The sequence below is a fragment of the Solanum pennellii genome, chromosome 5 (assembly GCF_001406875.1).
Source record: "Solanum pennellii chromosome 5, SPENNV200".
Lineage (NCBI taxonomy): Eukaryota > Viridiplantae > Streptophyta > Magnoliopsida > Solanales > Solanaceae > Solanum > Solanum pennellii.
In genome coordinates this window covers 50,979,029-51,051,117 of record NC_028641.1, presented here as the reverse complement: position 1 = coordinate 51,051,117, position 72,089 = coordinate 50,979,029, and the positions used below count along the sequence as shown (strand labels likewise).

General features: G+C 38.5%; 2 pseudogenes; both read left to right on the top strand.

The window, feature by feature from the left end:
• Positions 1 to 23,563: 23,563 nt before the first annotated feature.
• On the top strand, positions 23,564 to 61,859 carry LOC107019569 (annotated as a pseudogene).
• A 1,108-nt stretch (positions 61,860 to 62,967) lies between these two features.
• On the top strand, positions 62,968 to 70,941 carry LOC107019568 (annotated as a pseudogene).
• The last annotated feature ends 1,148 nt before the right edge of the window (positions 70,942 to 72,089 follow it).

Sequence of the window (72,089 nt, the reverse complement as noted above, 5' to 3'; positions counted from 1 at the left end):
TTCATCATACAAGTCATAACATCAACATGCTTCTTTGACGTTAAACATAAAGTCACATTACTTTCATTTACCTCATAAAATGACTTATTCATGTATTTCATATAACGATTCACCAAGACTACTCCAAATGTCTACTTGTGCAATGGATAGGTAACGTCCCATTCCACGACAAAACCTAAGTAGTACACCTTTAAGAAGACACAGTTCATTTACATTACATTTGTGGGGTCTAACTTTAACTGACGTAGACCATGAGAGCTACACATGGAATCCTGGTACTACCCTTACCGGATGAGGGATCCCTACTTGCCTAAGGTAGGGTCATATTCTTTAGCCTTTAAAGGGATTCTCCAATAGATACACCTACGCGGGCACATAATTAATGGATAAGGAGAGTGCTACTAAGTAACTCATTCTCTACTAACGAGGAGCACCCATGTCAACAGGCACATTAGATACAACATCTCTACTCACGAAGTGTACCCACCTCTTTTTCAATTCCTCTCGGTGCTAAGCATAACTCCACCATGGAGTCTAAAACATCCATTGACTATAGGTTTAAAGATAACTATTGAACGCCCCATCTCAACTCACGAAGGGTACCCAACCTCCAATCTATCTTTGGAAAGCTCATCAGGTATAGTGAGGTTGCTACTAAACACTTCATCGCAACTCACGAAGAGGGTTCACCCCAAAATCCTCATTTTCATACTTTGGAATAGTAGGGATGGTCAAGACACATCATCTCTACTCGCGAAGAGTGTCCACCCTACAATCCCCCAATTTCATTCATTGACATCATTCATGAATTCAAGTGTGTGTGAGTATATGTGTGCACGCCTTTCACATGATAACATTTATTCATATCATTTACTTCTAGACATGATCGAACCCGCATTCATCACAATTCACACATTATCACATTTCACACATCAAATACATTCTTCATTTAGATATAAACCCTTCAAGATACTCTTTTGAACCTCCTAATACATATCATACATATACATATCAAACTCATCACTTCAGTTCACATATCATGCCTTCAAGGCCAACCTCAAAATACATATAACTTCATATACTTCAAGTAAACCCCACCACCAAATGTGGACCATGCCATTGAAGAGTTACTTCAATAAAACATAACCAAGATACAACAACTTGCCCTTGATCAAATTCTTTACAATCTTTCCTATATATTTCACCAAAAACATCATTATAAAGCATAAAAAGGTAGCAGCTAATCACAAAACAATATAGAGAAAACGATAATTCTTACACTATCAAACCAAGCACCTTAAAACCACTTCATAAGCCAAAAGTTGAGAAATTGGATTGAGAATAGGTTAATTGAGTTTTTAAACCTTAAATAACCAAATAACATTGAAAAATATCATATTACATTCACTAGAACGTTTTTATGCAAGACCCATGCTTAGAGTTCAAAACGGAAGAATTTGGAGTTTGGAAAACCATTTTGAAAAGTCTTGAAATGAGCTCCTTGAATGAAAGAGACACAAGGATGAACTACCATACCTCAATATGAAGAAACCCACGAAATTTGGTGAAGAAACTTGAAGAACTTGGTCTTCTTCCGTGGAACTTGAGGAAGAGTTTTGGAGAGATTTTTTATTTGATCTTTAGGTTTTGAAATGGTGGGTCAAATGAGGATTAAAATGACCTAAATCAGTACACAAATGATCCCCAAAGTTCCCAAATGACCCCTACACTATTTGGACCCTTTTCCAAGTTCTATTTTACTTAAAAACGACGCTGCCAAATCTGGAACTTGGCTGCGTGCCGCGGAGCAAGCTCCAGATTTTGCCTCCCAACATTTTCAGGCAGTCGACGTCGTGTCACTCGCGGAATGCACAGGAAGCTTCAGTACCAGGCGCGCGACGCCAGGCCTCCTCCACATTTTGGCCTCACACGCTGCTTTGGGCAGCTTCTTGTCCAATGTTTGGGTCCTCCTTGCAGGCCCTTCGGGTGGTCCCCGAGGAGTCCTACTCGAATGTTTTGACCATTGGTACATCCCTCTAGGTACTGGGGTCAACCCACTGGTTTTAGACACTAGACACTACCTAAAAACATGCACCAAAATCAAGGACACACTAGCACATTCGAAGCCACATTTTCTGAATGTCATGGACGTTCTTGGACGTTTGACTTCCAAACATTCCCAAACTTTACCAACTGACTTCTAATGATAAACTACACTATATTAACTCATTATTAACTTATGAAACACATGTGAATCTCTAATTCAACCTAGTTAGTTTTGAGGGTGCAATAATACTCCCCAACTTGGGAACATTCATCCTCGAATGACACTTAAACACTTTCAAGGGCAAAAGGGACACGACTAGCCGCATACCAAACATATCATAAAGGTTACAACGTTCATAGATAATTCACTAAACTTAATAGGAACAATAACTTCATATCATCAAGCATTTTAAGCAATACAAGCAATTTGGAACAAATTTTCCATAATTCAAATTACACACTCACTTCATCATTTTCATTTTATTTATGGGGGAACTACATTACCCAACATTAGACATTTAAGCACACCATCATGAAGCTCAACGTGCAATAAACTTGAAATCACATATTGACACATAGCATAAAAAACTTTGAAGCAATTAAGCAATATCATTAGCTACATATTATAAAGGAAATATAGATTAACTACCAATCTATTCATATAGCTATGATAAAATTAAGAGCATTCAAAACATCACATTATCAACGAAACCCATAACATAAGGAGACATGCAACTCATACTAATGCAAGACTCAAAACAAACAAAACTACCAAGGATTTTTGCCTCAATTTTGTGTAAGAATAGAAAGAAAGATAAGTTTATCAACTACCTTCCTACTCAATCCATTTTTCCCCACTTAGGGTAAACTAATCTAAATAAAATTACAAAAATCATAAATAACTTAGGACATACCAATCCCATCACTCTGGATTAGTCGCCTCTTTAGCTCCAAGTGCATAGAAACGATTCCTTTCGGAGCATTGGGATCCGGACCACCATGAGGAGCTTGGTTGTCCTCTTTCCCTTTAGCCTTGAGGGTAGGGCAATCTATCATATTATGACACCTATTACCACATCCAAAGAAACCGTCCGTGCAGGAAACACATCTACCCAAGTGTTGCTTCCCACAACTAGTACACTTAGGCCTCTCATAAGCATAACCACCTCCTTGAGAATTTTTGTTGGAAATCCTATCCTTGTTCTCTATGAAAGAGTCTTGATTATAGAACCTCTTATTAGGTTTGGATTGACTTGGTTCATCAACCCTAGGCCTCTTCCCATCCCTATTTATCTCCTTAAGCTTAGACTCCTCAATTTGTTGAGCATACACCATGAGCCTAGAGATATCCATATCATTAACGAGCATTACTGTAGGACACTCCTGTTCAACCAAGATAGACACCCCCATCACAAATTTGTTCATCCTAGCCTTATGGTCGGCTAATAAGGTTGGGGCATACTTAGATAGTTAGGTGAATTTGAGAGAGTAGTCTTTCACACTCATTCCCCCTAGAAGAAGGTTCATGAGTTTCACAAACTTTATCTCCCTCAACTCTAAAGGGAAAAACCTATCAAGAAAAGCCACCTTGAACACTTCCTAATATACAGGACCATCCCTTATGGATCTCTCATCCGTCCATTACATAAACTACACTTGTGCTACATATTTTAGTTGATTAGCGACTAGTTTCGATATCTCCCTAGGAGTAACACCCACAACATCCACCACCTTGATTACCTCATCTATGAAGACTTGTGGATCTTTATCCACCTTAGTGCCATGAAAAGTAGGATGGTTCATTCTCATGAAATCCCGGATTCTAGAAGCGGGAGTACTTGCATTGGGTTGAGGTTCAACTCTTTAGTTAGCTTGGGAAAGCACATGATCAGTGACAACATAATCTTGAGTCATCATAAGTTGAGTCAAAACCCTAAGAGCATCCCTTATCAATGCATTACTTATATGCCTTTCACCACAGGAGGCTTGAGGACTTTGGGGCATTGGGGTCATTTGGGGCACTTGAGGTTATTGAGGTTCCCGGGTTTCTTGAAGGCGGACCTCATCATTCACCTCCTCTTGTCCAACTGTAGGGACTTTCTCACCACAGGGAGGGATCCTATCATTAGCTACTTCTCCCTCCTCCCATATAGTGGGTGTCTTCCTTGTATTTATGTCTTATAAACACAAGAGAAAAGTTTGAGAAGAGGAACTTTTAAAACTCAACTCTATGTCAGGACCCTAGAGTAATGAACAAAGTGAAACTTCTATTGCCCTATATCCTCTCATTCATGGGTATGTCGTGACTCACACCGCTGAACAAGACTCTACTAGATGTGGCTTGTGAGACTTTGGACCCTAAACTATTTCCCAAAACCTTTTTCATTGATACCATGTTTGTTACAACCCACAAGTACACCCTAGAATAAAGGAGTACTCTTGAGTCGGAACACGGCGTACTCGACCAAATAGATGTATTGTATAAGATCTTAGATATCATTCTTCATATAAGATATCAAAAGTAGTGCGTAATTTATAACTTTTCACAAAAATAATAATAAGAAACATATTTTATAGAAGCTAACGAACATGTATCATATGACAAGCCAATCTTAAAGGCACACCTTAAGCATCATAGGGACAGAGACTTTTACATTCAAAGAAATACATAAATAGTCTAATATGAGTCTTAAACAAGAACTAAAGAAACATAGACTATGCCTTCGAATATATGCGGACATACTTAGTCTTGAGATAGTCGATTTCCAAGATTGCCTTCTAACCTTCAACTTGTCTCCAACCTATACTTATAGAGTATAGAAAAGTATGGGGTTAGTACAAGCATTGTACTAAGTATGAAATTATGCAAAATCATGCTAAAGGGACAATTTAGTTGAAACATACAAGTTATGCTATTTGATAAAAGCCTTCATGAATTCAAATAAAAAACCTCATATAGTATCATTATTTAGCACATAAGGTAAAACTTCAATTTTTTCTTAACATAAGAGCATACTTACAGTAAACCCAAAATTACACATGAACTACTACTATCCTAAGTTATACTAAGTCTCCCCTAAGTAAGGCATAAAGAGGTATCCCATACAATATCCTCAATATATACCTAAAAGATACTAAGGAATAAGCATACTTCATTTCATATTTACAAGTCACCATTAAATACCAAGGATTTAATAGAAACATTCGTATACATAGAAACTTCACATAAGAGCAATCTTCCAAGGCAACCCACAATTTACATTTAGTGCAATGTGAAAGTAGCATCCATACTACCACTTCCACTAAGTGCTCCTTATAAATAACCTTAGAATAGTCACATCACATTCATCACATATTAGACATTCATCGTACAAGTCATAACATCAACATGCTTCATTGACTTTAAACATAAAGTCACATTCCTTTAATTTACATCATATAATGACCCATTCATGCATTTCATATAAGGACACACCAAGACTCCCTTCAAATTTTTACTTGTTAAATGGATAGGTAACGTCCTATTCCACAATCTACCCTATGTAGTACACCTTTAAAAAGACTTAATTCATTTACATTACATTTGTGGGGGCTAGCTTTAATAGACATAGACCTTGAGATCTAAACATGAAATCCCGGTACTACCCTTACCGGATGAGGGATCCCTACTTGCCTAAGGTAGGATCATATTATTTAGCCTTTACATGTATTCTCCAATATACACACCTACATGGACGCATAGTTAAGTGATAAGGAGATTTCAACTAAATAACTCATTCTCTATTAATGAGGAGCACCCATCTCAAGTGGCACATTAGATATAACATCTCTACTCAAGAATGTACTCACCTGTTCTTCAAATTCTACCAGTGATAAGCATAACTCCCCCACGGAGTCATAAACATTCATTGACTATAGGTGAAGAGATAACTATTTAACACTCCATCTCAACTCACGAATGGTATCCAACCTCCAACTTATCTTTGAAAATCTCATCGGGAATAGTCAGGTTGCTACTAAATACTTTATCTCAACTCATGAAGAGTGTTCACCCCAAAATCTCCCTTTTCATACTTAGGAATAATGGGGATGGTCTAGACACGTCATCTCTATTCGGGAAGAGTGTCTACCCTACAATCCCTCATTTTCATTCATGGACTTCATTCATACATTCAAGTGTGTTTGTGAGAGTATATTTGAGAATACCTTTCACATGATATCCATTATTCATTTCACTTACTTCTAGACATGATGATACCCACATTTATCACAATTCACACATTATCATACTTCATACATCAAATACATACTTCATTTAGACATTAACCCTTCAAGATACTCATTTAAACCTCCTAAAACACATCATACATATACATATCAAAATTATCACTTCATTTAAAATATCATGCCTTCAATACCATCTTCACAATAAATATATACTTCAAATAAACACCGCCACCAAAGGTGGACCTTACAACTGTAATACTCTAGAAGTCTAAAGCCTAATCTAGAGACTAACAGGAGAGTCTAAGAGTTGTAACACTTTTTATAAGTCAATTATAATGTATTTGAGTCATTTAGGATGTTTTACAATCAAAACATCAAGGAACGTCCATGCGTCCGGAAACTAATTCAAGACGTGCTAGTGTGCTTAGCCTATTTGACTAAGTTTTAAAAATCGGAAAATGATAAAATTTGGTGGTAATGTTTCTAACATTTATTAGAGTTATTTTATAGTCGAAACATTTTGGTAGGACTCCCCAAGTACAAACCAAAGGCCCTTGAGGAGGACCTTTGCAATTTGACGAAAAGCTGCCAAAAGGCAGTATCCATCGATGAGTGAAGGCGACGATCCGTTGGTGAATCGATGGGGCTTCGCTGACTCCGTTGATGAAGACTTTTCCATAATTTTGAAGGGGTAATTTTTCTATCTCTATGACTTAAACGACGGACCAACAGGACGGTTGGTCCCTTGGCCGTCATTGCCAAATGAGGTGTGGACGTGCTCTCGTCTGTCAAAAAGGTTGTTTTGCTGCACGTTTTAGGATTACTTAAATGAATTAATTAGGTGTTTAGTTAATTGTTTAGGGGTTAAGTGAGGTCTAATTAAGTTAGTTAACGACCTATATAAAGACCCTAACCTAATTAAACTAACCTAACCCTCATAATATCCCGAACCCAAATTGCTCCTCCTCTCTTTTTCTCTCTCCCAAATAAACCCCATTGAAGATTTAGAAAAGAAGGGTTCTAAGGCTTCAAATGATAAATTGTATCCATCAAACTTCATCAATTATTAAGGCACAGTATTCCTTTCACCTTTGGGATCTCTTTCCCCAAAGGGTTCCTCCAAGCTGATTTCAAAAAGTTGAGTTCTAAGTGGGTTTTTTTTTACCATACAAAATTGATCTTGTGAATTGCCTTGTTCATGATTACTTTTGGTTATTATTAGTAGATTAACTTGTGTTATGGTTACATTATACTAATTCTTGAAGCATTGACCTAGTTTGTGGAAAGATGACCTTTTCCCCTTAACCCTAGGTTGTGATCTTGAATTAAATTGTGTAGTATTGATATAGGTAGCTTGGTTAATATGTGGATTACAATTTTATATTGTTATTTTATCAATTATCAGTAGATTGTGATGTATGGAAATATAACTATGCTGGTTCTTGAGTAATTGACCTAAGTGTGTGATTCTACGCTATGAACTAGTGATGAATTGTTGTGTAGTAATTCAATTGACTTCATTATTCCATTTTTTGCTATTTTGTGATGGTATTATACCCATTGTTGGGTTGAATTAGAGGGTCGATGGTAAGACCTTGACGATGGATTTGTGAAGGAGATTGGGTAGGTCTCGTGATCTTTATTCTTTACTTCATTTATGATTACTTGTAATTAAGTGATGATGTTGTGTTGAAGTATACCTTACGTTAAGATTGATAGGGTTTGTATGATGTTTAATTGAAATGTCTTGAACTATGGATTGTAAGTTTGTAGCTAAGATGTAAATGTTATAAGGATGGTGATAACTTAACATTGTGCCTTACTATGATGTGACTATGTAAATATGCTAACCTCACATGTATGAATTGTAATGAAAGGAAAATAATCATGCAATTCTTATAGAGCTATGATGATGATTATATAAGGGATAGACCCTATGACCATCATTAAGCTATAATTATTAATAAGTGCATTAAAGACATTTCAAAAAGGGACTCTAACTTAACACCGAATGAACTAGAGTAAAGAGTACCCCTTCCCACATAGGGAAGGTAGGTTCACTATTTTAATCCTGAGATCAAAGACTATAATGCATGTAGCATAAAGAGGGTTCTAACTACATCTCCTAGTTCTTGAACTATGTTGCCCCAATAGGAATAGTACCTAGGGATTCACATTAGATGCAATGTTCATGTTATGGTACTACCTTGGCAAGTAGTCCGCCTTCTTTCGGTGTAGGGTTCCATGACACCGGATTCCATATTAGCTCATGTCTTCTAATTTGGTTAAGCCAAGATATTCACAAAATATAAAAAGAATGAACTAAAGGAATGAACTCTAACTAGGATGACCTATGGGGATTAGGTTAGTCTAGGTAGGGGTATGTGACTCTACCTACACATTGCACTAGTTAGCCTTGAAGGAAGTCTTGGAAAGATGTTATTATGTATGTATATGCATATAAATGTAAATGATATATATATGATGACCTTGCATGTTGATGATACTACATGATGTTGGTTTCACTTATGAACATGTGTTTGGTCTTTATTGCTAAAGTACGATGTTATGTACTCTTAATGATATGCTATATGAAGTTGCACATTGTTTATGGTTCTTATTGAGTATACTGGATTGAGTAACGTTATGGGACTTTGCTTAGTCATTGTATTAGTATATTTTGTGAGGGTGCATGAGTAATAATTATTGCATTGGTTATGATGTCATGAGTTTTTTTTACAGATGCTTGTTGATGTTAGAACTTTATGTTAGAGTTGTTTCGGTTATGTGTTCAATTATGTTGTTATGCATGTTGGCTTAACTAGAATAAGTATGGATGGTATTGTGATGTACATGGTCTTGACTTAACAAATATGTCTTATTGATTGGTATTTTTTTTTGAATGTGCATACGACTTTTCAAAGTAAATTGCATGCTTTATTGAAATTACCTTCTTTAGAATGACTTTATGTTGTGTGTGCATTTGGTCTCATACTTCGTACAAGTGATGTGCTAACCCCATTTTCACCCTTTCCCCCAACATTTTAGGTTCCGGTCGTTGAAGGCTTGTGACGGCTTTTGAAGGAAGACTTGGAACTCTCACTCTCCAGGAAGGGTAGGTCCTCACCACTTCGAGGACAATGCCATTTTCTAGCTTCGGATATTGATAAGTCTTATACACAATATGTTCATTTCTTTCATTTAAGTACTAAATATTGTATAGCTTATATGTAGATTTTATTGTATTGATGTATAGACTATGCCCGATCGTTATACTCTTTTTTAGATGGTTATGAGATGAGACATCCAGTTTTAAGATTATATTACATCTTTTCTATATAAAAGATATTATATATTTATATATGTGTGTGCGTATATGTATATATGCAATAAAAGTAGAAGACTATGTAATCTTCTTATATGAAGGGTCTTTGTATACTCGATATGACCATATTATGTGTATACGAGTGATCAATGTAAAACTCATGATAGATAGAAGAAAAGTTTTAAATTTTCTACTTTTAACCTATGACTGTAATTATGTGGCTAAGAGGCTAGTCTTCGTCCTCGATGAGGACGATGACGCCATTTATGTCTAGGGGGTGCTCCCCGGATGTGACAAACTTCGTATCAGAGCATGAGATTGAATATCTTTAGAGTCGATGTCTCACTTAACCACGTCTATGTAGATTCTTATTCATATTTGGGAAGCGCGCCACACTTATGAATAGGAAACTATATGATGCTTAGAAAATTCTCCTTTTCTTGGAAATCCAATGTCGTGCCTCTAGAGTCTATAATCTATGTATCCTTATCATCTAATTAATTTATTGTGATTATAGGTAATAAATACTAGAAGAATAGATGCTCGAAGACTTGATGATGAGATTCCCAAAGCAAGAGTTCCTCCCCAAGGCAATCAAGTCCCTGCTCTTGAATAAGTTGCTAATGATGGCCAAGCTCCAATCAATCCTCCCACATTGATGGATGGGGACATAAGGGAAACCTTTCTCCAAATGGCCCAAGCCATTACTACTCAAGAACAAGCTGTCACTACTCAATCCTAAGCCATGACAGCCCAAGCTAATTGGAAAGTTGTACCCCGAGCAAACCAACATGTTGGCACCATAACCTCCCATTTGAGGGATTTCACAAGGATGAATCCCCCTAATTTCTATGGGTACACGGTTGAGGAAAACCCAAAAGATTTCATTAATGAAATTTATAAGATTCTCTATGCTATGGGGTTGATTACTACTAAGAAGGCCGAGTTAACTACTTACAGACTCAAAGTGTGGTAAAAACATAGTACATCCAATGGAGAGACAATAGGCCTTTAAGAGGTTGACCAGTGACACGGGAGATCTTCAAGAAGGCTTTTCTTGATAGGTTATTTCCTAGGGATAAGAGGGAAGCCAAAGTGGAGTAATTCATCAAGATTCTTCAAGGAGGTATGAGTGTACTTAACTACTCTTTGGAATTGACTAAATTATCAAAGTATGCTCCTTCTTTGATTTCCGATCCTAGGGATGACATGAGTTGCTTTGTGACGGGGGTGTCAGATGACTTGAAGGAATAATGTCGTTCGGCTATGCGACATGATAATACGAACATTTCTTGTCTCATGGTTCATTCTCAACAAGTGGAAGAGACAAGGGTTAAGAGAAGGAGTAGGGATGCCAAGAGGGCAAGGTCTTATGATGTAGTTATTCAAAGTGTAGGCTTGACATTCAAGACAAGCCTAGGTTTAAGAAGAGGTATTCTAATCAAGTTCTTTCTAGATTTCCTAATGCTCGTGATGATAGGGTGTCTAACCCTAAGTCTTAAAAGGTAAGAAGTACTAGATCACCAAACAAGAAGACAACTTGTTGAATGTGGTATTATAGTGATTGCCTCATTGGGATGGACAATTGCTTTGAAAGTGGAAAAAGTTGCCACAAGGTTAGGGATTGCCCAAATTTGAAGGGGGAGACAAGGGTAGTGGGCAAGCACAAGCTAGTGGTTCTAATGTGGATCCTCCAAAGAAGAATCACTTTTATGCACTTCGCTCTAGGGGTGAACAAGAGAGTTCTCCCAATGTGGTGACCGATATGTTACAAGTCTTCAGTATTGATGTGTATGCTTTACTTGATCCGGGTGATATATTATATTTTTTAACTCCCTTGATAGCTAGAAAGTTTGATATTTTGCCTGATATTCTAATTGAACCTTTCATGGTAACTATCCTAGTAGAAGAGTCGGTGGTTGCAAAGAGGGTATATAGAAATTTTCCTATAATGTTCCCCAATTAAGTTACTCATGTGGAATTAGTAGAACTTGATATGGTAAATTTTGATGTCATTTTGGGGATGGATTGGTTGCATGATTATTTTCTTCCATACATAATAGAACTAGGGTGGTGAAGTTAAACTTTCCAAATGAGTTTTTTTAAGAATGGAACGGGAGAAATTATGTTCCTACAGGTCATATCATTTCTTTTATGAATGTGTGTAAGATGATCTCTAAGGGGTGTCTATACCATATTGTAAGAGTCAAAGATTTAGACTCAAAAAATTCTCCCATTGAGTTAGTCCCCATAGTAAGGGAATTTTCCAAGGTCTTTCCTAATGATCTTTCCAGAATCCCTCCGGAATGGGAAATTGATTTTGGTATTGACTTGCTACCGGATACCAATACCATTTCACTTCTTCCTTACTTGATGACTCCGATAGAATTGAAAGAGTTGAAGGCTCAACTCAAAGATTTACTACACAGAGGCTTTATTAGACTTAGTCTTTCTCCATGGGGTGCTCCGGTTTTGTTTGTAAAGAAGAAGGATGAGCCCCTTGTAATGTGCATCGATTACGCCAACTCAATAAAGTCACTATTAAGAACAAGTATCCTCTCCCTCAAATTGACGACTTGTTTGATCAACTCCAAGGTGCAGGCTACTTTTCAAAAATTGACTTAGGTCAGGGTATTACCAACTTAGTGTGAGAGGTGAGGATAAACCAAGAACAGAATTTCGAACAAGATATGATCACTTTCTGTTCTTAGTAATGTCATTTGGTCTCACTAATTCCCCAATGGAATTTATGGATCTCATGAATAAGGTGTTTTGAAGTTACCTAGATTCATTTGTCATTGTCTTCATTGACGACATCTTAGTATATTCGAAAAATGAGGGTGAACACAGGGATAACTTGAGCGTGGTGTTACAAGTGCTTAAGGAAAACCATTTATTTTCTAAGTATAACAAATGTGAGTTTCGGTTAAGGTCGGTACATTTCTTGGTTATATCATCTCTAGTGAGGGAGTTAAGGGGAATCCAGGGAAAACCGAGGCGGTGAAAAATTAGCCTAGGCCATTGAATCCAACTGACATTAGGAGTTTCTTTAGTCTAGTGGGTTATTATGGAGGTTTGTGGATGGCGTTACGTCCATTGCATCTCCCTTGACTACTTTGACCAAAAACAGTGTGATGTTTGAGTGGTAGGAGGCATGTGAAAGAAGCTTACAAATCTTGAAGGATAGTCTTACTTCTGCTCCGATTTGACTTTATCAGAGGGTACCAAGTTTTTTTTTTTGTGTATTGTGATGCATCCTGAGTGGGGTTGGGGTTTGTTCTTATGCAACATGGGAAAGTAGTGCCTATGTTTATGGGAAACATAAGGTGCATGAGAGAACCATCCAACTCATGATCTTGAGTTTGCGGCCGTGGTTTTTGCCTTGAAAATAGGGAGATATTATTTGTATAGGGTCCATGTTGATGTGTATACCAACCACAAGAGTCTTCAATATGTGTTTACTCAAAAGGAGTTAAATCTACAACAAAGAAGGTGGTTGGAATTGTTGAAAGATTACGACATGAGTGTTCTCTATGATCCCGGCAAAGCCAATTTAGTTGTGGATTCTATAAGTCGTATGACCATGAGTAGTGTGTCTCATGTAGATGAAGCCAAGAAAGACCTAGTGAAAGTGGTTCATAGGTTGTCTATATTAGGTGTAAGATTGGAAGATTCTCCGAATGGTGGTTTCGTGGTCTATCATAACTCTGAATCATCATTTGGTGGTTCAGGTGAAGTCCAAACAACACCTTGATCAACCATTGATGGAGTTTAAGAACTCGGTTATGAGTCAACTTAATGAGGCGTTCTCCTTGGGGGGATGGTGTCTTGAGGTATCAAGGAATGTTGTGTTTTCCCAATGTACATGGCTTGAGGAACCGGATTCTTGAGAAAACTCATAGGTCCCGTTACTCCATTCATCAGGGTTCTACAAAGATGTATCATAACGTCAATAAGTATTTTGGTGGGAAGGACTAAAGAAGGACATAGTGAAATTTGTTGCAAAATGTCCAAATTACCAACAATTGAAAGCCAAACACCAAAAGCCGGGTGGTTAACTTCAAGAAATCCAAGTTCCTACATAGATGTGGGAAGACATTAATAATGATTTTGTTTAGGTTTGCCTCGGACACAAAATCAATATGACTCCATATGGATTGTTGTGGATATGTTGACCAAATCTGCTCATTTTATTCCTGTCAGTCTACCTATTCGGTGGAGGATTATGCAAGGATCTTCATAGATGATATTTTGTGTTGCCATGGTATTAGATTAGCCATCAAATCAGATAGGTGTGCACCATTCACGTCTAGGTTTTGGAGGTTATTCAAAAAAGGGTTAGGTACCAAGATGAAGTTAAGCACCGCTTTTAATCCTCAAATGGGTGGTCAAGTGGAGCGTACTATTCAAACCCTTGAAGATATGCTTCCAGCTTGTATAATTGATTTCAAGGGAAATTGGGATAAACATTTGCCTTTCGTTGTGTTTGCATATATAGCAATAGTTACCATTCATCTATAGCTATGGCGCCTTATGAAGCCTTGTTTGGTTAGAGATGTAGATATCCAATTGGATGTTTTGAAGTAGGCGAGTCTTCACTTTTGGGTCCCGATTTGATTTATAAGACTTTGGAGAAGGTTCATATTACAAGTAATCTCTTGGAAATAGCTTATTGTTAGCAAAAGTCTTATGCCAACAATAGGAGAAGGGAGTTAGTGTTTGAAGAAGGTGATAAAGTGTATCTAAAAATTTTGCCTATGAAAGAATTGGTGAGATTTGGAAAGAAAGGGAAGTTTAGTCATCGTTATGTGAATCCGTATGAAATCTTGCAAAAGATTGGTAAGGTTGAACATGAGTTGAGGTTTCCTAGTTAATTGTCTTAGGTTCATCAACTTTTCCTTATTTCGATGCTTACGAAGTGTATAGGTGATCCCAAGTCCATTCTTCCTATTGAAGGTTTAGGTGTTCAGAGAACCTCTCTTATGAGGAGGTTCCGGTTCAAGTCCTTGATAGACAAGTAAAGCAGTTAAGAAATAAAGAGGTGGCTTCCGTAAAGTTGTTATGGAAGAATCACCTAGTTGAGAGTGTAACATTGTAGGCCGAGACTGATATGAAGTCCTGTTACCCTTATCTATTTGATAACTAAGGTTTTTTTAAAACTAATAATGAAAATAATGACTAAAATTGAAGTTGCTTTGGTTTTTGGTGAAGTTTTGCAAAAATGTTCATGTTATAGTGAATTACATTGAAGTTATCCCTATAAAAGTGAAAATGCTATTTCTTTGTTTTGAGTTTACGTTGTGCATTTTAAGTACATGTTACCTCCATGAATTGAATTAAGCATGTTGATATTTATTGAAGAAAGCTTTGACAGAATGAATAAACATGACAGGAATGTTGAACTATTATGAGTTTTAAAATGATGTTTTAAGTTGAATTGTGGAAAAGGCCATGTGGTTATGTTAATTTTAATTGTAACTCAGGTTTTGATATGTTGTTGTTGGTTGGGCTGCTAGTCTTGAGTCTATTCCTTTCTTTTTAAAGAATTTTAATGTCATTCGGGGACGAATGTTCCTCAGTGGGGGAAAATATAATACTCCGGAATTCTAAAGCCTAATCTAGATCCTAAAATGAGAGTCTAAGAGTTGTAACACTTTTTATAAGTCAATTATAACGTATTTGAGTCATTTAGGAAGTTTTAGAATTAAAACGTGAAGGAACGTCCATGACGTTCGAAACTAGTTCAAGAGGTGCTAGTGTGCATTAGCCTATTTGACTACGTTTTAAGAATCAGAAAGTGATGAAATTTGGTGGTATGGTGTATAACATGTACTAGAGTTAGTTTATATTCGAAACGTCTGGGTACTACTCCCCAAGGACCCAGCAAAGGTACGTCCGGGTACAACTCCCCAAGGACCAACCAAGGTCCTTTGAGGAGGACCCTTGCAATATGGCAGAAAGCTGCCAAAAGGCAATGTTCATTAATGAGTGCAGGAGACAATCCATTGGTGACTAGAAGGGGTGTAGATTCCTCCATCGATAAATACTTAGCCAAAATTTTGAAGGGGTCATTTTGGCAACACTCTGATCAAAAGGACGGACGAATAGGATGGTTGGTCCCTTGGTCGTCGATTGACAAACGAGGCGTGCACATGGTCTCGTCTGTCAAAGAGGATATTTTTATACACCTTTTTAGGATTAGTTAAATGAATTAATAAAGTGGTTAGTTAATAAGTTATGGGTTAAGGAGGTTTAATTAAGTTAGTTAATGACCTATATAAAGACCCTAACCTAATTAAACTAACCTAACCCTCAGAATTTCCAAAACTCAACTTGCTTCTCCTTCTCTCTTCTTTCTCTTTCCCAAACAAACCCCATTTAAGAATTAGCAAAGAAGGGTTATAGGTGTGCAAATGATAAAGTTTCTCCATCAAACTTAATTAAACAGTAAGGTATGAATTTCTTTAACCTTTGGGGTTTCTTTCCCCAAAAGGTTCACCAAAATTGATTTCAAAAAGTAGAGTTCTAAGTAGGTTTTCTTTCAATACGAAATTTATTTTATAAATTTTCTTGTTTATGACTCCTTTTGGTTATAATGAGTATATTACATGTATTATAAAAACAATATACTAATTCTTGATGCATTGACCTAGTTTGTGGAAAGATGACCTTTTCCCCTTAACCTTAGGTTATGATCTTGAATTGAATTGTGTATTATTGATACAATTATCTTGGTTAATGTGTAAATTACTATTGTATATTGTTATTCTGTCAATTGTTAGTAGATTGTGATGTATTGCAGTCCAATTATGCTTGTTCTTGAGTAATTAACCTAAGTCTCTAATTCTAGACTATGAACAAGTGATGAACTATTCTTTAGTGATTCAATTGACTTTATTATTATGTTGGTTACTATTGTGTGATTGTATTATATCCTTTGTTGAGTTGAATTAGAGTGTTGATGTTAAGACCTTGATGATGGAATTTGTGAAGGAGATTGGGTAGGTCTCATGATCTCTATTCTTTACTTCAATTATGATTACTTGTGATTAATTGATGATGTTGTGTTGAAGTATACCTTATGTTAAGATTCGGGGTTTGTATGATGTTGAATTGAAATGTGGATCGTTAGTTGTTGGCTAAGATGTAAATTTTAAAAGGATTGTGATAACTTACCAATGTTCCGTATTATGATGTTACTATGTAAATGTGCTAACCTCACATGTATGAATTGTAATGAAAGGAAAATACTCATGCAATTCTTATTAAGCTATGATGATGATTATAAAAGGGATAGACCCTATGGCGTACATTAAGCTATGATGATTATGAAGGTATTAAAGACATTTTAAAAAGGGACTCTAGCTTAGCACCGAGTGAACTAGAGTGAGGATGTCACTTCCCAAATTGGGAAGGTAGGTTCACTATTGTACTTATTAGATTGGATACTATGCTTCATGTAGCATAAAGAGGGTCCAACTATGTCTCCTAGTTCTTAAACTATGTTGCCCCCATAAGAATACTAGCTAGTGGATCCACAATAGATGTTATGTTAATGTTTTGGAACTACCTTGGAGAGTAGTACGCCTTCCTTTGGTGTAGTGTTCGATGACAACATGTTCCCAAGGGGTAAAAAGATTAACTAAAGGAATGAGATCTAACTAGGATGAACTAAGAAGGATTAGCTTAGTCTAGGTAGGGGTATGAGACTCTACCTATACATTGCACTAGTTATCCTTCAAGGAAGTCATAGAAGGATATTGTTATGTATGTATATGCTTATAAATGTAAATGATATATATGATGGTCTTGCATGTTTATGATACTACATGATATTCACTTATGAACATGTGTTTGGTCTTTATTGCTAAAGTATGATGTTATGTACTCTTAATGGTATGCTATGTGAAGTATGACATTGTTTATGGTTCTTATTGAGTTGACTTGATTGAGTAAGGTAACGGGGATTTGATTATTCATTGCACTAGCATACTTAGTGAGGGTTCATGAGTAATAGTCATTGCTTTGGTTATGATGTTATGAGTTCTTACAAATGCTTGTTGATGTTATAACTTGATGTTAGAGTTGTTTTGGTTATGTGTTCAATTATGTTGATATGCATGTTAGCTTGAATTGACTTAGTATGGTTGGTCTTGTGATGTACATGGTCTTGACTTAACGAATATATCTTATTGATTGGTATGGTTTCTTGAATGTGCATAAGACTTTTCAAAGTAAATTGCATACTTTATTGAAATGTCCCTCTTTAGCATGATTTTATGTTGTGTATGAATATGGTCTCATACTTAGTACAGGTGATGTGCTAACCCCATTATCTCCCCTTTTCCCCTTAGGTTCCGGTCGTTGAAGGCTTTTGACGACTTTTGAAGGAAGATTTGGAACTCTCACTCTCCAAGTAGGGTAGGTCCTCACCACTTCAAGGACAATGCCATTTTCTAGCTTCGGATATTGATATGTGGTATACACAATATGTTAAGTTTTTTCATTTGAGTACTAAAGATTGTATAGACTATATGTGGATTTTATTTTATTGATGTATGGGTTATGCCCAATTGTTATACTCTTTTTTAGATGGTTATGAGATGAGACATCTGGTTTTAAGACTATGTTATATCTTATAAATATATGTGCAATAATAGTAGACTATGTAATCTTCTTATAGGAAGTGTCTACGTATACTCGATATGACTATATTATGTGTATGCGAGAGGTCTATGTAAATCACATGATAGATAGAAGAAAAGTTTTAAATTTTCCGCATTTTAACCTATGAATGTAATGATATGAGCTAAGAGGTTAGTCTTAGTCCTCGACGAGGATGACGAATCCGGTTACATCTAGGGGGTCCTCCCTGAATGTGACAACCACTCAAGAGTTACTTCAATATAACTTATCCAAGAGAGAAAGCTTACCCTTCATCCAAGCCTTTACCACCTTTCCTCAATATTTCACTAAATATATCATAATAAAGCATAATAAGGCAGTAGCTAATCACAACATCATATATAGAAAACCATAGTTTTAACATTATCAAACCAAGCACCTTAAACCCACTCCATAAGTCAAAATTTGAGAATTGGATTGAGCATAGGGTCATTGAGTTTTTAACCTTAAATCACCAAATAACATTGAAAAATATCATGTTACATTCAATAAAACGTTTTCATGCAAGACCCATGATTAGAGTTCAAAATGGAAGAATTTGGAGTTGAAAACCCTTTTTGAAAAGTCTTGAAATGGGATCGTTGAATGAAAGATGAGTCAACGATAAACTACAATACCTCAATATGAAAGAAACCCACGAAATTTGGTGAGGAAACTTGAAGAACTTGGTCTTCTTCCTTGGATTTTGAAGCTTCTTGTCCAATGTTTGATTCCTCCTTGGGGGCCCTTTGGGTGGTCCTCGAGGAGTCGTACTCGAACCTTTTGACCCTTGGTACACCCCTATAGGTACTAAGGTATATCACACTGGCTTTAGACATCAAATACTACCTAAAAACATGCATCAAAATCAAGGACACACTAGCACATTCCAAGCCACAATTTGGGAAAGTCATGTCGTTCTTGGACTTTTAACTTCCAAACACACCCAAACTTTACCAACTGACTTCTAATGCTAAAGTACAATATTTTAACTCATTATTAACTTATGAAACACATGCGAAGCTCTAGTTCAAACTAGTTCATTTTGAGGGTGTAATAGAACATTTGTTCAAAACCATGCTAAGTTACTTTGAAAAGCCTTATGCACAACCAAGAACCCATATAATCCAATAATCACATATTCCTTAAGACAAGATCATATACAACACAAGACCAACATTATCAAGTATAATCAAGTCAACATGTATCATAGTATATTTGAGTACATAATCAATACAACTCCAACATAATGTTATAACAACATTATATATATAAGAGTTCATAACATGACAACATATACAAGACCCCTACTAATAACCCACCATCAAGTAAAACCCCATAATCTTACTCAACTACGTAAACCCATCAAAGGATCACAAGTAATGTCTATCTACACATAACATAGCATCAAGAGTAGTCATCATCACATTTTGCAATATAGACCAATAACATGTTCATTAATGAAACTAACATCATATAGAATCATCACTATGTAAAGTCAACATATACATAATCATTTACTTTATATAACATAAGAACAACCTTCTAAGATATCTCTCAAGGACAACTTGTGCAATGTATAGGTAGAGTCCCATACCCCTACCTAGACTAAGTCAAAACTGTTAGGTCACCCTAGTTAGTGTTCTCTTTATTACTTCATTTTAGTTTCGAGAACAATTGCCTTAAACGTCATAAACCATATGATCTAAACATGGAATCTGGTATCATGAAACCCTACATCAAAAAAAAATTGGACTACTTGCCAAGGTAGTAAAACATGAACATATCATTCTAGGTGGATCCACTAGCTAGTATTCCTATGAGGGAAACATAGTTAAAGAACTAGGAGATATACTTGGGACCCTTTTGATGCATAATCGCATTATTGTTCCAATTTCATGAGTATCATTTTGAACCTACCTTCTCACATAAGGATAGGACACCTCCCATATCTAGTTCGCTCGTTGCTAAGCTAATGTCCCTTTTTTAAATTTGTTTAAGACTTTATTAATCTTCATAGCTTAGTATAGGCTATATGAGACTACCCACTTGCTTATTTAAAATCATTACCTCATTAGGAATTGCATGAGAATATTCATTCAATGCAACTGTCATATGTGAGATTAACACATTATTATCATGTCATACTAAGGCACGTACAGAATTTATAACCGACCTTATAATTTCATCTTAAGCATAATCTCACATCTTCACATAATCAATAGATTTCAATTACATGATCATACCAGCACCTAATCAATATAATCACAAGAAATGCTTCAGTTGAACCTCATCACTAAGTACAAGCCATCACAATTGAAGTAAAGGTTCAAGATCACGAAGTCTTACCAATTTCTCCTTCAAAAGCCATCATCGTTGGTTTACCTAATTCAATCCCATTTCATCCATCAATAGGTGTAACAACATAATACAATAGTAAATAACAAGCAATAAGTCAATTGCATTATAACAATCCCAATTAACTTCAATTCATAACATAGGGTTAGGGGGAATTGGGTTCATCATAAACTCATCAAGATTTAGATCCAATCCCAACAATACATTACCCTAGGCAGTCCATAAATCAATTACAATATATTGAACAAGTCTAACAAATAATATATTCTCCAATTCTCATCAATTCATAAGCAAGACCCAAGATTTGGGGAAATTGGGGAAAGGGACATGATCCACACGAAAATCCCCTAATTAACATCAATTACTCAACAATATATATTTAATTAGACAAGTGTAACAACTAGACATAATCAATCATCAATTTCATGTTTAGAAGAAAACCCATTAGAATAGGGAAACCTTGGAATTGGGTTACTTAGAAATCAACTTCGAAAGGATCTCTAGAGGAAAGGATCCCAAGAGTGAAGAAATCATACCTTAATGAAGCTTAATACATGAAATTCAAGTGAAATACTTGATAAAATGGACTTTTTCTTCAAATTTCCTTCTTTCTTCATTAGAGGTTGAATATAGAGAGAAAGTAGAGAGAGGTGAGAGCTTTTGAGTTTTGATTTGGGGATTTGATTTGAGTCAGTGAATGTGAGGTAAAACTGATTTAAAATAAATATATAGACCTCCCATGAAATACAAAAAGACCACTCACTTAAGTTGACCCTTCAATGAAGTCAAACTTGAATTCCAAATTTTAGATTTTCGTCGTAGAACAAGTCCGCGACGCGGAGCTGATACCGCATCATTTTCTAAATTAATTTTTGAGAAAGTAGAGTCCACGACCTGACCGTGACAGAGACTTGATTTTGACTAAAATCCCACCAAGTCCGCGACGCGGACACATTTCTTCCATGTGTATTTTGGCTGCTACTTTGGCAGCTTGCCAAGCCCATTATGGGGTCCGTTCGTACACCCCTAGGGAGACCCTTGGGGGGTCGGACCAGGACGTTTTCACCATATATACATAGTTTACCCATTTAAAGTCACTCTAAAATTTTTAGACTTCATACAAAACCTACAAACCTTCACGACACCTAAGGACGTTTTACTAGTTCTATTAGACTAGCTTCCAGACGTCTTGGACGTTTCTTGACGTCTTGAATCTAAAATATTCTTAATGGTTTATAAACATTATTTTAGGCGTATAAACATTGTTACCAACCTTTGAACAAATTGTGAGTCTCTATATTAGGTCATGGACTTTCAGAGAGTTACAAATTTGGATCAAAAGGGAACATTTATTGAATTTGGTCAACCGCTTTTAGTCTAGATATGGGCTATTTTTAACAAGGGCCTACGATAACCTCCTAGATACTAAAGTAGATTCCCTTAGATGGACTAACCGGGAAAGTTCTAGTTAGGCACCAACTGTTGAACACTCAAATATCCTCACACTCACTTGACACATCGTTCCACTATGAGATTATCATAATTCCTAATTCATGTTTTAGTTTAAGGTCATGGAGTTGATGCCTTTTCAAGTCATGTTTAAAGATAACAAATTCAACTTATCTGAACCTATACATGCAAGCACTACAATGTACAGGGTATCATTTTTCTTTAGCCATCATGCTTCAGTCTTTCATGCTTCTATACATATACTCATACACATATACACAGGCAAGAAAACCAAAAGAGAGGATCGGGTGTTGGGATGCTCAGACTCCATCATATCACTCACATTCAATTTACCCCACCCTCAACAAAAAAATTGTAATTATCCCCAATATACAATAAATCCTACACAACAGGATGTTAGGTGAAGCAAAACATGTGGTGCATAGCGCCGAAGATCTCTCAGCAAATGGGTGGGTCCTGTTTCCCAAAGCTCTCAAGATCAAAATTTTTGTCACCATCAGAAGTGCCCACATCTCTAAGTGTGACACCATCAGTAAAGCCACCCGCCTTTCTCTTTGTATCATCAGTATTGCTCCTTTCTCTGCTCACAGGCACGGATCTGGCTGCCCCAAAATCTAACTCGTGCACCCTCCTCTGGCGCATCTTCTCATCCACTAACAAGGACAACCTAATTTTTTCCAACTATGTCTGCTACTTTTTTATTCGATGGGAATCATCATCGGCCTCGGTGGTGTGGCTAGAATGGTGTTTTTTGCCGCGAACACGGGGTTCAATTTGTAGCTCAGCGAGATAACTAGAACAATTCCTCCAAAATAGTATCTTAGATTAGCTCGGTTGGAGCATGCTCCGGCTCAGTCCCTGACATCCTTAAGATAGCATCAACATTGGCTCGTAGGCTGGACAACTTACTCTGAATGGTAGTGAGATTAATGGTGGGGGCTGGTTGTGCTATAACACGTAGGTCAAATGCATCAACGCATTTGTGAACCACCTGAATCTTCTGCTCCGTTTGATTTGCCACCCGCTTCTCTATATGGTCCTCTTCCTTTTTTGTGGACTTCTGCATCCACGTCTTCATATGATTAAGTGGGTGCTCATATGCGCCTCTAGCTTATGAATTCTAGCTAGAGCGATCACAGCTACAACTGTTGGTGTGGATATGGATGAGCAGGGGGACTTGTTGGCTGCATGTGAATTAGAGGCCAGAGTGCGGAAGGGTCAACCCCTTGGGATAGCTCCACTGTTCCATCAAAATTGTCGCCCAATGCAGGAACCTTGACCCGGGGCACTATGGGGTGCTGCGACATTAGTCTCATCCTTGATGAGACATATATGCAATGTACAGGTCGGGTAGAGAAGCGTATCACAATGCTAGATTAACACTCTAGCATCCCTGAACATCTGAAAGATCAAACACAGAAAAGGGTAATTGTTGGAGGTCTTAAAGCCCTCTCGTGAATGTCCACAAACATCATGCGGGCAAAGTCAATCTCTAGCCCAACTGCCAGCGCTGCCACCATGATTACCCTGTCCCCTGTGGGTACTTTGTCAGCCTCAGTACTTGACACTCTGTTTAAAACCAACAACCAGAAGAATTTTGCCACAAAAGTCAGTGTGGCCTTCCTGAGACCTACTCGAGGTGCTATGACTCAGTAAACTCGCTCACTATCTGCCAATGTATATTGGGTCAGCCACATTTTTACCGCCTCTCGCTTCTCCGCACTCCTTATAAAGTCACCACTCTGAACAATGTCCCACCTATAATTAAACTCTGAAGTATTACAACTCCAATCTGAACTGCGGTGGGGCTTTATTGGAATCGGCGGATGGTGGCTTCCAAGATGTCAACCCGACAGCCTCGTACTAGTTTAGAAGAATGAAGGTCCTGTTTGGCGGGTTTTGCCTGCTTTGTAATGGACCCTCGGAGAGTGGCAACTTCGAAGACCTAGAACTCCCACCCAATCTCCTCTCTATATGCGCCAAAGTCCTAAGCAATAGAGTCACACTTGTGGAGATTTAAGAGTTTTGCACCTCTTAAGATGTATGTAGATTCCCTATGAGAACTTGACGTACCTCAGTAACTAGCCGGCTTATCACCCCCTTTTAATTTATCATTTCTTCATCTCTATACACTTGAAATTTACCCTTAATGCACCACTTGTTTGGTTCATGTGAAACTAGAGCAGGGTCAATTGTTCAGGTTTCAGGTGCAACATCCAAGCTAGTGGCCTGATTAAACGAGGCATGTTGCTCATATTCCCCTGATATGGATGCTCCATGACAGGTAGAGCTGGATGCGGTGGCTGACATAGACTTGAAGACTGGGCCGCCCCTGATCTTGTGGTCATAGTGGACTCAAAGTCGGATTCTGATCCTCTTTCTGTGCTGGAAGCATCCCCGGTTGGTGTGCCGATCAGTATGCGATCCTTATCAGACAAGGAGGCAGTACTTACGTCGGGGTTCACCTTCCGGGGGAGCCTCTACTGGCTGGGGATGTTGCCACATTGTGGCAAAAACCATATTTCTCCAGCAGCCGTTTGAAAATTTTTATTACAAAAGTGGGAGCCGCTGTCGCTAATAATTGCCCTATGTGTCCCGAATCTGGAGAAGATATTTTCTTCAAAAATGTGGTGACACTCTTCCCCTCATTTTTGGGGATCACAATTGCTTTAACCCATTTCGACACATAGTCAACTTCCACTAGAATTATTTCATCCCATGATATTTCACAAATGGGCCCATGAAGTCAATGCCCCATATATCAAATAGCTCAATCACAAGAATGGGATTCATGGGAAACTCTTGTCTATTTGAAATCCCTCAATCTCGTAGGCAATAATCACATGATTTGGTGAAATCATGAGCATCTTGGTAAATGGTGGGACAATAGTGCCCACACTACAAAATCTTTTGCAAGTTCGAATTACACTATGTCCCCACCAACAGGCGATGAATGACATGACTCCAAAATACTTAACATTTCAACCTCAGGTAGATAACGACAAATAATACCGTTGGCACGATTCCGATATTAGTAAGACTCATCCCAAAAGAACTTCTTAAAATCATGCATGAACTTCTTCCTTTGTTGGAAAGTCAAATCCTACTGGACCATCACTTGCCAGATAGTTCGAAAAGTTTGTGAACCATGTGATAATGTCCTAAGAAGCAGCTAATACATGGTACTATGGGAAGGAATTATTTAGCCTTTTCCCCCATTTCCCCATAACTTCATCCTCCAATATAGACAAGTGGTCGGCCACTTGATTCTTTGTCCCCTTTCTATCCTTCACCTCAAAATCAAAATCTTGGAGAAATGATATCCATCTGATCAACTTTGATTCACATCGTTCTTTGCCATTAAATACCTTAAAGCAAAATGGTCGGTATGCACTATGACCCTCAGGCCAAAAAAATAGGAACAGAACTTCTCGAATGCAAACACTAGTGTGAGAAGTTCCTGTTTAGTTAAAGTGTAGTTCTTTTTGGATTCATTCAGGGCTTTACTCGCATAATTGATAGGGTGAAGGATTTATCTCTTCTCTGTCCCAATACCATACCAAGTGCTATCCCTCTTGCATCACACATTACCTCAAATGGCTCACCCCAATTTTGAGAAATAATAAGGCGGCATACATAAACTTCCCTTTAAACTCACCAAATGCTTCATACATGATTCATCGAAATAGAACTTACAGTCCTTCTCGAGCAGTTTGAATAATGGATGTGTGATTTTTGATAAATTCTTGTTAAACCTTCGGTAAAAACAACCATTCCCAAGAAAACATCTCACACACTTGACGGAGATGGATGATGGAAGCTTCTATATCACCTCAACTTGGGCCCGGTCAACCACTATCCTCTTTTATGGTATTCGATGGCCCAACACTATCCTTCCTTCACCATAAAGTGGCACTTCTCCTAATTTAGAACAAAATTTCATTCTTCACATCTCTTGGGCACCTCGTCCATATTATTCAAACACCCATCAAAGGACTCGCTAACCATAAAAAAATCATCCATGAACACTCAATAGTGTCCTCCCCTATATCAGAAAATATCGACATCATACAATGATGGAAGGTTGCTTGTGCATTACCCAACCCAAATAGCATCCGTTTGAATGCAAAAGTTCCATAAGGGCACATAAAGGTGATCATTTCTTGGTCTTTCGGAGCAATAGTATCAACCCTTTCCTGCATGTCTGTCCAAGATCTGGTCCATGAAGGGCATGTGAAAATTGTCCTTCTCTATCCATGCATTCAACTTCCGGTAGTCCATGCAAACTCTTCATCCGATAACAAGACGCATCGTAACAAGCTCGTTCCTTTTATTAGGTACTACACTCATCTAACCCTTTTTAGGCACGCAAAGAATAGGACACACCCAACTGCTCTCCGCTATAAAATAAATTACCCCAACATCCAATCACTTGATGATATCCTTTTTAACTACTTCTTGCATAGGCAGATTCAACCTTTTTGGTGCTCAAAACTAGGTTTGTGATATGGCATGAGTTGATTTTGTTAGAACAAATACCGGGTGGAATCTTAATAATAACTACAATAGTCCATCCAATGGTCCCCTTAATCCTCTTCAACACCGTCACTATGCACTCTACTTGTTACCTTGTCACATCCAAGGATCAATCCCTAGATGTAACCGGCATCGCTATCGTTAGAGATGAATAAGACTAACCTCTTAGCATTTGTAATTACATATCATAGGTTAAATTGTGTAAAATTAAAAAAAATTCATACACTTCTATCATAAGAGGTTTACATATACCTCTCGCTTACACATCATATATACATAGGGAGTTTACATAGGCTTCTACTTTTGTTTCATATACATAATGCATACAAACATTCTAATAGGGAATGTCTCACATTTAAACAATCTAGAATGAATACAACATTTTGGCATAATCCATACATTATTACAACAAAAGCCACATATAGGTTTACACAATAATAGTCTCCAAATGAAATAGAAATATGGGTTAGTACACCACTTTTACTAAGTATGGAAACATGCACATAAAAGATTTGAAATCATGCTAAAGGGGACATTTGTTCAAAACCATGACAAGTTACTTTGAAGAGCTTTATGCACAACCAAGAACCCAAATAATCCAATAATAACAAATTCCTTAAGACAAGACCATATACAACACAAAACCAACATCATCAAGTATAACCAAGTCAACATGTTTAATTGCATACTTTGAGTACATAATCAATAGAACTCCTACATCATGTTATACCAACAAGGAATGTACAACAGTTCATAAAATTTCAACATATACAAGACCCTTACTCATATCTCACCTTCAAGTCTACAAGTGAAATGACAAAGTAAAGACCATAACCTTAATAAACCAAGTAAACTCAACGAAGGACCATTATCAATGTCACGACTTAGATAACATAGCATCAAGAGTATTCATCATCATATTTAGCAATATAGAGCAATATCATGTTCATAAAGGAAACGAACATAATATAGGTTCATTAACACGTAAAGCCAACATATGCATAACATTTACTTTATAAAACATAATAACATCCTTTTAGGATTTCCCCTTAAAGCTAACTACTGCAATGTATCGGTAAAGTCTCATACCCCTGCCTAGACTAAGTCAAACCCCTTAAGTAAGACTAGTTAGAGTTCACATTATTACTTTGTTTTTCTTTTGGGAACACTTGCCTTAAGAATCATCTACCACATGAGCTAAATGTGGAATCTGGTTTCATGAAATCCTACACCAAAATAAGGTTCATTACTTGCCAAGGTAATACAAAAACATGAACATAACATTCTAGGTGGATCCACTAGCTAGTATTCCTATGGGGGCAACATTGTTCAATAACTAGGAGATATACTTGGGACCCTATTTATGCAATTGCATTATAGTATCCAATCTCATGAGTACAATGGTGAACCTACCTTCCAACATTGGGAAGGTACACTTCTCACTACTAGTTCAATCGCTACTAAGCTAGAGCCCCTTTTTGAAATGTCTTTTAGTAATCTTTTAATAATGATAACTTAGTTTATGGCATAGAAGACTAACCCCTTGAATATTCATAGTCATTATCTCATTAGGAATTGCATGAGAATTTCTTTTCAATAAAACCCTCATATGTTAGATCAACACATTATCATCATCATGTCATAATAAGGCACATAAGCAATTCATAACAAACCTTATACCATTACATCTTAAACATAATGTCAGACCTTCACATAATCAAGAAATTTCATTTGCATCATCATACCAACACCTACTCAATATAATCACAATGCATGCTTCAATTGAACTTTATCACCAAGTACAAGCCATCACAATTGAAGTAAAGGTTCAAGATCACAAAGTCTTACCAATTATACTCAAAAGCAATCATCATTGATATTACCCTCAACAAATCAAATTTCCTCCATCAGCATCCGTTATTAGGTGTAGTAAAATAATTTAATACTAATTAACACAAAAACTAAGTCAATTACTGTCACGCCCCGAGCTACCCCCGAGACTCGGACACAGAACCTAGGACCACAATTTATCCCAAACTAACCTACTAACTGGTTCATGAGCATACTAAAGTTAATGAATTGATGCAGAAGCTAAATCATAACTAAATCTTAAAAGATGGGGAATACTCATATTCTATAACTGAGATATTGGAAAACAATGAGTTTAATACAAAGGAAATATTAACTCAATACTAAGCTGAATCTAACTATGTCTGAAATAAGCCTCTAAATTTGACTAGAAATACTGGGACAAGCCCCAGCTAAATATAGAAAAAGCTGAAATTAAATTACTAAAGACTGAAATGAAACTCATAAATACTATTCTCGGGGAATGAGGACTCACCATTGAATCTGCTGAACTGGAGATCAAAATTGTATCTATGCGTGATCTGGAAGCTGAGAACCTGAACCTACTTCACGAGAAGATGTAGCGCACATATGCGTCACTACTTGAAACGTACTAAGCATGTAGGATAGAGTAAAGTTAAAATAAAACATAACTAAACGAGCATAAAAGCAAGTATAATAATTTGACACTATAAATTGAATTCTGAGCTAACTGGACGCAATGACCAATTTATTACACACAAACTAAATACTGAATATACTGATAAATGTTCAATGCAGAGAGTCTGACTGATCTATGAGATCTACTAATAATCAATAATAAAACTACATGAGCTAAATATGGAGTCCGATGTATACGCCCCATCGAGAGGACCCAATATATCCTGCCAAAGGTATAAAGGCATGCTGACATGATCACTAAACTAATTGCTCACAAAGTGGTCTTACAACCTACTTGTATAGTAGTTATGGGACTAATTGGGTACGTTGAGCCCTAGTCAAACTCGGTATTACATGCTACTCTCCATGAGTTCTATAAAATTAATGGAATTTGTCTGAGTTTCTGTAAATACTGGATAGCTCAAAACTTAACATGCAAGCTTAGAATGCAACAATTAATCTGGTAATTATGCATTTATAATTAAGGTATTTATATCTGAAATATCTGACCTAGCATGTGTAATTCAAGAACTAAAGAAATAGATATCTAGGGTTCTAAAATTCATGCAATAAACTGAATAATAACATGATAATTTGATTTGGAACATATAACTAATAAGTTCATGAAGTTCTCTTGAAGTTCTAGAAACCCTAGATCTAATCATGATATGGAAATCAAGAAATTGACTGAAAACTATGGACCCAGTGGGTGAAAGAAACCCACTAGCGAAATACCACATACCTAGTGACGAAATCCACAAAAAAAAACTTAAGTTTCAGGGCTGGAACTGCTGGAGCTTGTGGCGTTCTTGAACTAGTGTACTTGATCTTTCTCTCCTATCTTGCTTCTTATTTTTTAAGTTTTGATTTAATGATTTGATTTAGTTATATTTTAATCATGTTTCTAGGCTTTAATTGACTAAAATCTTATGATTTAGGGTAAAAAATGACGTATCTTAATGTTTAAATGAAGTTAGAGAAGACCAAAAGAACCCTGGATAAGTTGCTGTCGAACCAAACAATGACCAGTACTGACAGTCCATCGTCTGACCGACGCCCTATCATTGGGTCTGTCGACTGGTCCTGTTCGGTAGGACTTTACTAAAATGGTCATAACGTTTTACTCAGAGGTCTGATTTTAGCAAGGTCGATGGGTATGGAAAGCTAATTCAATTATCTATATGTGGGTAGGTCATGGGACACCTAATAAATTTTGTTCTAACTGTTATGACCATTTTGAATTGACTCAACTGCATTTCCCCTTAACTGTCTTCAAATTTTCCACCTACGGATCGTGCTGTTCATCCGTAGCTCTTGTCAGAGAGTGGGTGTATGGGGGTCTCGATCGATGGTCACGGAATATGGACCGTCGTCTGACCTATAGATCGTATGTTTTTTCATCATCCAAGAATTAACCAATTTTCTGGGCTGAAATTTTTGAGAGTTTTTGATCCTATCGACCGTTGTGAAGGACTGACCGTAGGTCAGGCTACGGTCCGTCGATGCCACCGTTGGTTGCACCTGCACTTTTTTTCTATAAAGTTTGTTGTTGGTCTATTTTGGCTATAGTGTATTATATTATTTCCCCCTTGGGAACATTCGTCCTTGAATGAAGACTAAACTAGCTAAAATAAAGGGAGAGAGCTGCAAACCCTACTACTAAACACTTAGAACTGAGTTTCGAGTACCTATAATTATGCTGAAAATGCAAGTAAAAACTGAGTGAACATGATTCTAAAACTGAATTTATGCATGAATAACTGGAAAACTGAAGAGGAACTATTACCTTAAGCTAGGGTGGAATCGGAAGAAAAGAGGTGAGGATACTTGGAATTCATGGATGCTTCTTCTTCCAAAGTAGCTCCCTCTACGTACTGACTCCTCCACAAAACCTTGACTGAAGGGACTTCTTTGTTCTCAACCTTTTGACCTGACGGTCAAGAATCTCGACTGGTACATCCTCATAAGAAAGACTATCTTTCACCGCCACACATTCTAATGGTACTACCGAGGCTGAATCACCCAAACACTTCTTCAAGAATGAGATGTGGAAGACCGGATGCACTGCTACTAATTCTACTGGCACCTCTAATTCAAATGCCACCTTGCCAATCCTTTTCAAGATCTTGTAAAGGCCTACATATATAGGACTGAGCTTCCCTTTCTTCCAAAATCTCATCACCCCTTTCATAGGTGAGACCTTCAGAAAAACCCAATCATCAACTTGGAAGTTTAGTTCCCTTCTCTCTACATCTGCATAAGATTTCTAACGACTTTGGGCTGTCTTAAGTCTATCTCTAATGAGTTGCACTTTCTCTATAGCATAAGGTACTGAATTTGGCCCTATCAAAGCTGCTTCACCTACTTCAAACCAACCAGCAGGAGATCTACATCTATGCCCATATAAAGTCTCGTAAGAGCCATCTAAATGCTGGAATGATAGCTATTATTGTAGGCAAACTCAATAAGAGGAAGGTGATCATCCCAAATACCTTTGAAATAGATCACACAAGCACTCAACATATCCTCTAAGGTCTGAATGGTACGCTCTGCCTTCCCATTCGTCTGTGGATGAAATGTTGTACAAAGGTTAACTTGAGTATGAAGACCTTTCTGAAATGACTTCTAGAAATGAGAGGTAAACTGAGGACCTCTATCTGAGATGATATACAAAGGAACCCCATGTAACCTCACAATGTCATTACTGTAAAGCCTTGCATAGTCTTTTTCCGAATATGTAGTCTTGACCTCCAAGAAGCAAGAAGACTTAGTTATCCTATCAAATATCACCCAAATGGAGTAATGTTGTCTGCGAGTACGTGGTAATTGTGTGATGAAGTCCATATTGATCAAATCCCACTTCCAAGTAGGAATATCAATCTCTTGAGTCATACCTCATGGTTTCTGATGTTCTACCTTGACTTGCTGTCAATTGGGGCACTTACTCACAAAATCTGCTATATCCATCTTCATGCCATTCCACTAATAGACATCTCGCTGATCGCGGTACATCATAGTGGCACCTGGATGAATAGAATACCTAGAGTTATGGGCTTCTGCAAGAATATGCTATCTGAACTCGCCCACACCAGGAACAAACAATCTACCTAGGTAGCGAAGTACACCATCTCCCCCTTGAAAGAAAACCTCCACTCTCTTATTATGGACTTCACCCTTAAGTTCAAGAAAGATTGGGTCACTGTCTTGCTTTTCCGTAACCTCCACTATCAAAGACGATTCTTCCCCATTCTAAACTGTTACACCACTGTATGATATTCTCATAGGCGAACTCCCAAGCGAGCAAGCCTGTGAACATCCTTCACTAGCTCCTTCCTTTCTTCCTCAACATGGGCTACACTACCCATAGATAATCTAGCAAGAACATCGCATACTACATTCGCCTTACCAGGATGATAATTCATACTCATATTATAATCCTTCAGGAACTCAAACCATCTCCTCTGGGGAAGATTCAACTCTTTTTGGGTGAACACATACTGAAGGCTCTTATGATCAATGAACACATCTACATGGAAACCATACAAGTCGTGTCTCCATATCTTAAGTGCAAACACTACTGCTGCAAGCTCAAGGTCATGAGTTGGATAGTTTTTCTCATGCGCCTTAAGCTACCTAGAGGCATAAGCTATCACCTTACCTCGTTGTATCAACATACAACGTAGGCCAACTCTAGATGCACCACAATAGATCACATAACCATCTGAACCCTCTTTTAGATTCAAGACAGGAACTGTAGTCAATCTAGTTTTCAACTGTGCGAAGCTTTTGTTACAATCATCTGACGTTTGGAACATGACCAAGAAAAGCAATGGATTGCAATCAGAACACACATTTACTAAACTTAAGAAATAGCTGGTGATCTTTTAGAGTCTGTAGAACAACTCTCAAATGACTTGCATGTTGTTCCTCACTCCTAGAGTAAATGAGGATATCATCAATAAAGACGATAACGAACAAGTCCAAATACTATTTGAAAACTCTTTTCATCAAATACATGAATGTGCAGGAGCATTAATTAGTCCAAACGATATAACTACAAATTCATAATGACCATACCGAGTTTTGAAGGCTGTTTTTTGAATGTCACTATCTCTAACTCTGAGGTGTTGATAACTCGATCTGAGGTCTATCTCTGAGAAATTGCTAGCACCCTGAAGTTGGTAAAACAAGTCATCAATCCTGTGGATGGGATACTTATTCTTGATTGTGACCTTGTTCAACTGTCTATAGTCAATGCATATTCTGAGAGAACCATTTTTTTTCCTTATGAACAACAATGGTACACCCCATGGTGAAATGCTAGGTCTGATGAAGCCCTTATCTAGAAGGTCTTTCAACTGCTCTTTCAATTCCTTAAGATTTGCTGGAGCCATTCTGTAAAGAGGAATATAAATAGGCTGGGTATTTGGAAGGATATCAATTCCAAAGTAGATTTCCCTTTCGGGAGGGACTCCAGGAAGATCTTCTAGAAACACTTCTGGAAACTCACAAAGTACTGGAACTTACTCAAGAGTTGGGGTTTTGAAGGCTAGAATCCTTAACCCGAACTAGATGATAGAGATAACCCTTAGATATCATCTTTCTGGCCTTAAAATAAGAAATAAATCGACTCATAGGCCCTAAGCTACTACCCTTCTATTCTAAGATTAGCTTGTCAGGAAACTAAAAATGAACAGTCCTAGTTCTACAATCGACTGAGTCATAACATGTGTGTAACCAATCCATGTCTAGAATGACATCAAAATCTACCATTTCTAACTCTATTAGATCTGCTGAGGTGACTTCTTCAGAGACTGTGACATGGCAACTGCTCTGTACCCGTCTAGCTATAATTAGGTCACCGACTCGAGTAGAGACTGAGAAAAATCCTGAGAGAGTTTTTTGGACTGCCATTAAATTGGACTTCTATGTAAGGAGTTATATAAGAAAGAGTAGACCCTGGATTTAACAATGCATAAACATCAAGGTCAAAGCCACGTAACATACTACTGACGACATCAAGAGAACCTTCCTAAAACCTGGCGAGCGTAAAGAGCATACAACCTGTTTTAGCGCTGACCGCCACCCGTACCAGATGAGTTACCTTGCTGAGTTGGGCGACTTGCAGGTGCTGCTGATGTTGTTGACTGAGCTATACCATCACCACCTCCTTGACCTTGTCTAGAAGGCAATCCCTCAACGTGTGACCAGACTTACTGCACCCAAAACATCCCTCTTTTCCTGCAAGACACTCGCCCGGATGGTTCTTACCACACTTAGGAAAAGTGGGGTAATTCTTTGTGCTTGAAACACTTCCCTGATATTTAGAGCCTGGTGCTTAACCCTTCAGGTCATACCTGTTCTTGGAGGATGGAACACTAGCTGATGAATGGGCTAGAGCGTAAAACTTCTGCTGACCCTGTGAGCAATTTCCACCACGCAAGTTCTGCTGAGAATAGTCATAGTTCCCAGTCCTAGCCTTCTTATTTTTCTTAGCCTATCCCTTAGCTTATCACCCTCAACCTGCTGATCATAAGTCATATGCCTAGAGATGTTCATATTTCCAAGTAACATCGCATTTCTGCACTTAGTTTTCATCAAGTCTTACACTCTATACAAAAACTTACTCATTTGAACCCTGGTGTCGGCAACAATGTGAGGAGCATACCTGGAGAGTTGGTTAAACTTGAGTCCTTACTCTTGGACTATCACGTTACCCTGCCTTAAGTTCAAGCCTTGGTCTCTCTCAACTCTATTGGGAAAAAACTGTCGAGAAAAGTCGCACTAAAGCAATCCCAAGTGACAGGAGTTGTATCTGCAACCCTATTCTCCTTCAATTGAGTGTACTAGACATGAGCAACATCCTTCAACTGGTATGATGCTAACTCAACCTGATCTTTCCTAGTGACTTGCATTACCTCAAAGATCTTCTTGATCTCATCCAAGAAATTCTGAGGATCCTCATTAGCTTGCGATCCTAAGAACTCACGATGATTCATCCTAACAAAATCATGGACCCTTGCTGCTAGTGATCCACCATTTTCATTCACATGAGCATGACCCTGATTGTTTTGGTTAGTCATACTCTAAGCCAACATCTGTATCACATGTCTAAGCTCAGCATTGAAGACTTCCTGATCTAGGGCTGGAGGAGCTGGGTTTGCATTTATGGCGTTCGCATTCCTAGAGTTAGCTCTACGAGGAGGCATGATGTGAAAAGTAGAGAGTCAAGTTGAAATGGAATAAGATCATATCTCACGCACGATAAGACTACCAAGAAAATGATTTTTTTCCTAAAACACTTCATAGCCTCCCAATCATTAGATGTGGTGCATTTCACACCCATGAAAAGGAATCGACTTAGTGCAGCTTTTCAGAAATCATAAGAAACTTTAACCTAGTACTCTGATACCAAGTTTTTTCATGCCCCGAACTACCACCGAGACGCGGACACGGAACCTAGGACCACAAGTGATCCCAAGCTAACCCTGCTGGCATGATCATGAGCATACTAAAGATAATAAACTGATGCGGAAGCTAAATCATAATTAAATCTTCAAACATGGGAAATATCGATATTATATAACTGAGATATTTTAAAACAATGAGTTTAATTCAAAGGAAATATTATCTCAATACTAAGCTTAATCAAACTATGAATAAGACTCTAAACTTGACTAGAAATATTGGGACAATCCCCAGCTAAATCTAGCAAAAACTGAAACTAAATGACTAAAGAATGAAATGAAACTCATAATTGTTGTCCTCGGAGAATGAGGACTCACCACTAAATCTACTGAACTAGAGATCGGAAATCGATCTATGCGTGATCAGAATGCTGAGAACCTGAACCTACATTACGAGAAGATGTAGCGCACGTATGCGTTAGTACTTGAAAGGTACTAAGCATTAGGACATAGTAAAGTTAAAATAAAACATAACTGAACAAGCATAAAATCAAGAATAATAATGTGACATGATACACTTAATTTTGAGCTAACTGGATGCAATGACTAATTTATAACATGCTAAAACTGAATACTGAATATACTGATAAACGATCAATGTAGAGAGTTTGACTTATCTCCCCCGAGCTAATAATAACCGATAATAAAACCACAAGAGCTAAATGTGGAGTTCGATGTATACGCCCCATAGAGAGGACCCAATATACCTTTCCAAAGGTATAAAGGCATGCTCACTAAACTTATTGCCCAGAGAGGGGACTTACTACCTACTTGGCTAGTAGTTCTGGGACGAATTGGGTACACTGAACCGTAGTAAAACTTGGTATTATGCTACTCCCAATGAATTCTGTAAATTAACTGATTATGTTTGAGTTTCTATAAATACTGGATAGCTCAAACTTAACATGCAAACTGAGAATGCAACAATTAATCTGGTAATTATGCATTTATAACTGAGGAATGTATATCTGAAATGTCTGACCTACCATGTCTAATTCAAGAACTAAAGAAATATATACCTAGGGTTATGAAATTCATGCAATAAACTGAATAATAACATAATAATATTATTTAGAACATATAACTAATAAGATCACGCTTGAAGTTCTACAAAACCCTAGATCTAATCATGATATAGGAATCAAGAATCTGATTGAAAACCAGGGACCCAGTGGGTGAAAGGAACCCACTAGTGAAATCCCACATACTTGGTGATGAAATCTAAAGAAAAATACTTAAGTTTCGAGGCTGGAAGTGCTGGAGCTTGTGGCGTTCTTGAACTAGGGTTCTTGGGCTTTTTCTTCTCTCTTACTTCTAATTTTCTAAGTTTTGATTTAATTATTTGACATAGAATGTTTTAATTATGTTTATAGGCTTTGACTGACTAAAATCTGATGATTTATGGTCAAAAAAATGTATCTTAAGATTTAAATAAAGTGGGAAAAGACCAAAAGACCCCTGGATAAGTTGCTGTCGGACCAAACGACGGCCAGGACTGATGGTCCTTGGTCTGATCGACGCCCCGCCATTGGGTCCACTGGCTGGGCCTGTTCGACAGGCCTTTTCTAAAATGGGCATAAATTTTTACTCGGATGTCTGATTTTAGCAAGGTCGGTGACTATGGAAAGATAATTCAATCATATATATGTGGGTAGGTCATCAGACACCTATTTCATTTTGTGCTAAGAGTTATGTCCATTTGAAGTTTACCCAGCTGCACTTTCCCTTAAGTGTCTGCAAATTTCCACCAACGGACCGTGGTGGTCATCCTTAGCTCTTGTTAGAGAGTGGGTGAATGGGGGTCTCAATCGACGGTAACGGACTACGGACCATCGTCTGACCTACGGACTGTAAGTCCGTCCGTCTTACAAGACTTAACAAATTTCGTGGGCTAAATTTTTTGGGATTTTTCTTATCCCTTCAACGGTTGTGCAGGACGAACCGTGGTTCAGGCTACGGTCCGTCGATGCCACCATTGGTTGCACCTGCAAATATTTTTTCCTGTAAAGTTGTTTTTTGGTATTTTTTGACTACGAGGTGTTACATACATCAATACTAATCAATTCAACATGAGTTCATAACCTAGTATAAGAGAACTTGAGTCAATTCATGATCTATTCCACAAACTAGGATCAAATCATCAAAAACTAATAATTGCACAGTAATACATCATTATATAATCATAATAATTATTATAAACCCAGAACAATAAAATTTGAAATATCAGTTTTGGATTAGAAAGAAACCCATCTAGAATTCATCATTTCGAATTCAATTTTAGAAGAACCCTTTGGTGAAAGGTTCCAATACCTTTTTAATACTTTAATATTGATGGAGAAAACTGATGCTCTTACTTCACTAGAACCTTTAGACCTTTGACTTCTATGGAGTCTTCTTTGGGAGAGAGAAAGTAGAGAAAAGGTAGAGTGATTTGAGTTTGGGAAATTGTGGTGTGTTAAGTTGAGTTTAGTCTTAGGGTAGGTTATATATTTAGTTAACTAACTTAACTAAACACCCCTTAACTGCTAATTAAACTCCTAACTAGTTAACTAATTAATAGACTCACTTAAAACTTAACAGTGAAATTCAGACATTACTTAGGAGACCCTGACCTACGGGTCGTAGGTCAGTCAACGGCCTTTTCACCCCCACCATCCTAAATGTCTGTAGTTAAGTTCAGAGACCCAGTTTTTAGCTACTAAGTGTTAAACAATGGAGGTATCAACACCCCGTTGTCTAACCTACGCCTTTTCAATGGTAAGCGTAGGTGGCCATTGCTTTTTGACAACTTTTAGCTAAAATGTAAGGGTCCTCCTCAAGGACACTTAGGGTGGTCCTTGGGGAGTCGTACCCAATTTTTTCGACCCTAAAACTACTCTAATACTAGTTTGAAACCGTTACACCAAAGTTTATCAAATTTTGACTCCTAAAACCCCGTGAAATAGTCTAAGGAACACTAGAACCTCTTTCACTAATCTACGAACGTCATGGGCGTTTTATGACATCTTGACTCTAAAACTTCCTACATGACTTATAAAATATTTTTTACCTTAAAATAGTGTTACAAACCTTAGACACGCTTATGAGGCTCTAGATTAGGTCTTGGACTTTCAGAGTGTTACATTATCCCTACCATAGGAACATTCGTCCCCGAATGACTCTAAAATCTTTTGTAGGGAAAAGATAGACTCAATAATAGCAGCCCAACCACTCAACAACATATTAAAACATGATTTACTACTCAAATAAATGTAAGAACATGACATTTATACATAGCACCTCAAAACACCACTTGCTACATATAAGAGCTCAACATCACAACAATGAGTAACTTATACCAAAACTTATTTCAAAACCCATCAAAATGCTCAATATCCTTTCATTAAGGCAACGACACCAAATTCACAAATAAGTGAAAATACAGTAAAAGAGCATCTTTTCATGAAATCTCATTTTATCAAAACTTTTACCATTTTTATACACATCTTCGCCAAATATGTCAAAAATCAAGTTTTCTCATTATTTAGTTATTAATAGGATCAACTAACCTTAATTAGCAAAGAGATGAGGATAACGGGACATCATGCCGGCCTCAGCCCCCCATGTTTCTCTATTAACTTGATGGTTCTTCCATAACACCTTTACGGAAACCACCTCTTTGTTCCTCAACTTCTTCACTTGTTGATTAAGGATTTCCACTGGAACCTCTTCATTAGAGAGATTCTCATCTACATCTAGACCTTCAAAAGGAAGAATGGACTCGGGGTCACCACTTCACTTCTTATGCATGGAGAAATGGAATATCGGATGAACCGAAGCTACTTCACTAGGTTATCTCAACTCGTTGCAACCTTGCAAGCCCTTTGTAATATTTTATAGGGACCCATATAACGGGAACTTAACTTCCTTTTCTTATAAAATATGATCACCACTTTCATAGTTGAAATTTTCAAATACACCTTACTCACCTTCTTCAAACTCTATGTTTCTTCTCCTATTGGCATTATATGATTTTTGGGCGCTATTGTGTGTTTTCAATATGTTTCTTATTATATGAACTTTTTCCAAAGTTTTATAAAACAATTAGGGACCAAATAGTGAAGACTCGTTACCTTGAAACCACCGAATCGTAGGTCTACATCTCGTACCATACAAAGATTCAAAAGTATTCATAGATATAGCTGACTGGTAAATATTGTTATAAGAGAACTCAACGAAAGGTGTAATACCTCTAAAATGACTTAGGTTGAACTACAGCGTAACATGTTTTCCATGATTGTATAATGTCCTAAAATTGATTATAATGTGTTAATGAGGAAGTGTCTAAAGATTTACGTGAATTAGAAGTCAAACATCAAGGGGTGACAAAGACGTTCGACGACTAAGTCACCTATATATGCCTTATGTGTTTTTCTGTGCTTATGTATGTATCATTAGATTCAGATGTTCTTATATGAGTAAAAATAGTTTTCATAGGAAGTATGTTAAGTTTCATGAATGTTGGAGGTCAAATGTCCAAGAACATCCATGACGTTCGAAAGGTTTGCCTAGAAATGACCTTGTGTGTCTTTGCATGTTTCGACAAGTTTTATGTGTTCATTTTGGATGAAATTGATATGAGAATCCCTTAACTCATATACGGACATACTTGTATTAGAAACGTCCGGTAAAACATCCCCAAGGAAAAACCAGGGGTACTTGAGGAAGGACTATCTTGGTGGACAAAACTGCCTAAGGCAGTCCCACCTAAGGAAACAATCAACGCCCAGTATGCTGGTCGACGTCATGTAGGTCTAGGGTATTGGTCAAGACTTAGGAGTGGGAGGATTTACTTTGAAGGACAAGTCTCCGACCCAAACCACGGACCAACAGGACGGTCTGTTGGATGGGTTACGGTTTGTAGGTGACCAGTCGTAGGTTGGGTCTGCAACTTGCACAACTTAATGTTAAATGCAAGTATGAATAGGTAAATTCATACCATGTCCAAATAAAATTTTTGGCGGTTTCATAAGGGTATTCTAGGTATTTTAAGTTGCGTTATAGTCCTAAAAACTTAGAAGAATCAATTATTTTAAAATCAAAACCAAAAACCTCTAAAGAGCCCTCTAGAACTCCATTGAAGCTTGAAGGGAGATTGAAGCTTGAAGCTTGATTTCTCCACCAATTTCTCTCAATTTTCGTGGATTAACATACGTTAAGGTATGGTTTTCATCCTTGTACAATTATGTAATCCATTAATGTGTTATTGCATTAAAGGTTTTGAATCATTAAATATTGATTGAATATTTGTTAATTATATGATTTTATCTCAAAATCTCTATGAACCAATGCAAAACCTGAACTATTCAAATTGACTATATTGTGGGTGTTATGATCATGTCTCAATACTCATGAATTCTAGTGTAGCTTTCCTTCAGATATTGAATGATGAAAGAATTGTATTATATTAATGTGTAGGCTGTCTTAGAGTGATAAATCAATATTGAGTTTATTGAGATTGATGGAGTATTATGACTTTTGTATTGAATATTTGATTATCATGACCATGGATAAGGGTCTTTTTTGTGTTGTATTGGATCATTTAGCTATGGATAGAAGTGGTGAGAATGGATTGTTCGTCTGCTACCCTAGTTCTCTTTATATTATGTAAATTAGGCTTTGAATTATGTTGTGATTGGTATGGTCCACTTATGAAGGTGGTGTTATGTTCTTTACTTGTAAATTATGTGGCCTCTTTGGCGTTACATTATGTATTATAAGGATCATGGCATTGTCGACGTTACTTGATTTATATTAAGTATGATCATAGCTATGTGTACTTTATTGATGTTGTTAGGTGATCATGTTAGGCTATGACTATGTCCTTATATGCATGATTCTTCCGAATTGGATATGTGAGTCTTATGATTATTATATTGATGATATTATAGTAGTGGATAGGGTTACCTAAAGATGATGTTATTTAAGCTTATATTCTTTTAGAATGATATGTTGTATGTGAAGTGTGTTGTGTCTTGTTTTGGTAGACTTGTATCCCTTACTTGATACATGTATAATGTGAATTAACTTCTTAACTTAGGATGCTAAAGCCTCTTAGTCTTTTATGTATTAATGACCTATGACCGTGAATGTTTCTAAGAAGGTCCTTTATGTGGAACCTTTAGCCTAGTTGTAAGGTAATGATATCCTTGAAGTCGAAAGTTGTAATGGTATCCTTGTTGGGTTAATGGTAGACTTAAGGATGGATTGAATGGAATTTCATGAAATCATTCTTAGGAAAATCATTAAGATATCCTCTTTACTATTGTGAGGCAAACCTAGGGGACTTCTTTGTAAGGTGAATGTGATTGGGTTATGAACAAGAGATGGAACCTCTTCATGTACTCCTTTATTGAAATACTATATGAGAACAAAGGCTAGGACAAAGTGAGTATGGTTTGGGAAGTAGTTCTAGTTATGGATGAGGCTAGAGTACAAAAAATCCCTTCACATTCCTTAACCATATGCCTACATGGGATGTGTGGAAGTTCTACCATTGGCAAGTAGAATACCTCCATCTGAGTAGGTTACAACTCCGTTCCATGACTAGCTACCATGGTCTATGTCATTTATTTCCTACTCTCATCATATGGGATACCCACTAGTGTTGGAGAAGTTCTATGAAGTTAGGTGGTGGTATGCGATGGTATCTAGACATTGCACTATAGGCTTTGAAGATGGCAGTGAGTGAGTCCCTAGGTCTTCTCCAAGACCATTACTTGAATGTCCTTATGTGATAAATGTCACTTCAATGAAATAATGAAGATAATGACTTAACTTGGAAAGCATGTGAATGAATAATACTTACCTAGAGTTGCGAAGGGGGCATAGGAATGGTCATTTCATGTCTTTCCTAGGTAAGTCTTAAGAATGACTCTAGCAGGAAACTTGGTTGATACATTAGACATGAACTAAACTTAGGTATCTTATGTATTATTTAGGTAATATTTGAGAGGGTGTATGGGCGTTCTTTTCTTGATTTACTTACGTAAGTCTTCTAATAACCTTTGGGAAGAGAATGTCATAATATATATATGTTATGTTATGAAATGAGAATGATCTTATCGTGGGTAATCTAAAGGATATCTTAGGTGTGTGTGAAGGGATTCTATGGGTGGTTACTTCACAACTCATTCAAGTGAACCTTAGAATCACCTTTGGTAGGAGGATCTCATGATATGTGTTTTAGTGTATTGTTAGTGTATTTATCTCATTATAGGTGGTCTTAAGGATCATTAAAATGTGATTAGAGAGGGTGTATGGCCGGTCTATATTTGTATTACTTAAGTGAGTCTTAGGATAGCCTTTAGTGAGAGGGTTGTATGACAAATGGGTTCACTATGTTTAGTTCACTGTAATATTTCTTAAGGTTTGATAAAATGCTTATGTGATATCTTATATGTTTCTAAGGTGTTAAATGTTTTCCTTATGCTTATAATATGACATCTTAATCAAAAAGAGCATATTTCCATTAATTTTCCATTTTCATGATTTTATGCATTAAGCCATACTTAGTACAAGTGTTTGTACTAATTCCATATATTTTGTTATATCTAGAGTTGCAGGTAGAAGGTGAGACAGTGTCTTGAAGGAAAACTTGGATTATAGTTATTGTTAAAGCAAAGTTTTAAGTATGTCCTCATTTGAGTCGAGGGCATAAATGTATTTTAATTTCTTATTTCAACGTATTTGTAATAGACTTAGAAGTACTATATTTTGATGTATGGTCCATGTACCAAGTACTCTTGTGTCTATGATTTGATGATATGAGACTTAGTATTTCCTATGGTTTGTATATAAAAGATATTTTGAAAGACTATTTGATTGCTGTGAAAAGTTTGAAAGACTATATGATTTGATGCAATGAATGAAGTGAAAGGGATTGTACAAGACCTCCGAGAGGTCAAGTACGGCATGCCACGACCTAAGAATACCCTAACTCCTAGGGTATATATGCAGGTCGTTACAAAAGGGAAGTGTTCATCCCAACTTCCCTTGAAATCAATTACACAAGCTCTAAGCATATCCTTAAGGGTTTGAATAGTACGCTCTGCTTAACTATCTATTTGGGGATGAAAAGAGGTGATTAACTTCACTTGGGTACCTAACCCTTTTTGGAACGACCTCCAAAATTGATGCGTAAATTGAGAAACACTATTTGAAAGAATGGATAAAGGGATCCCATGAAGATTCACAATATCATTTATATAGATTCTTGCATACTCTTCTGCCGAATAAGTAGACTTAATGGGGATAAATTGAGCGGATTTTGTCAACCTATTAGAAACCACTCATATAGAGTCATTTTGCCTTTGTTTCCGAGTCAAACCCACTACCAAGTTAATATAAATGTCTTCACACTTCCAAGCAAGAACTTGCATTTCTTTAAGTAAGCCACCCGTCTTTTTGTGCTCGACTTTCTCTTGTTAGCAATTTAAAAACATTGCAACAAATTCCGGTATGTCTCTTTTTAAGTCATCCCACCAAAATACTTCTCTAAGGTCATGATACATCTTAGTAGAACCCTAATGAATCTAATAACGGGAACCATGAGCTTCCTCTAGGATCCGGTTTCTCAAAACATCTACATTGGGCACATACAACCTCTCTTGGTACCTCAAAACACCATCCCCCCCCGCAAGGATAATGACTCATTAAGGTTTTCAAGAACCTATTCTGTTAACTCCATCAATGATGGATCAACGTGTTGCTTAGACTTCACCTTAACCAGCAAAGACAATTCAAAGTTATGATGGACCATAAACCACTATAGGACAATCTTCTAATCTAACAACCAAACGAGCCAACCTATGAACCTCTTTTATAAATTCTTTCTTTGCTTCTTCCACATGAGACGCAAAACCCATGGTCATACGACTTAGAGCATCCGGAGCCACATTGGATTTGTCGGGGTGGTAGAGAACACTCATGATGTAAGCTTTCACAATTCTAACCACCTTCGTTGTCTGAGATTTAACTCCTTTCAAGTAAACACATATTTTAGACTCTTGTGGTCGGTATATGCATCAAATTGAACACCATATAGGTAATGCTCCATATTTACAAGGAAAACACCACGAGCGCTAACTCAAGATCATGAGTTGCATAATTCTTCTCCTGAACCTTGAATTGCCTAGAGGTATACGTTATAACCTTCCCGTGTTGCATAAGGACACAACCTAATATGACTCATGATGCATTACAATATATAACAAAAACCTTGGTACCCTCAGGTAAGGTCAATGTTGAAGAGGTGGTAAGCCTATATTTCATGATCTTGAAGCTACTCTCACATGCCTGCAACCACTCGAATTTCACATTCTTTTGGGTCAAAGTAGTCAAAGGAGATGCAATGAATGCAAAACCATCCATAAATAACCTATAGCACCCGGCTAGACCCAAGAAACTTCTTATATCTGTTGGAACCAAAGGTCTAGGCCAATTTCTAATCTCCTAGGTTTTCTTTGGATCAACCTCTACACCCTCACAAGAGATGAAATGCCTAAGAAATGACACCGACCTTAACCAAAACTCACACTTTCTATACTTGGAAAATAAGTGGTGTTCCTTTAGTAGTTGTCAAACCACTCTCAAATGCCCCATATGATCACCCTCATTATTCGAATACACCAAGACATCACCTATGAACACAATCACAAAGGAATATAGGTAGTTTCTAAACACTCTATTAATTAGGCCCATAAATGCCGTTGGGATATTAGTAAACCCAAAAGATATCAACTTAAAATTATAGTGACCATATCTTGTTCGAAAGACCGTTATGGTAATATCTTTATCTGTTACAGTAAGTTGATGATATCCCGATCTCAAGACAGTTTTGGAAAAGTAGCTTGCCCCTTGGAGTTGATCAAACAGTTGTCAATCCAAGGGTGAGGATACTTATACTTAATGGTCACTTTATTGAGTTGCCCGTAGTCGATATACATCCTAAGAGACCCATCCTTCTTTAATACAAATAGAACCGGAACACACTACGGGGAAATACTAGGTTGAATGAATTCTTTGTCTAGTAAATTCTTGAGTTGAGACTTCAAGTCTTTCAATTCGACCGGTGCCATCCGATAAGGACGAAATGAAATGCGATTTGTACTCGGTAACAAATCAATACCAAATTCAATTTTCCGTTTGGGAGGAATTCCGACAAGATCATTAGAAAAGACCTCAAGAAATTTTGTAACTACGGGAGCTAACTCAATAGGAGGAGTTTGGAATTTAAGTCTTTGACTCTTACAATACTGTATAAACACCCTTTAGAGATCATCTTACAAGCCTTTAGACATGAAATGATACGAACTATTGGATAGAACTTCCCTCTTCCACTCTATATTTATATAAAAGGGAACTCTAGGCCCGCCTGTGTGGCAAAACCACAAATCAGGATTCCCTTTTAACTTATTTATTTCCAAAATAACCTTTTATTTCAAGAAAAATTTTGATTTAAAAGTTGCGACTTTTACGAAGAGTTGCAACTTTTATGAAGAATTGCGACTTTTATGAAGAATTGAATCTTTAATGAAGTGTTCCGACTTTTATGAAGAGTTACCACTTTCATTAAAAAATTATGACTTTTATGAAAGATTGTGACCTGTCCAATGAGTTGTGACGTTTCTGATAAGGCACAATAAGCATTTATTCATACTACCCTTTGTTTTCGATAAATAGAGATATTTTCTCTCATTTTAACACAACGAAAATTCTAACTTCTTCTTCTTCTGCACGATTAAATATTTGTGCACTTTGGTCCTGTTGAATGACTCACCGACACCATTGTTATTGTATTAACACATTAGCGAATATAATCGTTCTGACCTGAGAGGACCTATTTCTTTATACATCGGGTACTACAATGAAATAATTTCTTAAGAGACAATGTGCATTCAGTGGGCTTGACTTATTCTTTTATGTTTCATTTTATTATTAATGATTATGGTATGTTTTTTTATGATCATTAATTTATTTTTATATTGTTAATATATATTTTTGGGTACATGTTTAATCTTTTTTGTTTATGTTTATATTTTTGATCATTATGTTGAAGTAAAAATATATTAATCAGGAGTTTAATGTAATCATTATACTATTGGTGTCATGTAGATTAGAATTCTTAAACTTTTAAAATAGATGACTTTGATATTTATTGAGTTATCAGTGCCTTAAAGATCCATGGGATGTCCAAGAAGGGATTTTGAGTGTCAAAATATTATTTGTTTATAGTACCTCGGAGTATTATTTATTTAACTTTCTATATTATCGATATATTCAATCTATTAGTGGCATCCAAATAATAAAGGAATGTAGTGGGACTGTAAGAATTGTACTCACCCTTAATCATATGCTTGGGGTTCAAATGTTGAATTGGAGTCAATGAATTGCCCCTCAAAGTAGGATTAATCTATATTAATCAAATATTAAAGAAATAATTATCTCCTTATAAATTTAGGTTAAAAGTCCCAAAAATAAAGTTTTAACCATATTGATTAAAATATAAACAATAAAATATGTCATTTGTCTATCAATGTAATGTCATTGACCGCGTATGATTTTGAATAAGAGACTTGCCAAGATATCATTTAATCCAAATTATATGAGGGACATACGTTATTTTATTGAAATTCAAGAAATGTGCTTTTATACTTAAATACACCTATCAAGTAAACAACTAATTATATAAAATGTATAATATTTAGATTATGTACGTAGAGGCCTTGAATGGGAGAAAAAATATCACAATTGATGAATAAAATATTTGTGCCGCTTTCTTAAAATACAAAAATAGACAATGAAACAATTAAATATCTTTTCAAAAGACTTTGGAGATGAACAACTACAGTAAAATGAAGAATCAATAACAAAATCCATAGACATTCATAATCAATTTTTTTCCGTTTTAAGATTAAAAAGCATTTCATATCTTCGTTGGATAAAATATTCTTGAACATCAATCAGAAGGCTTTACCCTCTCGAAAACACTTATATTATTAAATTTTCAAAAGTAGATTATAGACGTAATTCATCACCGCGCAAAGCGCGGGCAATTTAGCTAGATTTAAATATAATATAAAAGGATAGATAAAGAAAAAAAAGTCAAAAATCTAAGAAAAAAGAGATATGTAATTTTACTATCATTAATTATTTGATTCTAAAATTTAATAAAATATATATTTCTAATGAGAAAAATAACATAGGGGTATTTCCGTAATTTAACTTTTGACTTGGATCTTCCCACTTATTATATAATATGATGTGACGATGTTGATACGATATGATGAGCGACTAAAAACCGTTGTTTTGAGGTTGTAGCCATGACTAATTGTTGAACATCAATTTCTATGGATTAATTTTATTATCATAAAAATTGCTCTTGTATTATAGTTAATATTTCATGATTGACCACCATTTAGATTAATTCAGTGTCTATTCTTGAACTCGAGAAATGACTAGGTAGATAGATAAAAGAATACAAGGAGTGTTATCATTCTTGCACACCACTTATGTATAATCATGTTTAGTATTAACACCCAAATGAACACAACGATTAGTTTAGAGATAGGATGAAAAAAAAATGATCCACAGTTGAATTTGTGTATCCTCACTCATTGATGAAGTTAGGTATTCAACTAAGGTAGGTGATTAGAGATCGAGAGATAATGATCATAATATCAATCCTATAAATAAGTAATTTGATGAATGTAAGTAATCATGAAAAAGATTTGTACTTGAATTCCTTACATGTTGCAGTCGTAGAGCTAGCCGTATATAGTATAAACACCAAAATTGAAGTTGTTCATTCTTAGTTAATTTTGAGCTTTCATTTTTTTTGCAATTGAAGTATAGATAGAGAAGATGAGTTTCATAAAAACAATGTGTTGAATTTAGGGATTTAGTTGAATTGAATATAATGTGATCATAATTTCATAAGTTATTTGGGTTTGACAAACCTATCCTGAAAGAGACATTGCATTATTTTTACAACCACGTACACATGTGTATGCAAAAAATTTAAAAGGGTATAGAAAATAAATTGCAATCACAAAAAATATGAACAAAAATGATTATTTTTTTGATAAATCAATATGGGTACTAATCTGTTCCTCCATTGATTCTTCTAAAATAAGATTTTTCATGATTCGAGGGTCATACTGTCATGTTTCTCGAACTAGGATTATTTCAATTTTATCTCTTGACGTAACCAATAATCATTTTCATCGCATTCAATATTTCAGATTTTGGAGATATTGAGGGTTGGGGACAGTGAAATGGCATGTTATGTGGTGCCCATCTTGCGAAAAATGTCAGTGTCATGTGTGATTGGATGTTCACCTATATGAGACTTCACTAACACAAGATTAGTTTGTACGAAAAGTATAAGGAAGAGTGATGTTGATCTTTTTTGGGGGATAGATTAAAAAATTTGGCTTTAGTTTTAATTCATTTCTATGTTTTAGGACATTTTTCTAAGTTTAAATGTATTATAGAAAAGATTATGCAAACATATATGCTATCGAAAGTAAGCCTTTTAGTGTCTTTGTATTCAAGGAGACACTTGGCCGGATTGAGAATTTTGGGTTCTGAATAAATTAGTAATACCTATTATGCGGATTTGTTAATACAAGTTTGTGACCTCTATGCCTGAATGACAGTCATGTAATATCCGTAGTTTATTTGAAAGAATTCATGAAACTAATGACTTCATATGTGTTTTTTCGAATTGTGCATTTGACACTGTGTATAACCTTTAAATTTTGCTACATGTAGAGAGATGATATATGTTCAGCTAAATGTTTAATGGTCAGAAATCCATCTGAAAATGTTACTTTGGATAAACTACAACAATCGAAGCTCGGGTATGGAGGGTTTGACCCTCTATCCTTCTCCACTTAAATTCTAGACTTAGTTCATTTGGTGCAGGATTGACTTCGTTAACTTAGATTAGTGATATACCGTGGTTTCACGGTATAATTAATACTTTTTCCTTAAGTTTAGTGTGTCCGAAAGCCTTTTTGTGCTAATTTTGATATAAGTTTCTCTTTGTTTTGCAGGAAATCTTTCCAAAGGTGAATGCGGAGATTTTGAGCGAAAAAATGCAGAAGAGACCACCTACGGAGCTTATGACGGTCCGTCGTGCCTGTGACGGTCCGTAGGTGGAAGCGTAGTGCAGCTTCTGAAGGAAGATGGGGAAGTCTGACCAAGTGTGGGATTACGAAGCTTGTGACGGTCCGTCATGGCTGTGACGGTCCGTCCTGCAGGTTCGTCGTGAAGTTCAGAGAAGTGATCCCAGTACCCAGATTCCGAGAGTTGAAGTATTTTGGAACGAAGACCCTCGACGGACCGTTGTGCCTATGACGGTCCGTCATACTTGCCGTCGAGGGGAATGAAGAAAGCAGCAGAAGAAATTGCACCAAGTATGGGACGACGGAGTCCACGACGGTCCGTTGTGACCACGACGGTCCGTCGCGAGGTCCGTCGACCCAGCCGCGTTTTGGCAGATTTCCAGCAATTAGAATTCTTGTTTAATTAGGTTTTTGTTTTTTTATAAATAGTTCGAAAAACCTCGTTTTTGAGGTTAGACACCTGATAGTTAGACTCTTAGATTGTTAAAACTCCGTATTGGTAAACATTGTATTGTGAGATTCTTGATAATCATTAGACTTTTCGTGAGATTATTGATTACTTTGAGAATTCTTGCAAGTGATTTTTGGTGATTAATCAAGCAACCTTTTGGATTTTATTCTTTCTCATTGAAGTAAGTACATGAATTCTTATTTAATATATTTGAATATTGTGTTTATGGCTATGAGTAACTAAACTCCATAACTAGGGTTGTGGGAACCATAGGCAAATAATGAGATAAACCCTAGCTAAAATAACAATTCTAGAATAGTGTCTTGCATGTATTAATAATTCTTTCGCTTAGAAGTGTTTTTAACGGATGATCAACGTTAGAACTCGCCTTAATGCTACTTGCCGGACCAAGGAGGTAGATAATAGGAAAAGAATTATTAACATAGATTTAGTGTATACTATCTAATAGGCTAGTATTGATTGGTACGAGGTAATAACTTAGTCAAATATCGAATACGATGCTTAATATGAGGTAAAGATAAGGGTTAGGAAAGCAACACACGTAGCTGGACCAAGGTGCGGAGTGAGATTTTCTAGATGCCGGACCAAGGATTTAGAAAGACATAACTTATCACTTTCAATGCAAGATACTAGGAAAGAATTGTTATAGTTAGATTTATCAAGTTATGAACCTGTGGGGAACACGTAAACCCTAGTTACTTTGATTAATTGATTAAAATCCAACTTTCAAAACTGTTAAGTGTCTCTTTCAATTTCGTTAGTTATTTTTACTCATTAGGAAATACAAACCCCCCTTTTTATGTTTTTACTTTCTAAGGAAGTCATCAACCGAACAATAGTAATAACAGGTTGAAGTTAAGTCTAGACTATTTTCCTCGTGGGAACGATCCCAACCTCACTAGTTGGGTTATTTACTTGACACGACCGCTTTACTTGTTATTTGAGTAGTAAGTTTGAGCATATCAAATTTTGGCGCCGTTGCCGGGGAAAATAGCTTTTAGATTAACTTGAACTTATTACTATTGTTTAGTTGATATTTTCTTGATTTTACTTTGTTTTATTGTTTTTGATTTCTTTACAGAACTATCCTCCTTCTATGCCAAATACACGGAGAGGAAGAGAACCGTTGTTTCCCTACAATCACGAGTTAGAGCGTACACTGCGCAATATGAATCGTAATTTGGGAATAAATGATGAGGATCCGAACCAGAACATCCCAGCTCCGGTTGATGTTCATGGTCAGATGTTACCCGATGCTCCGGGTGAACATCAACAGAGGGGACAAAATCCCGCTCCACGGCCCCAAGCATACTACAGAGGCTATGATAACATAGCAGATTCGGATGGGCCACTGGTTTTGCCTCCTCTACCCACAGGCCACACTTTTGTGGTAACTAGTAGCCTGATGCAAATGCTCACTGCCAGAGGTTTGTTTTCAGGGCTACCTTCTGAGGATCCACATGCCCATATAGCTAAGGTAAGGGCAGTGTGTAAAAGTTGTGTAGGGAGGCCTGATTTGGATCTAGATGTAATAGGGCTCAGAGTGTTTCCTCTCTCACTGACGGGAGAGGCTGCTATGTGGTTCACTGAGCTCCCATACAACTCAATCTTCACTTGGAACCAACTAAGGGATGTCTTCTTAGCACGCTACTATCCGGTCTCCAAGAAACTAAACCACAAAGACAGAGTGAATAACTTTGTGGCACTACCAGGAGAGTCAGTTAGTAGTTCTTGGGATAGATTCACCTCATTCTTGAGAAGTGTTCCAAATCACCGTATAGATGATGAGTCACTGAAAGAATACTTCTATCGGGGACAGGATGATAACAACAAAGCGGTGTTGGACACTATAGCAGGTGGATCTTATGGAGAATGTCCTTATGCTGAGATCGCTGAAAAATTAGAGAAAATCTCCCGGAATAACAAAGCTTGGAGTACTAGGAAGTCTGATACAGGGAGAAACACCTTCGCAGTGCAGTCCACTCACAACCCAGCCACAGATGAGATTCGTGAAGAAATGGCTCAGATGAGAACTGAGCTTGGGTTGGTACTAAAACATGTCACTGGGGGTGCAGAAAAGGTTAATGCAGTCAACTACTTGGCTAAACCACCACCTCCAATCGATGAGTGTTATTATGAGGAGGATTCCTATGCAGTAAATGAACAGATGGGGGGTTTCCGACCAAGCGCCCAAGGCTCAAATCAGGATAATTGGCGCCAAGGTCAAGGGAACCAAGGTCGGAACTATGGTAACTACAATCGTGAGGGTCATTATGTCCGAGATGGAAACTACAATCGCGACAACAACTTCAACAGGGGTAACTATGGTAATAGAAACGACAGGAATGGACCCTATGTTCCTCCTCAAAATCGTGAAGTTACTCCTAGGGATGGTGGAGATAGTATGGCGCGAGTTGAGGATATGTTGCACAAAATGATGAGGAGGTTCGATGCTAGTGATGAGCACATTAAAGAGTTAAGGGGTGATTTAGCTAGTATTGGGCAAAAAGTTGATACACATGCAATTTCGATTAAACAGATCGAATTGCAAGTGGCCCAATTATCTGCGACAGTGAACACACGGCAACCGGGCACTCTTCCTAGCAACACTGTCCAAAATCCAAAGAATGATGCGCACTGTATGGCAATTACTACTCGGGGTGGTAGGCAAACCATTGACCCACTTATGCCATCTGCTGAGAAAAATGTGAGAAAGGATAATGATAAGGTGGTAAAGGGTAGTGGTGAAGTAGAGGAAAGTAATGGAGAAGATGCAGAAGTACCCATCAATGTAATTCCCATGCCTAGGCCACCACCACCCTTCCCTCAGAGATTAGTGAAAAAGACCGAGGATGGTAAATACCGGCGTTTCATAACAATGTTGAAGCAGCTTTCTATCAATGTCCCTTTGGTAGAAGCTCTAGAACAAATGCCCGGTTATGCCAAATTTATGAAAGATCTGGTCACCAAGAAAAGATCGGTCACTTTCGAGGATGATGATAGACTGCAGCATTGTAGTGCTATTGCTACAAGATCCCTCGTACAAAAGAAAGAAGATCCTGGTGCGTTCACTATTCCTTGTACAGTTGGGTCATTACATTTTGCGAAAGCATTATGTGATCTGGGGGCAAGCATAAATCTCATGCCCCTCTCAATTTACAAGAAGTTGGGTTTGGGGGATCCAAAACCCACTGCGATGCGGCTACTGATGGCTGATCGGACAGTGAAACGGCCTATAGGGATACTCCATGATGTGCTAGTAAAAGTGGAGTCATTCATCTTTCCGGCTGATTTTGTTATTCTTGATTGTGAGGTCGATTTTGAAGTGCCTATTATTCTTGGGAGGCCATTCCTTGCTACAGGTAGAGCATTAGTTGATATGGAGAAGGGACAGATGACATTTAGGTTGAATAATGAAGAAGCGACCTTCAACATTTGTAGGACCATGAGGCAGAGTGGTGAGCTCCAATCGGTATCTGCCATATCCCACAAAGAAAAGATGAAGAAGGAGACTGAACAGGAAAATGCAAAACAAGAGTTTATGGTTGGGGATTTGGTGCTTGTAGACAGTTCTGGGTCGCCTCGTCTTCCGGGCAAGCTCAAGTCCAAATGGACTGGCCCTTACTTGATTACCCAAGTATTCCCTCATGGAGCAGTTGAGTTAAAAGCCAAGGAGGGAGTGTGGTTTAAGGTGAATAGAGATAGAATAAAACTCTATTTTGGGCATAAAGCATCGGGGAATAAAGTAATAGAGGCAAACCATCTTGATGAAGGCTGAGTAATCAAGTGTCCCCACTCGTGCTGCGACATTAAATCAGGCGCTTGTTGGGAGGCAACCCAATTCTTGTCGCTTTTTTTAAGGATAGCATTTTTCTACTAATGAGTTTTTAAATCCGCAGGCACATCACCAGGAAATTCTGCAGAAAACTACTCCGCAGCAGCCACTGACGGATACATCGACTGACCGTTGCGCATTCGACGGACCGTCATATTCATCCGTCGTCCAGGTACGTTTTTCTACTATTTTGAAATTAGGGCACACACGACAAAACCTACGACGGGTCTTCACAACTGCGACGGACCGTCGTCGGGGAACCGTCGCGTGATTAATGAATTCTACCCGACCCGACCCGGCTGGACCCTTTTCAAAATCTGACCGTTTATACTCCCCACCCCTCCATATTTCACCCCATTACTTCCTTATTCCTCTCATATCCCCTCTCTTTTCAACTTCCACATTTCCCCCTCACTGATCATTGCCCCCACAATCCTCCTAAGCCTTATAATTATCATCTACTAGTCGGTGCTGCTGCTGTTGACAACTGAGTCATTATCCATCTATTCTTTCTCCATTTCCAAGGTATGTGTCTCTGAATTTATACTCATTTATCTTGCATTTTGGTTTAGTAGTTAATATTAGCTTAGTTCTTAGTCGTATATTGTTTCCTTTATATGATTATGTCTAAACCTAGGCTCAAAATGTTCGAATTTGCCATGTTGACAACCCTAGACATAGGTGATTTTGCATTGGTAGTTTCCTAGGTAGTCAGGATAGACACATATAGGTCCACAACACTACAAGACCATGTGGGTTCATCGGGGATGCATAGGGTACCCCCAGTTCTATCACTGCTATTCAGAACGAGACACCGACGACGGACCGTCGCACACACGACGGACCGTCGTAGGGTCCGTTCCAAAAGCCCTAGCACCCTGTCCCAACGACACATGTGACGGACCGTTGTCTTCACGACGGCCTGTCCTGCACAACCGTTCTGGTTGTCAGAGACCCTTTTTCTAAGGGTCTCTCACTTTTTCCAAGTGTCATTCCACGAAGACATGTGACGGACCGTCATACCCACGACGGTCCGTCCTGCACGACCGTCATGATGGTCAGAGACCCCTCTGCTAAGGGTCTCTAATACATTTCTAAGTGTCCAACGACGGACACCTACGACGGACCGTCGTACTCTCAACGGTCCGTCCTGCACGATCGTCATGATGGTCAGAGACCCCTCTGCTAAGGGTCTCCAATATTTTTCTAAGTGTCATACGACGGACACCTACGACGGACCGTTAATCCCACGACGGTCCGTCTGCATATACCGTCATGGTTGTCATAGACTCTCCTTCACGGTTCTTTATGTATACATAGACTAAGTATAACACGACGGACCTCATGACGGTCCGTCATAGCCACGATGAGCCGTCATCTGGCCCATCGTGTGATACAGTGTCAACATCACTGACACACTATTTTCAATGTTTTACTTCGTATGGTTGTCTTGTTTGCCACTACTCGTACTAATAGTGATCCTTTTCAGGTACTATCTACTATGGCACCCAAGCAAGACTGAACCTACGCACGCGGGCGATCAAAGACTGTTGCCCCGTCTGAACGCTTGAACATCGGCTCTGATGATGAGCGGGACCCTGAGTACGTGCCCCCAGGCACTTCTGCCCCTTCTCGCACTGCACGTGCCCTCAGAGCCACACCCAAAAAGGTGGCGACCGGCGTAGTCACTGCCTCCCAGTCTGATGAGGAGCGCACACTGACCGGCACACCCTCTGGGTCAGCCACGAATGAGGAAGGAGCGTCTGGCTCCTTAGGAGTATCCTGGTCCGAGGAAGCTTCTGGCTCTGCAGAGGTTCCCCCACCCGACACTGCTGCAGCGTCGGCCTCGTCTTATGAGGCTGACAGTTCAGACTCTACATCTGGCGCACCAGCTCAGGTCCCCACACCAGCCTCTGACCAGCTAGACCGGTGGTGTGTCGACGGCCAGTTTCAAGTTTACTCCGACGCCAAGTTCCTCAACGATAATGGAGTGATGACTCGAACACTCACCTTGGAGCGGCGGGTACTTACAGGGAGCCTTCCCATGATGCCTGAGATCCACAATCTCTTCACCAGGCATCGTTTGGAGTGGACAGCACGTCCGTTGGGACGATACAGCGAGGAGATGGTCCGAGAGTTCTACGCATCCTACGTAGCGACTCTCCGATCACAGATCGACAGGCGGGCTGCTCCCGCTAAACAGGCCCCATTGGAGCAGGTTCGAGTCCGGGGCGTGCAGGTTGACATTTCCCTGCCAGCCATCCGCCGGTTCCTATACGGCGAGAGTGCAGATGCTACTCGGACCCCCATCACTGCCGAGTTTGACTACCGCTGGCAGATAGTGAAGGATGGACAGTTCTTGCGAGAGCCGGAACTGAGAGAGACCACCAAGAGGTGGATGGCCTTGCACCTGTCGGTAGATGGAGAGGGTGCCGATTGGGTCACTGAGCCGAAGGGGGCCATCAAGAAGGCCAACCTCACATTCACAGCAAAGTGCTTGTGTCTGCTTGTCCGTCACTGCCTCTCCCCCACAGCTACTGACAACATCGTTACCTGGGATCGCTCAGTGTTGATGGCGGCCATGATAGTTGGGTTCGAGGTCGACTTTGCATGTCTTCTCCAGGCAGTCATGCACGATAGGGCATTCAAGGTCACCACCACCTACCCCTTTCCGTGCATGATTTTTGCCCTTTGCAGGTCCGCAAGTGTGCCCATATGGCACATAGATCAGTTGAAGACCCCGCAAGGTACCATTGACGTCGGCCTCATCAGAGACGAGGCCAATGAGTTGGCCCCACGTAGAGGGCCCCGTCCAGAGCTGCCCCCACTTGCGGATGATCTTGCGGATACGGTAGCAAAGGCCCGCACAGCTACACAGGCGCCCACTGACACTACCCCGGTCGAGTCTATCCCTGGTAGTAGCACAGCCCCGAGCTCCTCTCGCACAGCCCCTCTACCGCTACTGGTCCCGCTTGCTAGGGTCCAAAAACTAGAGGCACAAATGGCCACCCTTTTGCACCATATTCAGCCGTGGATGTANGACAATTAGGAAAGGATCATAGGCCCTTATTCAAGAAAGCCCATTTCTAGCCTAAATAAAAGAGACCGAATGAAATTTATCCTTCTTTTATCCAAATAATCTGAGCTTAAATTAGACCTTTCTNAAGTCGATTACAGAGTCTGAAGCACGTCTAGAGAGGAAGATGCAGCAGTTTACAGAGCGGAAGGTTGCTTAGGTCAACCAGCGTCTGGATGCCTTTAAGTTGAGAGTGTTAGCCCGACCAGCCCCTCCGGTGGATGTGTCAACTCTTCAGGCTGCAGTCGACAGTCTTCGTGCAGCCATCGACACGATCCTAGAGGCAAGGGTGCCGGAGTCTGAGGCCCCTTCTGTCGAGCCTGCTGAGGATACCGTGCTAGAGGCCCTGTTTACTACTCCAGACATTCCACAACCTCCCCCTCGAGAGAGTGCCAAGAGGCGTAGGGGTCGAGCAGAGGATGAGGCGCGAGCTAGGAAGAAGGAGCGCCGAGATATGGAGGCTGCGCGGAGAGCCTCACTTGCTGACGAGGCGGCGCACCAGATGAGAGCGTCAGAGTTAGCGGCTGGGGCGTCTAGCTCCCGCACTGTAGATATCGCTGGAGGCACTACTGATGGTGCGGTTGTTGCTGAGGACACCACTGAGGGTGTTCAGATTGCAGAGGACGTGGGTTCCGGGGATCCGGACCCACCATCTTGCTGATCGACGGCGCTTTGCGCCACAGGTTTGCTTCACCTACCACTCTAGTATTTACATTTTTATGCATTGGGGACAATTGCATGCTTTTTTGTTGGGGGTGGGGTAAATGGATAGTGAGTGTTAGGGTGAAGTCTGAGTAGCCCAATTCACTATCCTCTTTTGGGGTTTTCTTGCCTGTGTTCTTTTTCCCCAAAAGACTGATTACTTTTTCTGTTGAACCGGCATGTTTATATCTTTTGTACATAGTTTAATTCTGGAGCATGATGGCTAAAATGATATCCTGATAAACTGAAAAATAATGCATGACTAGGCATAGTAACTGATAATTGTGTGGCTCTAAGCATGAAATAGAGTTACACCATTGCATTACCCTAAGTCTTAAATTCGAACTAGGTGTCTGACAATCTGGTATAGTGATGAGATGTCAAGTGAGTGTGAGGAAAATTTGAATAGTCCACTATTGGTACTGAGCTAGAACTTGCCTGGTTAGTCCTGCTAAAAGTAAGCTGTAACAGACAATTAGGAAAGGATCATAGGCCCTTATTCAAGAAAGCCCATTTCTAGCCTAAATAAAAGAAACCAAATGAAATTTATCCTTCTTTGATCCAAATAATCTGAGCTTAAATTAGACCTTTCTTTTTCACCCTAACTGATCTTTTCGGGGAACAATGTGTTGGCCCTGGTCCCTCCTTGGACATGTGCACCTCAGCTTATGCCAAAAGCATAAGTTGAGGGTGGCTAATGCAGTAAACAACCTTCGTTTTGGCCCTGACCCAACTTTGGGTATTGTGTACCTTGACTCATGGCAAAGCCATGAGTTGAGGGTGGCTATTACGAGGAATGCTCTGGAAAGTGGGGTTGAAAGAACAAAAGAGAGAGAAAGAACAAAAGTAAGGTGACTCAAAATTAGTTGAAAGAAAAGTAAAGAAAAAGAAAAATTCCTTACACAAATGAAGAAAGAAGAGAAAATTGAGCAAAGGGAAAGAATATGAGAAACTGGGCGAGATAAAATGATAGAAAGAGGGAAGGTTTAGCCGATATGTCAAGGAGGGCAAAAAGTCACTAAAGTATACCTAAATATATCCTACCTGACCCTGAGCCTATGTTACAAGCTAAAAAAGTCCTATCGTGATCCTAAGGGTTGTATAGCGAACTTAAGGCAGTGAAAATAAGGGCAAGCTTATGGCAATAGGTATGAATGAGTGTGACTTTGTTCTGAGAGCGAGTGTTGAAAAGTAATCCTTATACTCAAACTGAAATCATTGTGTGAAAAATGAGGATTTTGTTCTAAAGTGAGGACATTAGTTGCAATACCAGAATTGTTAGCACCTCGGTGAGAAATTGAAGAGGATAGGTGTTAATGCATGGTGAGTCTGTGTCATGTTCTGATCCCACAAAAATTCAAGCTTAATAGTGATAGCATGCATAGATTTGATGAGATTAATCGGGATTGATAGCCAAATGATTGCAAAGGATAAAACATGGATACTATTGTACAAAGATTGTGTAGTGAGTCATAGTGCGTCGCTTGAGGACAAACAACGAATTTAAGTTGAGGGTGTTGATATACCGTGGTTTCACGGTATAATTAATACTTTTTCCTTAAGTTTAGTGTGTCCGAAAGCCTTTTTGTGCTAATTTTGATATAAGTTTCTCATTGTTTTGCAGGAAATCTGTCCAAAGCTGAATGCGGAGATTTTGAGCGAAAAAATGCAGAAGAGACCACCTACGGAGCTTATGACGGTCCGTCGTGCTTGTGACGGTCCGTAGGTGGCAGCGTAGTGCAGCTGCTGAAGGAAGATGGGGAAGTCTGACCAAGTGTGGGATTACGAAGCTTGTGACGGTCCGTCATGGCTATGACGGTCCGTCCTGCAGGTTCGTCGTGAAGTTCAGAGAAGTGATCCCAGTACCCAGATTCCGAGAGTTGAAGTATTTTGGAACGAAGACCCTCGACGGACCGTTGTGCCTATGACGGTCCGTCATACTTGCCGTCGAGGGGAATGAAGAAAGTAGCAGAAGAAATTGCACCAAGTATGGGACGACGGAGTCCACGACGGCCCGTTGTGACCACGACGGTCCGTCGCGAGGTCCGTCGACCCAGCCGCGTTTTGGCAGATTTCCAGCAATTAGAATTCTTGTTTAATTAGGTTTTTGTTTTTTTATAAATAGTTCGAAAAACCTCGTTTTTGAGGTTAGACACCTGATAGTTAGACTCTTAGATTGTTAAAACTCCGTATTGGTAAACATTGTATTGTGAGATTCTTGATAATCATTAGACTTTTCGTGAGATTATTGATTACTTTGAGAATTCTTGCAAGTGATTTTTGGTGATTAATCAAGCAACCTTTTGGATTTTATTCTTTCTCATTGAAGTAAGTACATGAATTCTTATTTAATATATTTGAATATTGTGATTATGGCTATGAGTAACTAAACTCCATAACTAGGGTTGTGGGAACCATAGGCAAATAATGAGATAAACCCTAGCTAAAATAACAATTCTAGAATAGTGTCTTGCATGTATTAATAATTCTTTCGCTTAGAAGTCTTTTTAACGGATGATCAACGTTAGAACTCGCCTTAATGCTACTTGCCGGACCAAGGAGGTAGATAATAGGAAAAGAATTATTAACATAGATTTAGTGTAGACTATCTAATAGGCTAGTATTGATTGGTACGAGGTAATAACTTAGTCAAATATCGAATACGATGCTTAATATGAGGTAAAGATAAGGGTTAGGAAAGCAACACACGTAGCCGGACCAAGGTGCGGAGTGAGATTTTCTAGATGCCGGACCAAGGATTTAGAAATACATAACTTATCACTTTGCATGCAAGATACTAGGAAAGAATTGTTATAGTTAGAATTATCAAGTTATGAACCTGTGGGGAACACGTAAACCCTAGTTACTTTGATTAATTGATTAAAATCCAACTTTCAAAACTGTTAAGTGTCTCTTTCAATTTCGTTAGTTATTTTTACTCATTAGGAAATACAAACCCCCCTGTTTATGTTTTTACTTTCTAAGGAAGTCATCAACCGAACAATAGTAATAACAGGTTGAAGTTAAGTCTAGACTATTTTCCTCGTGGGAACGATCCCAACCTCACTAGTTGGGTTATTTACTTGACACGACCGCTTTACTTCTTATTTTAGAAGTAAGTTTGAGCGTATCAATTAGCAATCTGTTGCCCTTAAAAAAGATAAGGACTATCTGATGTTGTACACTTACCACAGGTTTTGTTCATAATATATTTCCTTGTGGGATTACACTAGGTTTGTTGTTGTTTACTATGTTACGTCGAGTGCCTACTTGTTCTCATTGTTAACATACAGAAGATATTTTTCTATTTTAGAACTTGTGTATAGTTTATTGAGAATTCTATCTAATTTGATTTCTCACACTACCAGTGATGAAGAACATTTTGTGATCAAGGGAATGCATGTGTTTCCAAAGTGGATGTCTTTGTATAGATTACTAAGTTGTTGATGGACATCATAAAGTTCATTGCAAAAGGAGCCCTCAGCGGGGGTTTTTCTACGTTCAACAGAATACCCATACTGCAGTGCCTAACCTCATCAATATGACTAGAAAAATTGTGGGAAGATCTCGTCAGGTGACTTTGCACACAACAGATTTAGAGGATTCTATCGTCATGGCCAGGTCAATGAAAGAGTCTAGATTATCAATTGCTAACGAAATAATGAAAACTCTCTGATATTCTCTAGCTGTTGTATCAAAAAGCAGCTCTGAAATGGATCTACAAGACGACCAAGTTCAAGTTATCGTATAAGAAGAACTATCTCGTGAAATCCTACTACTTGGGGTCGAAAACCATGTACAGAACAAGATGGTGAGGGGAATGCTGATTATATTTCAAATGTTCTAAATTTAGCAAAAGAAAACGTTAGTAGCTTCAAATGGCCTCATATGAATGACATAAAATATAAACAAGCCAAGAATGATGAGCCATCTGTGACCTGTTCTAATGATGACACGATGTTACCAGCAGATGACAACTCTAGAACCAACGGTCAACAATGATGAAACGTTGCTGTTCTCAAGACAAACTGATGACGTGCATAGGATAATGAAATCATGTCCAATGATCTAATTTTTTCCAGAGAAACAAGTTTGATGTAGCTTTGAACGTGAAACAATTCTTTTTGCTTGGGCGATTTTACATGTAACACGTTTTGATGGATCTTTGTTCTAGAACATGAAACGTAGAAACGATTGATTATCATACATGTTCAAAGGAGATGGAAAGAGGAAGCTTCAATCTAACAATATCATAATTGTGTTGAACTTTTATTAGTTGAAATGGGAGCCCTGATCGTCATATTACAAATGCAAAACAAAGACTGCAGCCTCAATAGTTAATCAGTCAATAATCAATGTAATAAAAGCTACATTTCCAGACTTCTATACATCGTTATAACACAAACAACAAAGTTTATGTAGAACAACTAGTAAAGGAACTTTACACGACTAGACAACTCTCTTCACTTTCAGGGAGAACAATGTCTAGCCTCATCACAGGCTTATACTTGTGAGGTATCAGCCTACATACATACTTCAAATCATCCATGAACTCATCCTTTTTCAATTTTTTTTGGAGTCAAACACCTCATCGTCGGTAGTGCCTTGACTAGCTTTTTGTTCCTGGGTGTAGGGAATAGTGAAGCTTCAGATTTCTAATTGAAAATATTGTACAAGGAAGTTGATTCACTTGACTAACATAAAATAGTATCTTAATATTAATATTATGTTATGATGGAAAGTGAACACTGGAGTTCTTTGTCATACTTAATGAAGGTTCCATAAGGATCATGCATATGGTATGACTCAATAGGTATTAGCATATTATCAATAGATCCTTTCTTCCAGTAGTGGAATTTCGGCGACTATTGTTGGCTTCAATCCTGATTCTCATGACCATTTTTGAGCAATATGATTGTTTTACCGATCATTCTGACAAAAAGTTCAAATTCACTTACATAATGACGATAAAGATCCTTTGAAGATATCAGCAAAGATAGACGTTATGCAAAGGCAGAAATTTCTCCATCATCTTGAGCTGTTAAGCAGAATGTTAAAGCATGATATGGAAGCAATCAAACATAGGGCTTAAGTTTTTTTCATCTGAGAAATGACTGGAAATAGACCAAGAAAATCTGAACCTGTAAACCTACTTGGCCTATCGCAACTCATTCAATTAAATGGAGAAAAGATTAAGTTAATAAAAATTTTCAAATTCCTTACTTATGTAAAAGATGCTTTTTCAATTGTTACTCTACTAGCAATAGTGAAATATTTCTCATGACAATACATGCTCAATAGCACAAAATAGTATAGTAAATAATTCTTTCCTCTTAAGCTAACGAAAGAGCTGCTATTTTTATGGTAATACTAACGAGGAACAACCTTCATCGGTGTCTTCATCTTTGTCAGGTAAAATTAGCAAAACTCGAGTGAAATGTTCTAATTTTTCTAATGGAAATGTTGATTCTAAAGTGGTTAAAAGTAGGAATTCGAGAAAGAAACTTGTTTCAGATGAGATTATTTGTATAAACAAAGAATCAAATTTTGAGGCTTTAGTTGCGTTAACTGATGGATTTCCGTTTAACTCGTTAAAGGATGAAGAAATAGAAGTTGGGGTTGTTAGTTTAGTTGGCAGGATAGATCAGTATAATTATATTTTTATTAGAAATCACATTATCACGAAATGGCGTGAAAATGTGTTGATTTGGGTGAAAAGGATATGTTTGTCGATGTTAATCCTGAACGATGTAGTGAGATACTAGATTCTGCATATAACTACTTATTATTATATAGATATGTTAATTCTAGGCGGCGTTAGCAATTAAGGAAAATATTCAAACTAGGCCAAGTAAGGGAAGAGTGATTGTTATCGGGGAAGGTCTTGTTGGGCTTGCAATAGCAAGGCAACTAATGTTTTTAGGGTTTGAGGTAATTGTTTTTGAGGGACGAAAGCGTGCAGGTGGAAGGGTGTATAAAAAAAGATGGAAGGACGGAATAAAGTAGTAGTTGCTGACTTAGGAGGGAATGTTTTGACAGGTACATTAGGGAATCCACTTGGTTTGTTGGCTCGACAATTGTCGTATACACATCACAAGTCAATAGACCAGTGTCCACTCTATCATGTTGACGGAAAGTTCATAGACAATTAATTGGATAAAAAAGTGGAGGATGCTTATAATGAACTTTTGGACAAGGCGAGAAAGGTCAGGCAAGAATTATCTCCGATTGTTTCTCCTAGAGAGGCATTGGAGACTTTGCGAAAGGATTTTAGTGTTGTGATGAATGATGAGGAGATGAGCCTGTTTAATTGACATATGGCAAATCTGGAATTTTCAAATGCAGGTTTGCTTTAAAATATTTCCATAGCATTTTGGCCAAGATGACCCCTATGATACAAGAGAGGATCACTGCTTCTTGCCCGGTGGAAATGGAATATTAGTTCATGCACTGGCTGAAAATTTACCTATTAGTTTTGAAAAAAACTGTGTATGCCATTCGTTACGGTATAGATAGTTTAAAGGTGATTACTACAGATAAAATATTTGAGGGAGATATGGCATTGTGCACTGTTCCCCTCAGAGTTTTGAAGAGTGGTTCTTTCACGTTAATTCCAAGAGTTGGATCAGCAAACACTCGACACAATCAAAAAAGATTAGGTGTTGAATTGTTAAATATTGATACGCTCAAACTTGCATCTCAAATAAGAAGTAAAGCGGTCGTATCAAGTAAAGAACCCAACTAATGAGGTTGGGATCGTTCCCACGAGGAAAATAGATCAGACTTAACTTCAATCTAATATTACTATTATTTAGTAAATTATTTCCTTAGAAAGTGAAGACAATAAAAGGGTTTTTTTTACTTCTAAATGAATAAAAATAATTAGCTAAATTAAAGTAGACAACTAACAGATTCAAATGTTGGAGTTTAATCACGTAATAAAAGTAACTAGGGTTTACGTGTTTCCCACATGTTCCTAACTTGATAATTGTAACTATAAAAATTCTTTGCTAGTATCTTGCATGCAAAGTGATAAGTTATGTATTTCTAAATCCTTTGTTCAGCATCTAGAAAATTTCACTACGCACCTTGGTCCGGCTACGCGTGTTTCTATACTAACCCTTACCTTTACCTCATATTAAGCATCATATTCGATATTTCACTAAGTTATTACCTCGTACCAATCAATATTAGCCTATTAGATAGTATACACTAAATTTATGTTGATAATTCTTTTCCAATTATCTACCTCCTTGGTTCGACAAGTAGCATTAAGGAGAGTTCTAACGTTGGCCATCCGTTAAAAAGACTTCTAAGCGAAAGAATTATCAATACATGCAAGACACTATTCTAGAATTGTTATTTTAGTTAGATTTTACCACATTATTCGCCTATGGTTCCCACAACCCTTGTTATTAGTTTAGTTACCCATAGTCATAATCACAATATTCAAATATGTAATATAAGAATTGATGCACTTACTTCAATGAGAAAGAATAAAATCCAAAATTTTACTTGATTAATCGACAAAAACACCAACAACCAACTCTAGAGAAAAGTGTAATAAACCAAAGTGTAATCACCAAAAATACTCTCCTCACAAAGAATATAATATAAAAGAGTCTAATCACCAAAGAGTCTAACCCCAAAAATGAGGTTTTTTGAACTATTTATAAAAAACAAAAACCTAATTAAAGAAGTACTTTATTTACTGGAAATCTGTCAAAATGCGGTTGGGTCCACGGACCTCGTGACGGGTCGTCGTGGTCACGACAGTGTGTCATGCACTCCGTTGTCCCATACTTATGTAAATTCTTCTGCTGCTCTCTTCATTACCCTCGACGGCAGGTACGACAGATCATTGCAGGCACAACGGTCCGTCGAGGGTCTCCGTTCCATAACACTTGAATTCTTGGAATTTGGGTACTGGGACTACTTTCTCTGATCTTCATGACGAACCAGAAGGACGGACCGTCATGGATACGACGGTCCGTCACACACTCCGTAACCCCACACTTGGTCAGACTTCCCCATCTTCTTTCAGCAGCTTCACTACGATGCCACCTATGGAACGTCACGGACCGTCACAAGCTCCATGGGTGATACTTTTGTGCATTTCTTGCTCAAAAACCTTCACATTCATCTTTTAGACAGATTTCCTACAAATAAAGAGAAACTTACATAAAAATTAATACAAAAAGGCTTTTGTACACACACTAAACTTAAGGAAAAAGCATTAAAAATACCGTGAAACCATGGTATATCAACACCCTCAACTTAAATTCGTTGTTTGTCCTCAAGCGACGCACTATGACTCAATACAAAATCTTTGTACAACAGTAGCCATGTTTTATCTTTCGCAATCATTCGGCTATCAATCGCGATGAGTCTTATAATTTTTGTGCATGCTATCACTATTAGGCTTGAATTATGTGGAATCAGACCATGACAGAGACTCAGCACGCACTAACACCTATCCTCTTCAATTTCTCACTGAGGTGCTAATATTTGCGGTATTGCAACTAGGGTCCTCACTCAATTCAATATCCTCATTTTTCCACAATGATTTTAGTTTTAGTATAAGGATTACTATTCAACACTCACTCTCAGAACAGATTCACAACTCATTCATACATATTGCCATAAGCTTGCCCTTATTTTCACTACTTTAAGTTCGCTATACAAATCTTAGGATCACGATAGGACTTTCTTAGCTTGTAACATAGGCTCAGGGTAAGGTAGGGTATGTTTAGGTATACTTTAGTGACTTTTTGCCCTCCCTGACATATCGGCTAAACATACCACTTTTTATCATTTTATTTCACCCAATTTCTCATATTCTTTTACCTGGCTATTTTCCCCTCTTTCTCCATTTGTGTAAGTGACTATCTTCTTTTATTGGTTGTATTTATTGTATTTTTATTTATTATTATTTTTTATATTTCACTTTTCTTTAAACTGATTCTTGAGTCACTTTACTTTTTTTCTTTCTCTCTCTTTGTTCTGTCAACCCCACTTTCGAGAGCACTCCTCATAATAGCCACCCTCAACTCATGGCTTTGCCATGAGTCAAAGTACACAATACCCAAAGTTGTGTCAGGGCCATAAAAAGGGTTATCTACTGCATTAGCCACTCTCAACTTATGCTTTTGGCATAAGTTGAGGTGCACATGTCCAAGGAGGGATCAACGCCAACACATTATTCTCAGAAAAGATCAGTTTGGGTGAAAAAGAAAGGTCTAGTTTAAGCTCAAATCTTTTGGATCAAAGAAGGATTAATTTTATTTGATTTTATTTTATTTAGGATAAAAATGGGCTATATTGAACAAGGGCCTATAATCCTTTCCTAAATGTCTATTACAACTTACTTTAATAGGACTAACCAGGCAAGTTCTAGCTCAGTACAAATAGTGGACTATTTAAATCTTCCTCACATTCACTTGACATCTCATTACTCTACCAGATTATCAGACACCTGCTTCGAATTTGAGACTTAGGGTTATGCAGTGGTGTATCTCTATGTCATACTTAGAGCCACACATTTATCAATTACTATGCCTAGTCATGCATTATTTTCATTTTCATCAAGATATCATTTTAGCTATCATGCTTCAGACTTAAACTATGTACACAAGATATAGACATGCCGGTTCTACAGTAAAAATAATCAATCTCTTGGGGAAAAAGAACACAGGCAAGAAAACCCCTAAAGAGGATAGTGAATTGGGCTACTCAGACTTCACCCTAGCACTCACTTTCCATTTACCCCACCCCAAACAAAAACACATGCAATTGTCCCCAATGCATTAAAAAAATTATAATACAAGAATGGTAGGTGAAGAAAACCTGCGGCGCAAAGCGCCGACGATCAGCAAGCTGGTCGGTCCAGTTCCCCGGAACCCACTACCTCAGTAATCTGGACACCCTCAGTGGTGTCCTCAGCAGCACTATCAGCAGTGCGTCCTACTATCAACATTTCAGGTGGTAGATGCTCCAGTAGCTGACTCTACGGCCCTCATTCGACCCGCCTCCTCATCAGCAAGCGAGGCTCTCCTCGCAGCCTCCATCTCACGGCGCTCCTTCTTCTGTGCTCTAGCCTCATCCTCCTCTCAACTCCTACGCCTCTTGGCATGCTCTCGAGGGGGAGGTGGTGGAATTTCTGAAGTGGCGAATAAGACCGCCATCAATATGTCCTTTGCAGGCTCTGCAGAAGGGGCCTCAGACTCAGGCACCCTAGACGCTAAGATCATATCGATGTCCGGTCGCAGACTCTTGACCGCAGCCTGAAGGGTCGACACATCCACCTGAGGGGCTGACAGGTCTAGCACCCGCAACTCAAAAGCGTCCAAGCGCTGATGAACCTCAGAGATCTTCCGCTCTGTGTGCGTGACCACTCTCCGCTCCAGGCGCTCTTCTGCCTCAGCAATAGACCTCTGCATTCAAGGCAGGATGTGATGCAGAAGTGTAGCCATCTGGGCCTCTAGTTTCTGGACCCTAGCAAGCGGGACAAGAGAGGGAAAAGGGGCTGAGGGAGAGGAGCTCGGGGCAGTGCTACTACCCGGGATAGATTTCACCAGGGTAGTGTCAGGTGAAGCAGCCTGCGTAGCCGTGCGGTCTTGTGCTACCATATCGGCCAGATTGTCACCAAGTGAAGGAAACTCTGGACAAGGCCCTCTGTGTGGAGACAAATCATTGGCCTCATCTCTGATGAGGCCAATATTAACAGTGCCCAGCGGGGTCTTGAGAAAATATCATGCACGGGAAAGGGTAAGTAGTGGTGACCTTAAAAGCCCTCTCGTGCATGACCGCCTATAGAAGCCAAGCCAAGTCCACCTCAAACCCGGCTATCATCGCCGCCATCAGTACGGCACGATCCCATGTGACTATATTATCAGTGGCTGTGGGAGAAAGGCAGTGGCGGACGATCAACCATAAGAACATTGCAGTGAAGGTCAGGTTAGCCTTCTTGATTGCTCCCTTCGGCTCGGTCACCCAGACAACACTCTCTACATCAACAGACAAGTGCAGGGCCATCCACCTCTTGGTGGTCTCTCTTAGCGATGTCTCACACAAGAATTGTCAATCTTTGACAAATTGCCACCGGTAGTCAAACACGGCGGTGAGAGGGGTCTGGTTGGTATCAACATCCTGGCCGTATAGATACCGGCGGATAGCAGGCAGGGAGATATCAACCTGAATGCCATGTACTCGGACATGCTCCAGTGGGGCCTTTTTGGCAGGGGCAGCCCGCCTATCAATCTGTGATCTGAGAGTAGCCACGTAGGAGGCGTAGAACTCTCGGACCAACTCTTTATTATAACAGCCTGACGAACGCGCTGTCCACTCCAGTCGATGTCTGGTGAAGAGATTGTGGATCTCTTGCATAGTCCGGAGACTTCCCGTAAGGACCCGCCTCTCCAATGTAAGGGTCCGTATCATGACTCCTTTGTCATACATAAACTTTGCATCTGAATAACTTGATACTCCCCGTCGACACACCACCAGTTGGGCTGGTCGGCAACTGGGGTTGAGAGCACGAGTCGGTGAGCCAGGTGTGGAGCAGAACTGTCAACTTCATTAGACGATGCAGACTGTGAAGTTATGGCGGGTGCAGGGACCTCAGCAGATCCTAAGGCTTCCTCCGACCACGAAACTCCTAAGGAGTCAGACGCTCCTTCTTCATGAGTAGCTGACCCAGAAGGTGCGCCAGTCAGTGTGCGCTCCTTATCAGACTGGGAGGAGTGATTACGCCAGACGCCAGCATTTTGGGTGTGGCTCTTGCAGCACGTGAAGCTCAGGATGGGGTAGAAGTGCCTGGGGGCACGTTCTCGGGGTCACGCTCATCATCAGAGCCAATGACTAGGCGGGCAGACGGGGCGACAGACTTTGATCGCCCACCTGCGTAGACTCGATCTTGTTTTTGTACCACAATAGATAGTACCTGTAAAGAATCAATATTAGTACTAGAAGGAGCAAACAAGATAAGCAAAACGACACAAAATAAATAAAAGAGTCAGGATGTAATGACATTTCTCTAGTAACAGTGAAACACGACGGACCAGGTGACAGCTCGACATGAGTACGACGGACCGTCATGGGGTCCGTCATGTATTACTTAGACTATGTTTATGTGGAGACTCCTGAAGCAAAGTCTCTGATAGTTATGACGGATAAGCAGGACGGACCGTTCTGATGATGACGGTCCGTCGTCAATGTTCGTCATGGGACACTTAGAAAAAGTATGGAGACCCTTAGGAGAGAGGTCTCTGACCGTCATGACGGTTTCTGTAGGACGGACCGTTGAGGGTATGAGGGTCCGTCATACGTGTCCGTCAGAGGACACTTGGAAAAAATATGGAGTCTAGTAGTAGATGGGTCTCTGACCGTCATGATGGTTGTGCAGGACGGACCGTTGAGGGTATGACGGTCCGTCATAGATGTCCGTAAGAGTACACTTCAAAAAAGGTGGAGACCCTTAGGAACATGGTCTCTGACAACCAGAACGGTTGTGCAGGACGTACCGTCGTGGGAATGATGGTCCGTCGCATCTGTCCGTTAAAGACGGTCCGTCGCATTCGTGACGGGCCATCGATGGGTCCGTCAGTGACAGCTGCAGAGTGATTTTCTGCAGAATTTCCTGGTGATGTGCCTGCAAATTTAAAACCCATTAGTAGAAAATGCTACAATTGCAATAAAGAAAAACTATAAGTATTGGGTTGCCTCCCCACAAGTGCTTGATTTAACGTCGCGACACGACTGAGGACACTTGATTACTCATACTTCATCAAGATGGTATGCCTCGATCACTTTATTCGACGATTCAGCATGCCCGAAATAGATTCTTATGTGTTGTCCATTCACCTTGAACCGCACACCCTCCTTATTTTCCAACTCAACTGCTCCATGAGGGAATAGTTGGGTAACCAAGTAAGGACCAGTCTATTTGGACTTGAGATTTTCCGGAAACAAGCGCAACCTAGAATTGAATAAAAGCACCAAATCCCCAACCATAAACTCTCATTTTTCAATTTTTAGGTTATGGTACTTCTTCATCTTTTCTTTGTACAGGGCTGATCTTTCATAAGCTTTCAAGCGAAATTCATCGAGTTCATTCAACCCAGTTAACCGTTGTTCTGCAGCTTCGCTCCAATCCATTTTTAACTTCTTCATAGCCCACATGGCTTTATGCTCTAATTCAACATGAAGATGACAAGCTTTCCCATATACAAGTTGGTATGGGGACATACCTATGGGAGTCTTATACGCTCATCAAGCCTCCTTGACCAATCCGTTCTACTAACGTTCACTGTTTTTGACAATATTTGTTTGATCTCCCTATTTGACACTTCAACTTGCCCACTAGTTTGTGGATGGTAAGGGGTGGTCACATTATGGAGAACCCCAAATTTCTCCAATAACCCCTTGAACAGTCTGTTGCAGAAGTGGGAGCCCCCATCACTAATAATTGCCCTTGGGGTGCCAAAACGAGAGAATATATTCTTTTTTAAGAATGCAGTGACACTCTTACGTTCATTATTTGTGAGGGAAATAGATTCCACACATTTAGACACATAATCAACCGCTACTAACATATACTTCATTCCATTAGTACTCACAAAAGGACCCATAAAGTCAATACCAAACATCAAATAACTCAATCACAAGAATGGGGTTTAGAGGGAGCTCTTGCTTTCTTGAAATGCCGTCACATCTTTGGCATATATCACATGCTTTAGCAAACTCATGAGCATCTTGATGAAGAGTTGGCTAATAGTACCCACATTGTAATATCTTATGAGCGGTTCGGATACCACTATGATGTCTACCAACGGGTGAGGAATGGCATGCCTCTAAAACACTCAACATCTCACATTCTGGTACACAACGCCGAATAAGCCCGTCGGCACAACTCCTGTATAAATATGGTTCATACCAAAAGAATTTCTTCACATCGTACAGGAACTTTTTTCTTTGATGAAAGGACAAGTCCAATGGAATAATAGCACTACACAGATAGTTTGGGAAATCTGCGAACCATGGAATCAAGTCTTGTGAGGCAGCCATTACATTCTCATCAGGGAAAGTATCATTAATATCAGTCTTATCCCCTAACTCTCTCATAGCTTCTTCTTTTAGTCGGGACAAGTTATTGGCAACTTGATTTTCGGTCCCTTTTCTATCCCGTACTTCAAAGTCAAATTCTTATAGCAGTAATACCTAACGAATCAATAT